Source organism: Corylus avellana, chromosome ca3 (genome assembly GCF_901000735.1).
Source record: "Corylus avellana chromosome ca3, CavTom2PMs-1.0".
In the NCBI taxonomy this organism is placed as follows: Eukaryota; Viridiplantae; Streptophyta; class Magnoliopsida; order Fagales; family Betulaceae; genus Corylus; species Corylus avellana.
Window position 1 is genome coordinate 30,303,607 of NC_081543.1, and position 68,894 is coordinate 30,372,500.

Sequence of the window (68,894 nt, forward strand, 5' to 3'; positions counted from 1 at the left end):
GCAGAAGTCATCTCAAATTTCAATCAAAGAGCTAACAACTGTATCTTAACCTTCAACCATATAATCAGACTTCAGAATATGGACCAAGCAGCCAACAGTAGCTCATGAAAAGACAAATTAGAATCTTCATAGTAAATCATTTGATGTATATACCTTGTGAATAAGACCATCATCATGTATGGAACCGCTTAGTTTCTTGAAGAGGCAATACAAGGCCTCGACTTCATTGACTGCAACTGTAGAAAAATGAATGATATATATACATAAGATTTCCAACTGTTGAAAAATACCATACATTGTAAGTCTTAAACCCATACCTTCAAAAGGCTATGAGTTTGTGTTTGGTTTTCTGCTTAAGGTAATTTTTTTTTTTTTGACAAAAAAAAGAGCTTTTTCAGATAAGAATAGAAAACAGAAATAAGATCCACATAGGAAATAAGATGATTTTAACCAGTTTTTCTCCATACATTATAAGTGTCATTGCCCTATATGAGTGCATTATTTGTTTCAGTTACATATCCACCCTTGTTTATTTAGCTGAAAGTATTGAGCTAGGGCCACAGAGAAGCAAAATTGAAGCAGCACCTAATTAGGATATGTAAAGTATGAGTAATGGTTAATGCTATTTACTAAACTACTATACCACTATCATATAGCTGTGATGATATGGCAGTGAAATCAGCTCTTGATTTTTGTTTTGTAAGTGCTAATGCCATGACTAATTTTTACTGTCACATTATCAAGTTGTATGGAAGTCGTATAAGAATCTACTAAATAACATTACTCGTAAAATACATACCAAATCAAAATTATTTGTCCTTCGTCTAATAATTCCATTTGAAGGTCAAAATCGATCAATTAGTTCAGCCCAATTTTCTACTTACAAGGTGTTTCAGAAGCAAGGACGCTAGCCTCTGGACACCAAGATTTGGTTTTGGCCTTCTTCAAGCAAAAACAGCCCTTAAAAGCATCCATAATGCAAGTGTTTATGCCAATGATGGTATTGAATATATGCCTGCAACATGGGAAGAGAAAAATGCTTTAGGATAAGATATATGCCGATAGATTCATCAGTTAATATGTTATATTTTTGGATGGAGTTCTACTGTTCTATAATATTATACCCTTTTTTTCTACATAGCATATGATTTCGTTCCTTTTTTACTTGGTGAACATTTGGAATATGTCAATTTATTTGCATTAAAAGGACAACTTTCAAGAATATGTCAAACTCAACTACAAATAAGGACTAATTCCCATCTCATGGGAGGTTCTAGCATGTCCTAATTTTTTTAGTATGATCCACTGCCACACTATGAATGTTGTGAGTTTATGTGTGAATGATGTGTCTCATATTGAGGAAAAATAAATAAAGTAATTAGTTAATATACATAAATGGATTCAAACCTATCAACTTAAGCTAGCTTTTTGGTTGAAGTGGTGTCCAAACATGTATATTTATGTGCTCTTGGTATACTCCGTAGGCGATTTTTTCCTTAACGAATTGGTATTAGAAATTTAGAATTATGGTTTAGCCTCCGCTTAAACGAGTGATTTGGAGGTCAATGTGGACCAATACTTATACTCCCTGTCATGAAATTAAAAATCACTATTAGATTTTGTTTGATCAATATTATAATTTGGATCTGATGTTAATTTTTAATGTCATGTCAAAAAATGTGCATTTAAAAGTATGAAAGTGAGAATATATATAATATTTCTCTAACGCGATAAAAAGTGAAGCTACACATCACATTTGTTGTTATAGAACACTAAAATAGCAAGAAATGGACAAATTGACCTTGTAAAGTAAAAAATTCCAAACTCCCAGTTGCCTAAACCACTGTAAAAATTCCTCAAAATTGGCTAACTATATCCCCAAAGGGTAAATCATGACAGTACGACAAAAAGTCAACTTCTCAAACAGTCTGCTGTGGAGCCAAAACACCACAAATGTCCTCCAAAAAAGTGTCTTGCTGCAAGTACAGGTGTAGGACCCAAATCAAGCCAAAAAGGGCCAAAAAAAAAAAAAAAAAAGACAAGCACCCAAAACAAAATTTAACCCAACCTGTTCATGAACTAAATTGAAATCCTTTACCAACTCTCTCTTTTCATCACAAAAGAAAGATCATGTTGAAGGATGAAGACAGACAGAAAGTCTGATCAGCCTCAAGTCTCATGGAAGAACATCAAGAGTGCTGAGAGCAGTATATATAAACTAACCTGGATGAAGATCAATAGCTAGCTGTTCATCACTTTCAGATCTTCTCTGTTTGCATGCATATGACTTGGCTCCCACTTCCCACCTTCTGTTTTGTTAGGTTTTTTGTCGTGTCTTTGCGTGCTAAGAATATATATTTAAGTCCATGATGTTGCTTTTATGTAAGCATGACATATTTAATATTACGTTAAACATTGTTTTTTCAAGCATTTCCGCGGTTTTCTCGAAGACCAAACCGCGTTCTAGAACAGATGGTCTCAGCAGCTGTGAATTTTAAATGACAATGTTTGAGCCAGCTGGGGCGACCTTTCTCGTAATTCTTTCTAATTATAGTAGTAGTCGTCGTCTTTGGTCTTGCTTTCTAATTATATCGACATATTAAGTTTTCAAGGCGAATTGTTGTCATCTTAAAGACAACCTTCGGAACACGCCAGAGTGTTTTGTTGCGATGACAAGTTCGTCTTTTTAAACGAATCTGCAAGAGTATTACATAGATTATTAAATTTAAAATTTTTAAGATAAATAGTGATTTAACGTATTATTATAATCTAGTGCATAAGATCAATGACAAGATATAGCCTTAACCATGGTTATCAGTGCTTCAATTCTAGCATCCTTCAAGCAAGTGTCATGCTAATACGACTGGTCAACTTATTTTGATTTCCTCGGGTCTTATCGTCTGTTCTCCGCTCTATTCCCTCACATTTGCCTTTATGATCTAGTCGAGACTTGTTGTTCAAACTTTATTATCTTGTCTCAAATCTTAGGTTATCTCTGCTTTCCCTACCGGGATTAGTCAAACACATATCTCGCCTATCAGTTGCCCCTCATTTATTGTGAGCGATGTTTGGCAACTTGTTGGGGATCTTTCTTGGATTTAGGTCCAGGGTCATAATGAGTGAGAGAGTCAAACCCAACACTCAAGCTTTGGAGAATCAAACCCTATTGAAAATAAGTAACCGGTGATGGATGTCCGAAATTATGGGGGCTAAGGTCCAGTCTTAGTGGAGCACGGGGGAAAATGATCCTCTGGAGAATATTCAGTTAGTTATATTGGAGGGGTATTTTTGTCTTTTCATTTTTCGAGGAAACAAAACACTCTTTCACTATAACTTACTGAATATTATCAAATTCAAATGAAATGAAGAGAATCCTAATTCAGCAGGGAGTTTGTTGATGGCGAGGATAGTCACCACCAAAGAGTCATATTCAAGGAGAAGCAAATTGCATGTACACACAATGAAAGGCTCCTCGATTATTATAAAAGTGTAATTTCTAATATTACTCTTCCTATAATTCATATAAGAAAAAAAACACTCGCATGAATAAATTCATATAATAGGTATTAATAAATCTAAACAATTATCAAATTATCTCCAAATTTAATCTTATGAATCCTTTTGCTCAAATTTAGGATTTGGTCCGAGGGCCCTTGACACCATCGTTATGTCTTTGAATCTCAATGGGGCAATAGAAAACTCAACCACAAGAATTGATTTCATAAATATTGTAATTAGATCCGTTAAGATTGTGACATATATCATTTGTGTTATATTACAAGGCACGTGTCTCAATCTTAAAAGAATAATATTATATATTACACTACTATTTCATTATGCTAACATGATACCGTCAATCAGTTTTTAGATCAATCATTGTTAAAAGAAAAAAAAAAAGGTGATAGATTGACAATGGGGAACTGAAGGCAGTTCCCCGTGCACCGGACACGTAGCTAACCAAATTAGTTGCGACACAGATAAGAATGCATGCTATGAAAGATACAATCGAGTCTATTGCATCAACTATCTGCTCAATATCCTTGTACCACATCAGTATAGTTGTAGTGAGATAGTGCTATATAGCATTAATCATCTTAAAATTGGACGGAGTCGAACCCCATTTTTGTAAATTTTTTTTTTTCTAAAAGAAATTATCAATAATACCTTGGGCTGGGCTTGGACCAACCCCAACCCAACTTCTTGTAGCTGAAGCCTGCATGTGCCAACTCTTAAAAAAACGTTGAACACGTTTCTAACCTCAGAAAACGTTTCGCATAAACGAAAAACGAAAATCCCACACGCGTTCTCTGTTCGTGTTCTTCATCTCAATCACTCTTTCAGAAGAAACGTACGCAAATGTTGCTTTCTCTCACTCACAGGTAAACTTACGTCACACATAATTACCCAAATTAGCCCAAATCGTTTTCCTTATTCTCGTTTTTGACCTTCAAAATTCTTCTTTGTCAACAATCAGCTGCTTCATCTCCAACTGCTTAGCTGATTTCAATTCTCATTAGCTTAACTTAATTTATCTTTTTTGTTTTGAATTTTTTTGATCAGAATCTGATTAGGGTTGTAAAGTTCTTTGGGCGTATAATAATGGAGGTGGCGGATTTGGTTACAAGTGGCATTCCAGAAGAAAATACCTTTGAAGTTGATGATGATAATATTGTAAGTTTCCAGTGTCACTGTTATTTATATAAATCCCATGTATTTTTTTTTTTGGCTTCTTTATTAAGTTATAATGCATTAGAGCTAAAAGTTTGTGTCTTTATTGAAAATTGAATTTGTGCTCTCTATTTTGATTCTGTTGAATCAAGTTATTTATGCTCATATTGTTGCCTTATCATTAAGTTGTAATGTATGAGAGCTATTTTTTTAATTGAAAATTGAATGTGTTGTCTATTTTGATTCTTTTGAATAAAAGGTTATTCCGGTTAGTGGGTATCATGCATAATTGTATTTTGAAGACTCTTTTCTCTACAAGGGAGAGTAATTGAAGAGACAGGGTGAAGGGAATAAGGGAAAATGAAGAAATAAGAGACGATCAATAGTGTTCTTTGTTCCGTGTATTGGAGGATTGAATGAAGAGATATGGTTAAGAATTCAGGAAAGAAGTTTTTGAAATTAAATCACCTTTGTTGTCATGCTCCAAATGCCAAAAGGTCATGGCGCATGAAAAACATCCTTTATTAGAGTCCTATCTAAAATTTTTCCAAAAATAATTCCTTCTAACATGGTAAACTATCAGTACACAAGATGTCAAATATCCGAGTAATGTCCAATTTGGGAAAATAGGATAACCGAAGCATTAGATTTGCAACATTTTCAGGCAATCTTTGCTTCCTGGATTATGTCATACTCAGAACTCTATTTACCTGCTTTTGCAGCTTACAAGTCGAACATGTGATTTATGGAACAATTTGTTAGATTGCCTTTGTCTTGTTACTTATGGATAGTTGTGTTTCTGATTCAGGTATTGTTTTTGATATCTTTTTGTTTTTAATCTATGTTTACTTAAATTGTTTTCTAATGTGGAAGGATAATGCTAATTTTGAGGGCGAAAGGTGTGGGATATGCATGGACATTGTCATTGACAGGGGAGTTCTTGACTGCTGCCAGCACTGGTATGTATCTCCATTTTCTTCCCTTCGTTTTGTCACTTAAGTGCATGCACTTGTGTTTGTTGTGTCAATAATCCTTTCTTCACAAAATATGATGTGGAAGATGTTACGCTATCTTCATTTGTTTGTTTTTAAGTTAAATGAGAGCTAGCACTCACATCCTTCAATATGAATGTCCAGCCCCTTATTTTACTTTCTTCAACGTTGTACTGTGATCAAGTGACTCAACGGGCTCGGACATCTTGTAACAATTATAGCTGTCTTTGAATTGGCCTTTTTTAAGAACTTATTCATTGGTTGGTAGATTTTGAAAGGTGAGTCCCGCATTGTCCATGACCTTGCATTATCGCAGAGTTGAGTTGAGTTAAAAAGGCTGAGAGATTCTTTAGTTGGATTTGAATGTTTATGAAATTTATCTTTGCTTAACTATGTTCATAGAACTTTTTATTATTTGAGTCTATGTTCAGTGAATCATGCTAGGTAAATTTATTCTTTTTTTTTTTAAAAAAATATCTTTTATTCATTCAGATCTGGCAAAACCGTTAACTATTTTTATATCTATCAGATTATATTTGCTTTTGATTTCATGAACTGATGGATCGTCATGTGATTTCAGGTTCTGTTTTGCATGCATTGACAACTGGACTACCATCACAAACCTTTGCCCACTTTGCCAGAACGAATTTCAATTGATCACATGCGTTCCGGTTAGTGTTACAAAATTGTTGAAGACTGTTTTTCTTCATTGTTTTACCATTACTCTTGCTGTTATTGATATAAATTCTGAAATTTATTTGCACAAAAATTTATTTGTAAGCATTAGCTACTTTTGATGAAATCTTTTGCCCTTTTTTTTTTTTTGAAATTCTATTGAAACTGTAATTAGAAGTGTGGTGCAAAATGGAAGCTTAAGTTAAACTGGTTTCATTTCATTATGAAGGTATATGATACCATTGGTAGCAACAAAGTTGAGGAGGAGTCATTTTCCGGGTAATTTTCAAATAATTTACATACTTTTCCTGTGTTCCTTTGCATGGTCCAAAGCCCCGTTTCTCTTGGTTGTGTATCTCTGCGTGATGCCGGCATTGCATTCTGAAAACCAGAGTTAACTCAAAGACTCGACTTTCTTGTAGTAATAGCAGTTCTGTCTGACGCATTATCTTATTCATTAATCTTTGATTCAAAGCTGTATTGCTACACTTGTAAATGTTAACAGGGCCTCAAAGCCGTTAATCTTGGTGGGACTGTTGCCAATGGGTCTCCTCTAATAGTTTTAAGTTATGAAGCTCTATTATAGTTTTAAGTTTTAAGTTATGGGAAGAATTATGGCTTGCTTTACAAATATGAGTATGAGGAGAATGTGGAGGATCTGTGGCCCATATTGATATTGGCATATATATTTTTTTAAAAAATATGTTGATTAAATGACTCACATTTTCTTAGGCCTTGGTTTTCAGGATTGGTTAATTTTTTACTTATTTTTTTTTCCTTTGTTTATGCAGAGATGATGATTGGTGCATTGAAGGGAAGAATAATACTCTCTCTTTTCCATCCTACTACATTGATGAAAATGTAATTTTCCTCCATATGTAATCCTATAAGGTTTTTGGGTGTTATACAGTATGAACTTTATATTGCCAATGGTCTTGGACCAAATAGCAGCATCTCCTCCCCCCATAAATAATGGGTGGAGAATAAAATCATGGGTTGAATCCCAGGTGGACGAGTGAGTTTTTGTCCAAGAAGTCTATGTCAGTACACGAGTTGTAGGTAAAAGAAGATAATAATAATAATAATAATAAACCTTATATTTAAAATTTCTACAAATCATAAGGGCTTTTTTGTTCTTGAGGATCAAGTCCCCTAACCCAGAAGTCCCAATACTCTTGTTGAAATCGTCATTGAGATTCTAAAAGGTTGGCACTTGGCCCATCTAAAGATGCTTTTGTTAAATCACCAGTTATTCTAAAAGCTTAAGTTGATAGGAAAAGATAAATTTAATCAACACTTTTAACATTTCCCCTCATGTGTGGGCTTAAACTCCCTTTTAATAGGTGAGGTCCAACACGTAGAATATTGAAATAGGGGGTAAATGACGGAGTTAAGGTTCGAACTCGGGATCTTTGGCTCTAATATCATATTAACCGCCAATTATCCTAAAAGCTTAAGCTGATAGGAATAGATAAATTTAATCATTTAATTAACACTTTAACATCTTTTTGTCTGTACCAAGAAACTTGGGACACGTCAAGTCATGCTCAAGCGCCAGTGCTGTGATTCTACATCTGAAATACAATTTTGTACATATGAAAGCATTCAAGCTGATATATAACAGTGATTATGGAAATATATGATTACACAATATCAAGCCAAAAGCTGTAAGTTAAATGATTCTAGCACATTTCATCACCCCTTTCCATCACAGCATGTGATAAGAGGAGGTCTATAGTAGTCTATACAGGATATGGGCCTATCCTTGTGTGCTTATGAAGAAACAAAAATTCCATTGTGAAGGTCGGTGCTATTTCTGAAATTATGAACTCAAGGCTGTCTTCCACATTTTCATATTGTATACGAATTTACATCTCAATGTCTTTCTTATGTACTTTATCATGTTGTAGGCAGTTATCTGCTTGGATGGAGATGGGTGCAAAATTCGAAGTGGATCAGTGACTATTGAGGAAGATTCCAATCTTGATACATCCATCGCTTGTGATTCATGTGATATATGGTAAACTTGAACCAAACTATTTGATTTATTGGTTTGACTATATACATTGAATGTCATATAGGGATTTGCCTGCTTAATTTGGCTTAAGTTGAGAGTGAAGTTTCAGCTGATTTCTCCTAAATATCTCTGAGAACAAATTGTGAAATTATTATTTGTCTTTGAAGGGGAAAAAAGAGCATGATGACTAAAATCTTTTCTTGATTTGCATGGAGTCAGGTATCATGCTTTTTGTGTGGGATTTGATTCTGAAGACACATCTGAGAGTACCTGGTTATGCCCAAGGTAAGTTAGCAGAGGGTTATTATTTGTTGTTGGTGTTGGGCTCTTGGTTCCTTGGCTGAGTCTGATCCAATGAATTTTCTTGAGCTGCTCATGCATTATGAATGTGCAAAAACGTTTTAGTATCAACTAAATCAAGGTAGACTAATGTTTAATGGTGTTTTAAAGATTTATATATTATGGAGACATCCTGCTTGGAGCATTGTTAGGTAACTAACAAAATCATCAACACCATCACGTGATTGTTAACCACCTCATCTATGACTTAGGGAAAAATAACTTAATTGTTTCACAATCATCTGATGTTGCTGAGAGAATGTATCTTTGGTTAAATTAATTAATGCAGTTTTAGCACGACACTTATATTCAAGGATTAAAACAGTGATAAATGGACTGTCAAGAAGTTTTGTCTTCTCAACGAAGCAGACTTCCTTTTTCATTGCATTTGACATTCTTACTTGTGGATTATGGCAGATGCGTGCCACAAAAATCAGATGCGATTTCTATACAGGGGCCTAAGAACGACTGTGGTCCTGAAAATGCTAGTAGTGAATGCTTCATTGAGGATGCTTTTTCTGGAAAGGTATCTGTTTCTGTTGCTGATGCCGGAGAGACAGCTGTTGTGGTCTCAATAGTTGGTGAAAATCAATGGACTTCAAGACCAAATGAGAACTTTCTGTCTGCTGTCAAAGTTGAGAAGGACTTGAATACTGAAACATTTATATCAACTTCTGATGCCAGTAGTCACAAAGTGGAAACACCGTCTACGGAGAAGACTATCATTCAATCAATCTTTGAGGGGAAGGAACTGGAATTGTCCTTATCACGTGATGCATCATTCATTTTTCCTTCTAATTCCTCGGTGCTTAGTGAGTTGAAGACAAGTTCTGCTGACAAAACAATGAATGAACATAGTAGCTTTCTTGGCATTGGAAATACTTCAAGAAAGTTGATTAGTGAATCCTGTATTGGAAACAGGCTGTCTGAGAAGGAATCCACTATAGGCCTCCATCTTGGTTTATCCATAGGCTCTTCTTTGTCTGGTAATTTTGCATATATAACTTTTTTTGTATTTTTTTTCCTTTTTAGTTACAACTCCATCATTATGATAGCAGGCAGCTGAAAATATATATATGGTTGGCATATTTAAGCTTGTCTCATTGTCATCAATTTTGGTGTGGTTCTAGTTGATGACATAAAGAATGATGTAATTGAAGATCAAGCTGCTGAAGATGTCCAGCAGCAAGTTCCTTCAGAAGAATCTTTGGCAAAAGGTATGAAAGTGGTGTAGGTATCTTTCCTCCTTATTGGTTAAATATGGACCTTCGGTGGGCTGTAGAAAAGCAAATTTAGTGTAGGCAATTATTTAGGATTTTAATAAGACATTGATATGAAAACCCTGTTCCATTGCCTCATTGCTGAATGTTTTCAGTTGAAAATTTTGAACCGGATGCTTATGAGAATGCTGCCAGAATGGTTGGTGTAAAGAGAAAGCCTGCAGATTGCAGGTAACTTATTATTCAAATGTCTTCATTGCTTCTCTCACAGTTCTCTGCAGTTAGTGCTCGTGAATGTTGCCTAATGATATGCTACTGCTACCCCTGTGTCACAATTTTTGAGTGCCACCCAAGGTCCAGTTATCCTTATTTATTTTCTGTATTGTGTTTCTGTTCTTCATGGAACTTCTTAGGCCTTTCAGCTGGCAAAGCTTGTGTGCCTTTTAGGGGACACAGGTTCAGGAAGAGTTTCCCTTATTGCTACCTCATAGTTGTTTCATATTTATTAAACATATGCTATGCTGAATGTTAAACTCTGTTGAATGTTTTTGGCAGTTTCATGTATAGCACTTAGAAGTGGGTGGTCGCCAAGTTTTCTAATTGATCTTAAATTATTTTATTGTTTAGTGCGCAATGGTATCGTTGCCTATATCCTAGTGCATGTCTATTAACTGTCATTTTCCCTTTAAGATGCATACTCATTTGAACTGAATATTGTTAGAACTTTTCGTCATTTACTGCAGATTTTTTTAACTTTTCTTTTGTGTTGTCTTCCTGATTTCTTATATCTATCAGTGAGCACATGTCAAGGAATGCTGATGATGGAGATTTCAAACCTAAGATTGTGACTGAAGTTTCTAAAAAGAAAATTAGACCTGAAGGGAGGGTTCAACAGATGCATACAAAGGACAAAGCCGATGCATCAGTGTCAGATAATTCTCAGAAATGTCCAAGCCCAATAGCAGTTCGCAAAGATGATAGGTTCCATCATCAAGATAAGAAAGGTGTTACATCTGATATAATGACTATAGTTCGAGGGACAAACCATAGACCTTCCAAGGGACTTGCACCTCGAAAGCCTGCTGATAAATCATCAATAGAACGAGAAAATACAGCTGGCTTGCGAGTAAAAAAGATCATGAGGATAACTTCTGAGGACAAGGAGTCATCCGCGGTTCAAAATCTAAGAAAAGAAATAAGAGAAGCTGTCCGTAACAAATCCTCGAAAGAGTTCGGGGAAAGCCTTTTTGATCCAAAGCTTCTTGCTGCCTTCAGGGCTGCTGTAGCAGGCCCCAAAGATGAACCTGTTAAGAAGTTACCACCTTTAGCTGTAAAGTCGAAGAAGTCCATGTTACAGAAAGGGAAAGTACGAGAGAATCTAACAAAGAAAATTTATGGATTATCCAATGGAAGAAGGAAACGTGCATGGGATAGGGATTGCGAAGTTGAGTTTTGGAAGCATCGCTGCATGAGAGCTACAAAGCCTGAAAAGATTGAGACTTTGAAGTCGGTTCTTGGCCTCCTAAGAACAAGTTTGGATAGCTCAGATCAGGGGTCTGAATCGCAGGCCACAAATCCAATTCTTTCCAGGTTGTATTTAGCAGATACATCTGTATTTCCAAGAAAGGATAATATCAAGCCTCTTGCAGCTCTTAAAGCTTCTAGTAATTCAGAGCAGAATAAAGAACAGCTCACCTCTGCAGAAACCTGTCCAAAGGCATCTCTTGATAATAGTACTACAAAATTCACAGAATCGAACAAGGTTTTGTCGAAGGCTGGGTTTCCTTTGTTTGAAATTAGAGAAAATAAGAATAATATTCCAATCTCAAAGAGCGATATGGCTTCTGCTCTGAATAAAGTACGTTCGAGCACACGCCCAGAAGGGCCATCTGTTTCTGCATTAGGTGACTCCAAAGTTAATAATCAGAAGCAGCTGGTTGTTAAATCTGATAATATGAAGAGCGATAAAAGAAAATGGGCCCTAGAGGTCCTAGCTAGGAAAGCAGCTGTTACAAGCAGGAAAACAGGAGATGAATTACAGGAAGACAACGCAGTGCTCAAAGGAAATTATCCCTTACTGGTACGTAATAGTTTGGTTTCTGAAATCAGATACTGTTCGTGTCATTTATTTATGAAATTTCATTTTTCTGATGGTGTGAGCAGGCTCAACTACCGGCAGACATGAGACCAGTACTGGCACCTAGTCGCCATAATAAAATCCCCTTATCAGTGAGACAGGTATGCATGCAGCCATTTGCTGTCTCCACCTTCCATAACCAGGCTGGGTATTTGTCCTACAACAAATGGATTAAATTTCTTCTTGAGATACTCTTTAAGTTGCTTTTTGGTTTGAAAATATTTGGGAATGAAAATGCAGTTCTGCTTGACTTTGGATTAAAACCTAGGAAGGCAAAAAACGGATGTGGATAATCTTACTAGGAAATGGAGAAAAAACTGTATGCCTAATCCTTACTATGTATTTTTATGGGAGATGTTATTCATTACTCCTATCAGGGAAGAAATCAGAACAAGATACCAGATGCTCTTACTACTAACACCATTACCATACCACTGTGCGGTTCCCAGCATCATTTCTACTCCAACTGCTGCTGCCACCACTAGCACCACCACTAGCAGTGCTGCGACACTGCCAACACCAACTCAACCACCTTACATATCAATCCTAGTTCTAAGTTTGCCAGTCATCACCACCAACATGCACTACCACTGCAACAGTGTTAACACCAACTTGATCACCTCCATTGTACCTTCACCAATGCTAGCCCTACTGTTCTCCACTTGTCACCACCACTCATACTTCTCTAAATTAGAGTAGAATCCTCGAATAGAACCCTCAAAAGAGAGAAAAAAATAATAATAATAAAAAGAATTGATTTGGGCTGTAATTTGTTTGCTTGGAATTGGAGCAGTTTGAATCTGTGGTTTGGTTGCTTTATACATCAATAAATTTAAGGGCAGATTTAACAATGACTTATTCCACTGTAAACCATGATTTATGAACATAACAGAATTGGATTTGAAAACCACAATCATTCTTTGGCATTAAACATGGCCTCACCGTTATTTAGTTTACACAAGTTCTGTTTGTCATTTAAAGACACCATCCAGATATGCCTTAAATGGGTTGAATTTCCTCTATGGCATAATCATCTCTCATCGGCAAGCATTATACTAGTTGTTTTCTTTATGACACTCGAGTTTAATTATCTGGTTGTTTTGACTCATTAATGGCTTTTGCTGTACAGACACAGCTTTACCGCCTGACAGAGCACTTTCTGAGGAAGGCAAATTTGCCAGTCATTTGCAGAACTGCAGAAACAGAGTTGGCGGTTGCAGATGCAATTAATATTGAAAAGGAGGTTGCTGACAGGTCAAACAGCAAAGTAGTATACCTAAATTTATGTTCCCGGGAGCTATTGCATCATTCAAATGACAGCAAGTCCAGTACAGCCACAGAATCAAATACGTCACCATCAGCAGAAGTCCCCATTGATGGATCAGAACCGGCTAACAATGAACTTTCAACTGATCCTGTAATTTTAGAGGCACTGAGAACTGCAGGCCTTGTGTCTGATTCTCCTCCAAGTAGTCCATTACCAGAAAAGGAAGTCCTCAATGATGATGACCCCTCAATAAGGGAGGAAGGGCTGGATAATATATTTGACATGGCTTCTCATCCAGAACTGGATATTTATGGTGATTTTGAGTATGATTTGGAAGATGAAGACTACGTTGGTGCTACTTCAACAAAAGTCTCTAAGCTACCACCAGAAGAAGGTGCTTCAAAAATGAAAGTGGTTTTCTCTACTCTGAACTCTGAAAGGTTGAATAATTGTGTAGATTTCAATGATCATGAAAAGTCAGGGAATGTTGAAGCTCCAAAGGACTCTAACTTGCCCCAGAACTGTAGTGACCCAGTCTTAGGAAGCACTATTTTGGAGGGTGAGGCTGACAATTCTTGTGTTCCTCCAGAACCTTTAATCAATGAAAACAGTGAAGAACCTTCAATTGCAGAATGTGAAGAGCTATATGGCCCAGACAAAGAACCACTCATTAAAAAATTCCCGGAAGTTGCATCAAGAAAGCAGTATGGACAAGTTGATGCAGTAGCTCTAGTACAGAACGAAGATCCTATAAAAAATGAAAAAGCATCTGAAGTCGGGAGTAAGAGCAATGCAGAGAAAATGTTTGTTGCTACTGTTGGAGATAAGTCTCCTGGTTCTGAACATTCACCCAACCAATTTCAAACAGGGGAAAATGTTGAAAGTAAGGAGCAGAAGTCTGGCAATGAGACTAGCAAGCAGTCTGATAGCTTCAATCATGTATTCAAGAAGGTAGCAGATCACCCTCATTTCATCATCTCCTTGATTTCATTTTCTCGTCTTTTCCTTTGTTTTTTCTCCATATGCATCCAACTTTCCAACTTTACATAAACCGTTTCAGACTTCAGTCTGTCCGATACTCACGCACATTTACCACCTCTTCATATATACTTTAGCTGATCAGTCACACTAATTCTTTATAGGTGGAAGCCTACATCAAAGAGCACATCAGGCCACTGTGCAAGAGTGGCGTGATAACAGCTGAGCAGTATAGGTGGGCTGTGGCAAAAACGACTGATAAAGTTATGAGATACCACTGCAAATCCAAGAATGCGAATTTTCTCATCAAGGAAGGGGAGAAGGTGAAGAAGCTGGCAGAGCAGTATGTTGAAACAGCCCAGCAGAAGGAAAAAAGTGATTCTTTATAACGGCAGCTGTTTTCATCTTTCTCAAGTTCTGTACATTTTTGCTCCCCTCTGACCTTATCTGGCCCAACGCAGCATAAGTTTAGGCAATGTATAAAATGAAAATGAAAATAACTTTGAGCCAACTTGATAACCAAGTGGGTTTGGCCTGAACGCAATTATATGGTAGTGTCAGGTAGCCATAGCTCCATTACTTGTGCAGAGGTGCATGTGCTCCACAAACAATATGAAATTGTAAATTACTGTTGAGATTTTTTGTACAATCTATTGGATGAATTCTGCTTAGTTTTTACCAAAATATGCGTAAATTATTGGACGAAACAGCTGAGCAAGCTAGAGAATTTTGATTTCAGTGGAGGTCCAAAACCCCATATAATTCTTGAGGCATACAGAATGAGATACCTCCTGCCTCTAGAAAGAAGCAATACTGCTGGTTAAAGGGTGGGAACAATCAGAAAATTTTACCCTCCACTGGAAAATGGAGAGGATCCTTTTCCTTTACGAGTTACGACTACGGTGGTTTTGTAATTTCAATAAATATGTAATTAAAGGTACCTTCTTTCCATTTCAAGTAAATGGGTTTCATGATAAAATTTAATGTTGCCATTATAGTTTTAACCATGAAATGGCTTGAAATGTAGAGGATATTGTCTGGTTTGAGCTCATTATAGTGTACCCAGTAAAGTAGAGTAAACAAGTAATGTACAGGGCTAGTAAACTTTGAAGATGGCAGAAAAACCGTTACAAAAAATGGCCCTCTTGCAGTTTTTTTTTTTTTTTTTGCGGTTAAAAAAAAATAAAAATTGAAGCACGGACTATGGTGCATTGAATACTATTAAGTGAGTTAATTTATTTGTGAATAAGATGGCCATTTAGGAATTGGCACAGTTCTCCTTTTGTACTGATTCCTTTTTAACATGGCCATTAATTTGGATGCCTCGCGATTATGACAGAGGAGAGATTCAATGTTGAGGTAAAATGACTCGATCGCACCCAAGTTCGAACAAGAATGCAACTAGTACATTTGAAAGGAAGTAAGGGCAAATAACTCGATCGCACCACATTCAAACGAGTGTGATTGGATGCTTTCAAGCAGTGGCGGATCCACTGGGTACCTTGGGGGTGCCGTGGGATTTAAAATTTTTTTTTTTTTTTAACCCACACACCCTCAAAAAAAAAAAAAAAAGTTTAGTTCTCTATATTGAAAGGGAAATTGCTGAGAGTTTCGATTTAGATTCGATACTTGATGATTTTGTACTTCTAAAAGATTGTAAAGTGCAGTTCTAGACACTTTTTTTTTTGTATTTCTGTCTTTTTGATATAGTGTCGTCATGTTACATTTCTAATATATCAATTTCAGCACATATTTATGAACTTTTATAGATATTTTTTGTGATGCATATATTGTGTAAATTATCAAATTTTTAGGGTGAAAAAAATTTTTAGGACACCAAAAAAATTTTAGCGGCACCCCCAATGTTAAATAGCTGGATCCGCCACTGCTTTCAAGATGCCAGGCCAACTCAACCAATCACATCTCATTCGAACGAGGTTGCAACCGATCATCCCTGGAATCTTGGAAGAACCGACCGGTTGCACTCTCGTTCAAACGGAAATTCTCACTATTATTCAATAATTCACCATTTCTTAGCTTGTTAGGTTTATAAAATCGAAACCGTGGAACTTCTCTTCTTTTCCTATCGCTTTGTCATCATGGATGTGATTCTTCTCAAACAAAAAAGTTCATGAGATTAATCACCAGACTGGCCCCAAGTAACTGAAATCAAGACTTTCTTGGATCCTTTCAAAGTACTGCGTTCTTAAAACAATGTTCTGAAAATTCGGTATCCTGACTAAAATATAGACCACATTTCTTGCCCTATATCCTACTCCATTGGCCACAAAGGCATGGACCCTGAAAAACTCAGGCCAATCATGCTTTCTTCTAATGCCATCTCAGTTCATCGCTTTATGAAATGTTGAGAAAATTAAGCTCCCATTTGTGTGTAATACTATTGTTACAAACCTGTATTTTCACAAGGATTGCCAAATGATCCTAATGGACAGCTAAAAATATCACTGCTGAGTATAATTGTTGGCACTTCCTTTGTAATGTATATCACTGCTGAGTATAATTGTTGGCACTTCCTTTGTAATGTTTCTCGGAGGTTGCTTTTGCAGTATTTACCGATATTAACACGTAAAATATTTAATTAAAATTGAAGGTGAATGAGTAAAATAATGTTCAAACTAATACCCTTTGTTTTGATACCATCTTAAATCACCATTTATCTGTAACTGGGAGGGAAGGGTGTTGGCTGTTCCGTGCATGGCTAAACGGGGATTCCTTGATCCTTTGGCTGCTGAGGCGTGGGCGGGAGCTCAGGCTACAAAGTTTGGGAAGGATATGGGTTTGTCTCATCTTTATTTGGAAGGTGATGCAAAGCTCGTAGTGGAGGCAGTTAATTCAGAGGATACCAACTGGAGCAAAATAGGACACCTTGTGGAGGACATGAAGATGTTGCTGCAAGGTTTCTCACAGTGGCAGGTACATGCGGTGGGTCGTGCAGCGAACAATGCAGTGCATACCATCGCTAGGATGGCTACTATGGAGGGGTTAGATAGGACCTAGTGGGGTGTGTACCCTGATTGTATCTACGAGACTATTTTGAGGGAGCTTTCTGCTCCTTCTATTTGATTGATTTATAAAAGTGATCATCAATTTCTATTAAAAAAAAAAAAATCACCATTTATCTAAAAAATTTAAGCCGATAGGAATGAATGAATTTAATCACTTAATTTAAATTTGAATTAAATTCGACATGCACTGTCCAATACAACTCACAAAAAGAGGGAAACGAAAAAGATGGCAGCTTCAATAACAATGTACAAAAGCTAAGTACTTCAATATTTATGCGCTTCTCATGATTCACCCAAAATCTGAATCCATATAGAAGCAAAACAAAGAAAAATTTTGTGCACGTTCGACAGGCAGCAAGCATCAAACATAAATGACCAAGATGGCCAAATGACAAGATACCTCAACTGCTGATATTAGGTATGCAAACCCCTCCATCTGGATTCTGTTGTTCCTTCCAAATTCGTCCTGTAACCCGAAGCTTTAGCTCCTTTCGGTCTCCGCCGGAGAAAAAAAGTGCAATGTTACGCTGAATTATCAGACCATCATGGCTATCTCTAACTTCCTTGTGGCTATCACGAATGCTCCGCGGGGTGCCTTCCCATATCAGTTTCCTACCATTTGCCCCCACCTCTAGGCTGTAGCTGAAGTTCTGGGCTTCAATCTCATCACCCATGAAACGAAGGAATCCCATGTAAACCGGGGCCATATCAAGCAGGAAGGCTTCAAGGTGCAGGCAGAAGTAGTGGCCAAAACAGTTAAAAACCTGACAAAAATGAGGTAGAAAATAAACACCAGAATTAAGGAATGTGAAAACATCATATCAAGTACTATGAGTGCCACAAATTTCCAATCTCTGATTTAAACTTACTTCACAGGTTGGAGTTCTTCATTTTGATAAGTAAATTGTATATACAACATAAACGCAAAGTTCTTCGCAGGTTGGAGTTCTTCAAGATATGCACCTTATGTATTAATCAAAAGAAAAGTTTTATACAACATAAACGCAAAACCTTGGTAGCCATTGTTTATAACCACCAATGCATTATTCCTTTTCTTCTCTACCTTTCTTAAACATGACCTCAACTGCAACAAGTAAAAGCAAGCATCATACTTACTAATTATTTGGAAAATTAATTCTTTTTTCAAACTCTCATATTTCCTTTACCATATTGAATAGTTTAAGAAATAACATTCTCCTTCAATTAATATCTCTTTTATCAAAACATTTTCCACCTTTGATCCTAATGCCTCTGATCCCTAAATGCTTAGATTTTCACCAAATTATAGCACAGCATGTGGTTGGATGGCCTGCAAACATTCTAAGATGTAGAAGAAAAATCAACCAAATAAAAATTAGAAAAATAACCAAAAAATGAATCTACACTTACCGTAAGCATCCAGGTTGCATTCTCTACCTCACGGGGATTAGACTTGACATAGCGGTGATTGAATGTGCAGCCAGTGTGCATGTCTACCTTGTGATCGTCCCTCAGGTGGGCTACTAGGAAAGGGATATCTCCAACAACAGGACACTCAGATCCAGCATATGGGCAATTGTATGGTCTGAAGTTACATTGAGACTCATGCTTAAGCTTGCCGTAGTAGGGGAACATCTCTGTGCATCCCAGGAAGCCATACTTGCATGGCAGGTCAAGTGACTCTGCCACCTTCTCCAATGCCAGACACCTAATATCTCCAAGCTCTTGTCTACAAGTGGGGCACCGGTTATGTACCCTTGTTTTACAGGTAGAACACAATGTATGTCCATTATGGCACTGCACAAATACAAAGCACAAGACTTTCTAAGCGAGCAGAACCAACAAGAACATTCCAAATAACTTCCATCATATATGGAAACCTCAACCATGCAATTGAAAATGGCCAGCACTTTCTAAAGTGAATGCCATGATCAAATATATACAGCAGCCAGTTGTACATCCGAAAAGGCGTGAGACATCTCTTCACCACTACAATGCCATCTTATGTAGCATCTGTACTTTTCAACAGCCTCTACGAAATCATGGTGGCTTGTCCCAAACTAATGAAAGATACTTATGTAAGTGAAGCATCACAACTCTGAAAAAGCTTCCCAAATTAGTTTAAAAAAATTAAGTTAATACAAGTTAATCATCATATCAATTGTGCATAATATAATTCAGCCGCATCATGGACATAATTCCAAATTGAAAATCTCTTGATCATCATTCAAATGGAAATTCAATCTTAGGGATATACTTAGTATTTAGTAAATATCTAACTATATGCATCACAGAGGAAATGAAGAAGGAACAAACATAAATACACATAGGAAATGGCAATGAAATCATAAAACTTGAAAACAATATGTGTTCTGCCGCACAAAGTCGCCCAAAATTCAAACTAAAATTGATCCTACAATAAATCATTCTCAGAGATACCGGATACATCATATTAAGCAAAACACAACAGACATCACTCTCAAAATCCATTAAGCAAGAAAAAGGGATATCAGAAAGCCAAGTTCCATAACTATACAAAATTTATTTTATAATCATACCATAGTCTCAAATGCTGAAACTTCTATACCCAGTTCCCCAAATCCCCCAACAAAAGAAACCTACTCTAACCCAAAACCGCTTAAGAAAGAGGTTCAAATAAAAAAGAAGAACACGCTGATAAATACATGCCACGTTCTGTCGCTATAAACAAACTTGCATCAAAATTTTAAATTTCCAATCACCCAAACCCATCAGATGAATTCAAGGTCAAAATCAAAATCAAAATCAAAATCACCCACATGGAACCAGAAACAAAATACTAATAATAAAAAACAAAAATCAAATTTTGAAAGCAACCCATTAAGAAAATTGAAGAAAGTGACAGACCTGGTAAATTGGAGGGAACATAGAATTGGTACAGACAGGGCATTCCAGGAGTTCATGGACGCTGGTGGTTGGAGAAACTGCAGGCAAGACAACATTGTTCCGGGATTTCACAGCGGACGAGAACTGATGATGGCGATGGATCTCTTCCTCATAGATCTCATCAGAAGATGGCAAACATTCAAAGCTATCCCTTTCCATTAAAATATGAATATTTACAAAACTAACAAAACATGCATGCACAAGGCAACTATGCACAACTGGAAAGCATCATTTCACCTTTGGGCCTAATGGGTGCTTCTTAGATTATATTCTTTTCTTGTCTGTTTCAGATTTTTCCTCTCTGTTCTTTCTCTCTGTAACAAAACATGGATAATGTAGACGGTGGAAGGAAAGGGAACAGAACAGAGAGATGAAGGGAACTACCTTCAAAAAGTGATATGCTTTTCTTGGAGAGTTTTGTTGAAGAAGACAGAAAGGGTCGCCATCCAACTTGCCAAAAATAATTATTACTTTCTGAAGGGCAGTTGTTGGAAACAAACGGCCAAACTACATTTATTATTTTATTTTTAAACTTTTTTATTTATTTTTTTTCAAAAAAATAGATTAATAATAAAAATTAGTTATTCTTTTAACTATTTTTGTATATTAAACCCGTGAATTTATCATTAAAATTTTGTGAAACTCACCTAAATTTACAAATTAAATTATAAATCTATTAAAAAAAATGGTTGAAAAATATGCAAATAATAATAATAATAATTGAAAAAAATAATATGTAACATATTTCTAAAAATAATTACAAGTACCCCTCAAACAAACAAGAGGGACAAAAATGACTAGTCATAATTGTGATAAATAAACCTGATAATGTGTGAAATATGCATTATGATATAATATATTCTGTTTTATTTTTTACTATCCTTTTCCATTAACTTGCTATAAATTTTAAATTGTTTTATATCCATAGTATATTAAGGGAAGTACTAGACTTACAAACAAATTTTACAGAAAAATTTTTACAAACTGATGTGGCATAACATGATTAGGTTTTTCAAAATTTGAACTTATCTCATATCCAATCATGTTGTGCCACATTAGTCTCTAAAAATTTTTCTGTAAAATTTATTTGTAAGCCTAGCATTCCTCATATATTAGTATGAGATTTAATAAGTATATATTAACAAAATGCTAGGCTTGATTCACGCAATCGCTATGAAATTTTAGAAGCAAACATTTTTGTGAAAACCCTACTTAAAATAGTTGTTTACTAAATTCAAGATAAAGATTTTCAAAAGAAAAATGGGGCTCACATCACACACTTAATGTTCATGATAATTTATACTTGTTGGGTGGTGGATTAACGTATTCTTCCTTTAAAATTGTGGTAATTTTACAAATATTGATGAGGCTTGCAAGAGGCCTTTCACCTTTTGAATGACTGATTCATGTATGAGTCAGTAATTAGTGTTAGTGAAAATGCCTTGTGCCATCTTTTTGTTTTGGCGATAAGACAATGGTAGTTTTTATGAAGTTGTATTGAATTTATGTTTATTTATATTATGTAATTTTAGATAAAAGCTCTTGTATTTTTATATTATAGTATCTTTGTAAATGAAATATATATATATATATATATATATATATATATAATTTTATTCCGCTGTGAGTATATGTTGACACCACCCCAACTCTCACAACATCAAATTGGATATTATTTCTGACTTTGGACAAATTGTCAAATTTGCATAAAATTTCTTAGGTTAGAATATAAATTAAATTATTAAATTCATCTCTTCCTATCAACTTAAACTTTTGGGACAAGTGGTAATTTAACACAATATCATAACTTACGAGAAAAAAAAACCATTATGAAACAAATAAAGCTTAGATTATTTCTTAATGATATATTTCCTACATACTTACAAAAATAGATATATTTTTACCACGTTAATTATTTGTCTTTAAAATCTTTTGGTAAACAATATGAACAGTGTTCCATCCCTACACACTTTTTTTTTTGTTTTTTTCCACACTTATATAATCCGACTGTTTGCTCAAATCAAACCCTACAAAGATAAAATTTGTGAAACCATAATCATTTTGGCTCTTTCACTAGCTCTCAAGCCCCTGTCACCTCAGTTCTGTGAAAAAATATGCATAATCAGTTACAAAGATATAAATAAAAACAAAGAATATAATGTGTGATTGGTTTTTTTTTGTGTTGTACAATCCATCCAAAATGTATATGACATGATCTAACAAAAACAATAAATGCATTCACTTAGAAAAAATATAATAAATGTGTTCTAGTTTATCACAACAAAATAATTGCAACTCAAATTCTTGCAAATAATATTTGATTCACGTTTGTATAAATATATTGTAGTTTTATATATATGTATGTTGGAAGTTTTACAATGCAAAATTTTATTTACAGATTTTTACAGCGCAAATTTTTTACTTCTTGATGTATTGGAGGAAATCAAACTTTTACTTGCTGAATAGGAATTGGAAGAGAAATATTTTAAGTATAACGCTGTTAGGGGTGAAAATCTAGAACCGCTAACCGCTAACTGCTATAACTGCTAACCGCACTAACCGTTCACCACTTTTAAAAGCGGTTAGTAGCGGTTAGCGGTTAGTGAGTTTTTGAAAACCGCAAACCGCAAACCTTTTTTAAAATATATATATTTTTATTATATATATAAATACTATGTGATATGTATCAACAAGTCATTGTAATATAGTGGTAAGTTTTCCCTCCTGTCATATGGGTGACCAGATTCGACCCCCGTTTACTTATAAAAAAAATATATATATATATTATTTGAAATGACGCATTAGGGTTTGTTTGATTTTACATAACACACTTTATTTTTTCTTATTCAATTTCTCTACCTCTCGGCTGCTCAACCTTCTCTACCGCAGTGCGTCATTCTCTCTACCTCGGTGACCATTTTCAGGTATTTTGTCATGAATTTCTAAGATTAGATGTTTGATTTTGGGGGTTTGTTAGATTTTACATATCATGATTTAGTTTTTTCTTGTTCGATTTCTATGGATAGGTTAGTATTTAAATTCAAGTTTCATATGAACTGTGTGGTGATTAATCTGTTAGATTTGTGTTCAGTAGGTTGACTTCTTTTTATTTGGATTTCAGTTTCTCTGATAGATTTGTTTTTAGATGTTCGACTCACATAGAGATAAACAAGAGAAGGTCCAGATCGATGGATTTATACTTCGTGTCTCTCTGGACAAGTATTGATCTTTAATTTATTGGGAAATTGGTAGTACTAGTAGCCATCATATTGGTTATGATTATTCCTACCGTAAAGAGAAATTTGATTAGTGTTATATTTTTCTGTTTCAGTTTCGAAACAAGGAAGCCAAGATGACATGCTACAGAAGTGATCCACAACAATACTTTTTTTTTTTCTTATTTGGGGGCTGCTCCATTTGTGATGATGTTGGTGTAATAGTGTTGGTGTAATAGTGTTGGTGTTGTTGGGTTGGTTTTAAAAGGGTAAGGAGTGGGACACAAATTGAAGGTCTTGCCTTTTGAAGTCAAATATTTTACCTTTTTTTTTTGTTTTTGTTTTTTTTTGTTCTTATATGGGCTCATTTTGCAGCAAGCCTAATGTGATATATTGCAACCTATATGCTTGTTAAATAGTGCATATTCTATGCCAAAAAGGCACAGAAAAGGCCAAAAATGGTCAAATAAGCCCAAAACTGAAAATTGGACCAAAAGGCAACCAAAAAAAAAAAAACCGAAAAGGCGAAAAAAAAAGGAAAAAAAAAAAGTTTAAAGTGAACCCAAAAAAAAGTCTAATTCTCAACATCGGCCTAAAAGAAAAGCCCAAACAAAGCCCAAAAAAGCGGTTAATAAAAGAAACGGTTAGCCGGATGCGGTTAACCACCTATCCGGCTAACCACATAGACGGTTGTGGTTTTAACCACTAACCACAATCGCCTTTTCACCCTTAACTGTTATTAACGCATGCATAGATAATATATGGATAATTATTAGTCGTGCCCTGGAAGAAACAGAAGCCATCCATCAATAACTATTACGATCCTCTCTCGGTGTCAGTAATGCAGCTAGGAGGACTAATCGTAATGGGGTGTTAAAAGTAGACCATCAATTATTCCCTGTTGAGCCCTACGACCTTATTTCCATCAGACTTTTAATATATGTACATTCCATTCTAACCAGTACCAGAGATGAGCCCATAATTGAATCCAATGAGCAAGCCACACTCAATTCAGTGGCAAACCTGATTCTAATCCGATGGTGGCCCAACTTCTTGAATGGCTCAAGAACATCTATAAGTCCAGTTTAAGTTCGAGCCCTATAAATCTTTTTTTCTTATAAGACAATTATCCCTACAACCAAACTTCTTTAACACTAAAACATTTTGGATAAGAAAAGTACAATCAGAAGAAGTTTTGATAAATAGGACTAATTTTTAAAATCTAACAATTTCTACTTAACTTTTGAGTTTAATGAATAGTTAGTTCATGCAATGAATAGATAACTTCAAAAACTTTAGCATTTTAAAGAGTTTCATCACTTCATGGTCTATAAGGGAACCTGACTACCTCTTTTGCAGCACACTTGAATGGATCGTCATTATAATTTATTGATGTGTTGCCAAACCAGGAAAATATTACCTGCACACATCAGAGTGAAATGCAGAAAATATTGACATGAGCTATATATATATATATACATATTATCATCAATGCAAATACAGAGTTAAGTGTAATTTTACAATATGCATTTCTGTCTAAACTATACTGCAAACATGCATGTCTATAAAAGCTCTTTGCTAAATGAATTATCACAAAATGTTTTCCATGTAGTGAGCCTTGTTTCTTGGAAAATAAATAGTGAGCCTTATTTTTTACACGTGAAACTATAATCATGTGTCTAAAACCTTATCACGCGCTTAACGCTAATTAAGCACCTTCTACCTTGATCAATTGCTCCCCTGCCAGAACTTATTTTCTCTTAATAACACCTACCAAAACATAATCGCATGCTTAACCATTTGCTACGTGTCAATAGTGACACATCACAAAATTGGTGACGCGTCCTTATTGCCACGTCACCAAAGATGGTGACGTGCTACACCTGCTAGGTCACCAACTTAAGTGACATGGCAAACTTGCCACGTCACCTAGTTTGGTGACCTTGCGACTTTGCCATGTCACCAAAATTGGTGACGTGGCATGTGCAGCACGTCACCATCTTACGTGAGGTAACAAATTTGGCATGTCACCCACTTGCACATGTCACTGGCCTAGAGAGTGATGTGTGACTTTGCACACGTCACCAATTGGTACGTGTGCAGAATCAATAGGTCACCAAATCTGATTTTAGACCGGTGAATTAGTGCCCCGTGACCAACGTCATTAATGCCACGTCACCATCCCATTAGTGATGTGTTTGGCCCTTGACCCCTTTTTTTTTTTTTTTTTTTTTTTGGTAGTGACTCAAAATCATTAATGGCACTAACTTTATTCACAAAATCTTAATCCCTTTGTTAATAAACCTAGAAAGAGTGTTTTTAAAGTGTTGAAAGATGGATGTTTTAACACAGTTTTGACATTAAAAGGAAGCTAACCTTAAAGTTCATATTTTTCATTCAAGAATGAAACTTTTCTTTTATAAAAATATCAACTTTAACTCATGTGAAATCAAAAACAACTAATCATGACCAAGTACGAAAATCACATTATAAAACATGCATAATAACTAAGGATTAATAATTGGGTTAAGCCGCTTTACTTAAAGGTTAGAGCTTCTCTAAACTCCAAGGAGCAAGACCTCCAAGAATCAAGATATATAATCCTCTCTCTCTAGGGTTGGGGTTTATGAGAAATGGGCGAAATGAGAACTAGGGTTTATCCTAAGTCCTTAAATAGGACAATTTCCTCGTGTCATATATTGGAAAAATAGGGCAAAAGCATGCAAGATGACACTGATCGATCATTATGTTATGTGTACCGATCCATCATTATGGGACCGATGGATCGTTGGTCAAAGAAACCCTAAGAATAATAATTTTAAAGCATGATTTTAACACATTTCAACCAGAAGCCATTGAACACATTTTGAAACTTGTTTGTTTGTGGATTAAGCAAGGTGTAGAGTATTTGAAATCATATACTTAGAGAAAACCTTTTTATTAGGACCATCCTAATAATATCTCTTTTACAGCTCCCAATTAATAATTGACACATAAGCAAAAACATAAAAAATATACAAAAATAAGTTGAACCAAAATACACTAGCTAGATTTTAAGGTGATAAAATCCCTAAAAGATTAACCTTCCATCTCTAAATTTTAGTTTTGAATCAAAAAACGAGTTTCGAGGTATTAGAAACGGGTTTTGAGGCGGGTCACGGCCGGCGGGATTTGAGGCGTTTACAGCTGGCCAGACCCGTGGGTCCGGCGAGACTCACGGCGTGGGTCTGGCGAGACCCGAGCTGTGGGTCTGGCCTGCGTCTTGCCGGCTAACCTTTTTTTTTTTTCCTCTAATTTGGTGTGATTGTTCTTACTTTTATTTTTTACATTTTTCTTAAATTGATGATATGTTACATAGTAATTAAAAGCTGCAAAAATAATATTATCAAGAATGACATGATAGTAAGAGCTCTCATGCTAGTACATATATTAGAGGTGCATGTGTTCAAAATGTGTGTTTTTGGGTGCTACAATTTTCAAAATTGTCTCTTCACACACGTTGAATTTAAAAAATGCCTCCATTGAAAAAAAAAAAAAACAAAAAACAAAAAAGTGTGGCCTGGCTACCCATCTGACCGGATAAAACTGAAAAAACCTCTGCAAGTTTCAAAGTTTCCTCTTGCACTCATTTCAGTAGTTCACAGAGAGTTTTTTTTTTGGTTTTTGTTTTTGTTTTGTTTTTTTTTTTTTTCCTGATAAAATCCCCTAATTTCATAAACCTGTTGTCCATTTCCCCCAAAGAAAAATGAGCTCAATTGTCACATTCTCAGCATAAGCTTTCAAAAACCCTGATTGGATAAACCCTTGCAACCCAGTTCAGCTCAAGCAATGACCTCCATTGACATTCTTTCAACCCCTAGGGTTCACCTCCCCAAACCCTATACCCACATCGGAAGATCACACCCAATTCTTATTCACTCCAAAAGCTTGAATTTCACTCGGAAAACCCCAATTTATTCGCGTTTACTGCTTCCTAATTCATTCACAGTCTTGTGCAAGTCGAATTCAGAGTCCTCATCACAGGCCAGTGGGGCCAGCGAAACCACCAAAGACGATTTTGTGACCCGGGTTTTGAAGGAGAACCCAAGCCAGGTCGAATCCAAGTACCGAATTGGCAACAAGTTTTACACTTTGAAAGAAAAAGAGGATTTGGGCAAGAATCCTGATGTGGGTGTTATCGAATTCTTGGCGAAAAGGTTGAATTTGATGCCGAAGGCGGAGAGAGAGAACGGAGAGGGTCGAAATGAGAGTGGAGTAGGGGATGAGGCTGTGCATTTGAAGGATATTTTGAGGGAGTATAGAGGGAAGCTTTATGTGCCCGAGCAGATTTTCGGGTCGGCATTGTCAGAGGAGGAGGAATTCGATAGGACCTTGGAGGTGTTGCCGAGAATGAGCTTTGAGGATTTTCTGAAAGCAACGAGGAGCGATAAAGTTAAGTTGTTGACTTCAAAGGAGGATACCGGCATGTCTTATGTTAATGGTCATAGGGATTTCATTGTGGAGTTGAAAGAAATACCGGGTGACAAGAGCTTGCATAGAACCAAATGGTGAAGATTACCCACCAATTAGATTACTAAGAGTTAATGTTTTGTGGTTGTTTGTCTGCAGTTCGTTGATAGACTTTAAGTGCCTTTGTAGGGCTATGAGGCTGGATGAGAATGAAGGTCAAGCACTTTTGGAGGAGTACACTGGTCCACGATATGAAATTGAGAGGCACAGTATGGTAATAATTCTTTCACTCTGTTGAAATTGATTTGCGAATCTTTACTTTTGGATCAAATAGCGAGTCGTTGTAAGAAACGCCAAGTGAATCAGTAATCAATCATGTTATGGTATATTTCTGGATGATGTGAATGCACATTCTATCCCTTTATGGTTGAATTGGTTGTATATTAAAAAACTACAAAAACTGGATGTTTTGGTTTCAATAGTTGTGTATTTAATAAAATAGAAAACACGGGCAAAGAAGTCTGAAGTGTGAAACTGAAGTTAAAATCCAAATTTATAAGAAATACGAGGATGGTTGAACAGATGTTCCATTTTAAAATGTCAATCTATTCACATGCTTGCATATCAACATGTTCCTTTTTCTTTGGGTCTTAATTTCAGCTTTTATAATTGCCTCAATTAATTTATTTTCATGTCATATAAGGACTGAATGTTTGTTTATATTCTCTTGAGTGTATTAGAGCCATTTCTACACTTCAATATTTGGTTGACTCAACATTTGCATCATATATGCATTGTGTGGTTGGCACAGACAATTATATGTAGAACATAAGTTAAAAAGTCGGGAGATCCTTCTGTAACTCTTTCTATTGTTCTTCTTGAATCTGTTGCTGCAGTCTTGGGTGGGAAAAGTACTAGATTACCCTCATCCGGTGGCATCTTCCATATCTAGCAGAATGATGGTGGAGCTTGGAATGTTGACAGCGCTGATAGCTACTGCAGCAGTTGTTGTTGGGGGGTTTCTGGCCTCTGCTGTATTTGCTGTTACCAGTTTCATCTTTGTGGCCACTGTATATGTTGTATGGCCTATAGTCAAACCATTTCTGAAGCTTTTTTTTGGTCTCATACTTGGAATTTTAGAGAGAGTTTGGGATAATGTTGTTGATCTTTTCAGTGATGGAGGGATTTTCTCTAAGCTCTCTCAATTTTACACTTTCGGCGGTGTATCTGCCAGCCTTGAGATGTTAAAACCAATTACGTTTGTCCTTTTGATTATGGTTCTTCTTGTCCGTTTCACACTTTCGAGAAGACCTAAGAACTTCAGGAAGTGGGTAAATGTTACTTCATTATATAGTTTGGTTTATTGTCTTCTCTGTTAATTATATGCCTGAATTTGGCTGTGGATTTGATCAGCAAGGTTCATACTAAATATTGTTTTTTTCATATACAGGATCTGTGGCAAGGAATTGATTTTTCACGATCTAAAGCTGAAGCTCGTGTTGATGTTAGTTTTTAAGATCACTCTTTTGCACATTTTTCCAAATTTGTTAGACTTCTGGATCACATTCTTTAAATGTCCATTTTTGGAATGACACTCTTTCAGGGTTCAACTGGAGTTAAGTTTAGTGATGTGGCAGGGATAGATGAGGCAGTGGAAGAACTCCAAGAGGTTTTGTATCTGCCAATCTCATAGAATATATCACAGATTATTGTACATGCTTGCTTTCCTTTCTTTTGCTATTTTCTTTCTCTATTACGGCTGAGCTATGAATAAATTTTGGAATCTTTATGAAGGCTGCTAACAAAGAGGAAAAGAAAAAATAATGAAGTGATTTATCTCTTTTCCTTGTGTGATTTAATGAAGGTTTAATCAGGAGGTCAAAGGTCTTTTCCCTTGAACTTACGATAAATGTGCTTAAAGGTTGCAAATTTTGACCATACTTCTGGTCAGTTTTTATTTTATTTTATTTTATTTTATTTTTCAGTGGCATTATTTCAAAATGCTTAAAGGTATGATTTTTTTTTTTTTTTTTAAAAAAAAGCATGAACTTTTGATTTCATTTGTTGCTTAGCTTGATGGTTATCTTCTTTTATGTATTCCTTGTGACAATTTTTCCTTAATCCTGATTTTCTGATTGTTTTTTTGAAATGTTAGTTCTCTCCAGTAAATTTGTAGTATTTATGAATTCTTATATATGGAAAGTCCTTGTCTCATTTTAACTATAGTCTGATTGTAATTAATGAAAAATTTATTAACATCATTAACGTTATAATGACTAGTTGGTGAGGTACTTGAAGAACCCAGAACTGTTTGATAAAATGGGGATTAAACCTCCACATGGAGTTCTTTTAGAGGGTCCCCCTGGATGTGGCAAGGTAGTTATCATCCTCTGGTTTTGCAATTGTGTGGGTGAAATTTTCCATAAGGATTCTGAAGGTTTATTCATGATTTTACAGACGCTGGTTGCTAAGGCCATTGCTGGTGAAGCTGGTGTTCCATTTTACCAAATGGCCGGATCTGAATTCGTTGAAGTTTTAGTTGGTGTTGGTTCAGCTCGTATTAGGGATCTATTTATGAGAGCCAAGGTAATTTATACTTCCTATTTTGGATTTGATTTTTGTTGTTCCCTGTTGCTTGTCATTGAGCTTATATCCTTTTAGTTCACATTCTACATTCCAAACTTAGTCTTGAGTAAGTCTTTCTGGCGGTTAGAAAGTCACTGGTTTTAAATCAAGCTTTAGTTGGAAAATGGTTGTTGTGTTAGGTGAAGGAGAGGGATACTGTATGTAGATAAGAAGTATGGGGTTTCTTCGGGACGGTTGGTGTTTTGATGTGATAAGAGGTCCTTATGGAGTCAGCTTATGGAAGAAGATTAGAAGTAAGTGGGGGAACTTTTCCAAATTTATTTTGTTCAAGGTAGGGGATTTGCACCCAAATTTGGGTTTGGCGATCTAGGTGTGGTGATGCAAGGTTTAAAGACACATTTCCTGAACTTTTTCAAGTTGCACGGGATGAAAGATGTATCGATGGCAGAATATACGTACTAGTCTAGTGAGTTTTCATTGGAAGCCAAGATTTTCTCAAAGCAGAGCAAGATTGGGAATCAGAGTCCTTGGTTTCACTTCTTGAAATACTTTACCAAGGTTCATCAGGAGGGTGAGGACAAAATGATTTGGACTCCTGCTAGAAGCTGTGGCTTTGAGTTTAAGAGGTATTATAAGAAATTAAGGTCAGGGGGTGGCAGCTCTTTTTCTTGGAAGAAGTTCGGAGCTACACCAAAAGTTGCCTTTTTTTTTTTTTTTTTTTTCAGTTGGACAATAGCATCAGGGGAGCAAGCATGGAATAAGCATTGTGGATGGATGTTGCATGTGTAATTTGAATGGGGGAGACAGTGGATCATCTATTTCTTATCACTACATCAGTAACAGATGTGGACTCTTGTGTTTTGCATGTTTGGAGTTAAGTGGGTCATGCCGAAAATGGTTGTTGAGAATTATTGCATTGCTTGAGAGGACACTTTAGTAGATATTGTTGTGGTCAAATTTGGAAGGTGATTCCTTTGTGCTTAATGTGGTGTCTTTGGAGAGAAAGGAATGCAGAGACATTTGAAGATGTTGAATCACCAATAATGAGGCTGAAGTTTTTGTTCTTGAGAGCTCTTTATGATTGGATGGTGGCTACTACATTTTCTTTTTCAAATTTGTTGGATTTCTTCAATTTTTGGAATTTCCTTTTTTTTAATGAAATTTATTACCTAAAAAAGCACCATGCAGCACAAAACATTGATTCTCTCCACATTGTGTCACTGGGTATTAACGAAGTTTATTTGTCTGGAAAGCACATTAACTGAATATTTTCTATTTTTGTAAATGTTGTTTACTATATAGATGCAATTTTGCTTTATTGTATGGAAGATCCTTGGACATGTTTACCAGAGATAGGGCTAGTGCGGCACACTATTATTATTATTTTGTTGTTTTGCTTAGTTGAGGTGGCATTTTAAGAATAAGTGAACTTTGTGTATTGTTGAAGTGAAATCAAGTAAAAAAAAAAAAAGGCAACAAGGAGAAATGAAAAGGCTAGATAATTGAAAGCTATAAAAGTTTCATCGACTTTTTTTCTTCTTTTGTTTGCGTGTCTGCTGCACAAATTCATGTTTGTGAAGAAAGGTGGAGAGACTTATCAAGGAAAAGAGGACGAGTTATGGTTTCCCAAGGACACTTGTACATCAGTAACATAGTATAATCTTACGTAGTTTTCTGGCTAAGCAGTATAGGTTTCTGGTTATCATTGCAGTGTTCCCTTGGTAAATTAGTGCTTGGTGTATGTGCTTACTTTGGAAGTAATTTTCTGAGAGCATCACAATTTCCTCTGTGCAGGTAAACAAACCATCTGTCATATTCATTGATGAAATTGACGCATTGGCAACTAGGTACGGATATGTGTTTGAACAAAACAATAACTTCATAAATATCTCAATTGGTGTGTGTGTATTATGTTTGTGATAAATAGAAGAACTTCATGAAGGAAATATTATACCTGGTTCTCTCTCTTGTCCGATGGGTGTTGCTTGAACTCATTTTTAAGCTGAGGTTATAGGGGAATCTGGAAATAATTTTGTTATTTCCACATTAGTGGATGGTGGATAAATTGTGTTAGAACTCGTGAATAGGTTTGCATGTTATTGGTTGGCTCGGAGCCATTGTCTTTTCTTGCATGTATCAGATATGAATTGGTTAGAACTACATAGATTTTGGTTCCATAGTATATCTTGTTTGTCCCTTCATAACCCTCGAGTCAGGCCTAAATGCTATGCTAGGATATGCTGTGCTTGGAATAGGTTTTTTGAATGAGACCATATTTAAGATTGAGATACATGAGATTCCCGGGGTACCATTTTCATTTAATGTGATAGGGAAAATGATGCTGTCCATACAATTTGATTGGGGAAGATAGAGTGGGTTTCTTTGAATGTTGCATGATCAACAGTAAAACAAATTTTAGGAAAATTTATGAATGGCTGCGAAATAAAATATGCCAAGTTGTGCAAGGTTCTGTCTATCAATAGTCATGTTCAACAAGCTTTAAATGCACACAAATGAATGAATGATCATGTGTTTGTTTTTCTATGATCAGGCGTCAAGGAATTTTCAAGGAATCTACAGACCACCTGTATAATGCAGCTACTCAAGAGAGGGAAACAACATTGAACCAGCTCTTGATAGAGCTTGATGGTTTCGATACTGGTAAAGGTGTTATATTTTTAGCTGCTACAAATCGTAGGGATTTGTTAGATCCTGCACTTCTTCGACCAGGTCGTTTCGATCGCAAGGTTTGTTTTCATTACTGAATGAGATGGCATTTATTAGCTTTCAATCTCATTTTAAAAGAGAGAAAAAGAAAGAAAAAAGGAAGAAAAAAAAGAAGTTAAGCTACCTGTCTTGATTTGATGGATACAACTGTTTCTTTTTCACTTGCCATCATATCTATTAGTATACATCTATGTCTGACACTGGTATGCTGTTGTTCTTGACCAACTATTGGTTGGATCTGTCATGCATGATAGTTATAAATAAAAGAATTTACTGACTTAATGATGAATATGGATGTGACATGTATTCAACTAGATCAGTTTCCTGCTAGATTTTTCTTAAGTTCTCTGCTAGCTCTATCAAATAGTGGTTAGCTGGTCATTGTGATCTGTGTTTTTATTTTCTAGATAAGAATTCGTCCTCCTAGTGCTAAAGGGAGATCGGAAATTCTGAAAATTCATGCAAGCAAAGTGAAAATGTCAGAGACTGTTGATTTGTCGGTCTATGCTCAGAACCTGCCCGGTATGCATATCTCTCTATTATTTTACCAAGTCATCATTTCCTTTTTTCAAACCATGTATATAATTATCAGGATGGACGGGAGCAAGGTTGGCTCAATTAGTCCAAGAGGCTGCCCTTGTGGCAGTCAGGAAAGGGCATCAGTCAATTCTTCAGTCAGACATGGATGATGCAGTCGACAGACTTACGGTAGGACCCAAACGTGTTGGAATAGAATTGGGACATCAGGGACAATGTCGTAGGGCTACTACTGAAGTGGGAGTTGCAATGACATCTCATCTGCTCAGGCGATTTGAGAATGCAAAAGTTGAATGCTGCGATCGCATTTCAATTGTCCCTCGTGGTCAGGTCCTCTTTCTATTTCCCTAGCTTCTTTCATCCAAACGTTCTTTGTAAATATATGCCGCTCATGTTGTTTGTCTGACTTCCATCTATAACTAAGCCAAAAATCAATACCATTCCTTCTAAATGAACTATTAGTAGTCATTACTGTTATTAAGTAGACATTGTTGCTTAAGAAAAAAAAGAGTGTAGACATTGTCATATGGAACAGCCCCTATGGAACTTGTGTTTGGTATTGGAGCACTGGTTATCCACTGAGATTATGAACATGTTTGAGATTGTGTTTGAGAAATAAAACTTTTAAGTCAAAAATTATTTTTTGGCAGAAGTTTAAAAATGAAGCTGTTGCCAAAAGTGCATTTTAGCCATTTTAAGAGTAAAGAAGTCAAAAAAGCACTTTTGAAATTTTTTACCAAACATGCTAACTTTTGGTTTTACACAGCTTTTTAGGTATTAAAAGTACTTTTTACCCTTCATGACGCAATCCCAAACGGACTCTATATAGGATTACTTTAGGTTTATGGTTGGTACCTATCTTCCTGTGAGGAGTTCACCATCCTGGCTTAGTTTTTCATAGATGGATTTGACTCGGATATCTTCTTGTTGCCTGTTCATGGTGTAAATCTTTGAATTGATGCAATGCAGACATTATCTCAACTTGTATTTAATCGACTTGATGATGAAGCATACATGTTTGAACGCCGGCCTCAACTGTTGCACCGCCTTCAGGTGTGCACTTCATGTTGTCTAGTTTTGTACTGATAGTTCTTTATTTGAGTGCATCGTCTTTTTAATTGATTTTATCTCAATGTACAGGTTTTACTTGGAGGGAGGGCTGCCGAGGAGGTTATTTATGGACGGGACACGTCAAGGGCATCGGTTGACTACCTTGCAGATGCATCTTGGCTTGCTCGTAAAATTTTAACCATGTTGGTCCTTTAACCACATCTGCATTCTCCAAGTTCCTGCTTGCTTTGTTGTTTCTAATACAAGGCCCTTTCTTCCTCTCAAACAGATGGAATTTGGAGAATCCAATGGTCATACATGGAGAACCACCACCTTGGAGAAAGAAAGCTAAATTTATAGGACCAAGGCTGGACTTTGAAGGATCTCTCTATGATGACTATGGTCTGATTGAACCCCCAGTCAACTTCAATTTAGATGATCAAATTGCACAGAGGACTGAGGAGCTGATACAGAACATGTATGAAAGGACGGTTTCTTTGCTTAGGAGGCACCATGCAGCTTTGCTCAAAGCTGTGAAGGTAATTTGATGTGGGTTGCCTACAGGTGGTAGGCTAATTTATAGGGGTATTATTTGTGTTCGCGTGTCGGGTTCGTGTCGCGTTGAGACATGGATATAAGATTAGGCCAACTTCAAATTAACTTATTTAAATTAAACGGGTCAAACCCTTCCATCCTAATTCACTAATTTCATGTTGGGTTCGGGGGTTGTGTCAAAAATTGCCAGTCCTACTAATTTACTCCCACTAATTTACTCCCAGCCAACGTGTGACATAACAAAATTTTTAGAAAAATAGATAGATTAACGTTTCATGCCTCATGTAGAACTCGGTGCAGCAGTTTGTGATCTCACTATGCCTTTGCTTTCAGGTTCTTCTCGATCAGAAGGAAATCAGTGGGGAAGAACTTGACTTCGTCTTGAACAAGTACCCTCCACAAACGCCTATAACTCGTCTTTTGGAGGAGGAAAATCCTGGAAGCCTTCCGTTTGTCAAACAAGGAAAAGAGTATGATTTGGAGTATGCCCTTCTAACCCCGTCTAAAGGAGAAACCTAGTGAATGAGATACTTGGTGCAGTTCCATATTTGATATCGGCTCTGATCAGACATGGCCTATCTATCTTTTAATGAAATGATATGATACATCGAGGGTAGTTCAATTGGCTAGAGATCACACCTCATCTTTCACTAGTTTGGAGGGAAGAATGAGATATGGCATCCCTTAGTAAAACATTCCCAAGAAGGGAGAGAGAGAGTCATCCTGCAATTTTGGTTCATTTGTTAATATGAATGGTTAGATTGATATATTCTTTTCTGTTGGTAATATATGTATTAGAAGTGGGAAGAATATATAACATTTTTCTTCTTTTTGAGGATATTTTCTCATCAGTATTTATCATTTTGTTAGTTATCATATTTATTATCATTTTGAATTTATTATTTACCATAGATGATAATAAATAACAAAGTGATAAATATTGATAGGACTAAATTTCCACCAATAATTGCTTAGAAAATTTTAAAATCTTGATAACAACAAAAATTGGATGATTAGTTGACAAGTCAAGTTAATTCGGTTTGGCTCGAGTCTAATTTTAGTTAAAAGTTTTTTTTTTTTTTTTTTTGAAAATAATTATAGTTAAAAGTTGACTTATTAGAATTGGGACACATTCCACCATAAAATATAAGAGACACGTGTCTCAATTTTAACAAATTTGGTAACCGAATCCAAGTTGATATACTATTTGCTCAGCCAAAGAAAAAAAGAAAGATGATTCTATTCAAACTAAATGGGTTCGATTGCCCAATGTTGGCATGTTGCTCAAATATTGAAAACTAATTCAACTTAGAATTGGGATACATATTTCACCATAAAATATAAGAGACACGTGTCTCAATTCTAACGAATTTGGTAACTGAATCCAAGTTGATATACTATTTGCTCAGCCAAAGAAAGAAAGAAGATTCTATTCAAACTAAATGGGTTCGATTGCCCAATGTTGGCATGTTGCTCAAATATTGAAAACTAATTAAACTCAAATTACCCCCTTAATTATAGCACACACTTGGTCCATCCAAGTTCCAATAACGGCTAGCCATGCCCACACATGTTCATGGCACAAAGTAGTTTCCGCGAGACAAACTAAAATAGCCACAAAAACCAAAGACCAACATTTGTCTAATACTCGTCTCTCGAATTTCTGAGGAACTCTCTCTCTCTCTCTCTCTCTCTGTGTCTTTCTCTTTCTGTTGGATGAGACAAGTGAGACCCAGAATAAATCCGTCTACTCCACAGCTTTTTTCTGCGCGAATGAGAGATGAAGAAGCCTCGGAGCGTGTCCTTAAATACCAAAGGCCAAACCATTGACGACAACAACAAAAGCAACTATAGCAGAGATGGCAACGAAAACAAGAGGAGGAGCTTATATGAGCTTTCCTTGTCTTTGATCTTCTCGCTCTGGTGCCTTGTCTTCTTGTTCTACTTCAGACTTGGTCTTGGCCACGGAAATGGAGGTCAATTCTCACTTACTTTTTTTTTTTTTGGGTTAATGGGTTTGAATTATAGGTGAATTCCTTCTTTTCTGTTGGCTTTGTTTGTTTTATTTTGCTTTCGTCTCTGTTTGTTTTCGAGGAAACCAAACAAAAGAGCTGAAAGTTGAAGCCTTTATATCTGGTGTTTACCTCTTATGATAGGGAAATCAATCTAAAATAGCCAAACAAACGTGGAATAGAAATATAGAATTAATTACTTGTCTAAGACGTAGTTCAGTTAATTAGCCAAGTAATTATACACGACTTAGATAAGTAAGAATTTGACATTTTTATTTGGAAAATTTACCATATGGAGTTCCATTATTGCCTTTCTTTCCCTTTCCTGTGGTTTTTCTGCAACCTTTTGTTTCTGAGAAGAAATAATTTAACTTGAAATCTTAAAACGGGTGGATTTGAATTTGATAAACTACCAGTGACCCGATGATAGGAGAGTGTAATTTTAATCAATTTATCAATATATTGTAACAGAATTATCATTTCATAAGATTCCATTTTTTGATAATGATTTGTGTGCTTTTAGCAAATTGAAAAAAGTTAGGCTTTTATCATTGGGTGTATCATTTATTTATATCTTACATGCTGTCATATTGATTGAAGTAAATGTACTTCAGAGAATTCACCTCCTGATAACAGAAGCACTCCTCCTAGTGCTTGCAATGATGAGCTTGGTGACCATGCTTATTCATATATCACAAACGGAAGCAATAACTACATGAACGGGATTTTGTTAGAGCTTAATATGTCAACTAGTTGTAACAATCCCAATGTTCATCAGAACTTTGCAAATTCCAATCCGGAGAACAATAGTACGGAAGTAGTTTGGGGTGTTGTAGGTAATTATGCTGCTTTAGCATGTGAAGTACAACCACAAGAACCACAAGAAGACAAAACAATTAATCAAGCAGAACAACTTCCAAGTGGGAGAACTTCTAATCCCGCCTATCTCAATCTTGATGAGTTCCGAAACATAACAAGGCAAGAAAAAAGTCAAGCCTCACCAAGCCGGCTTGTTAACATCACCCACCGGCTTGAACTTGATGGAACGGCATACGACTATGCCTCTGCATCTAAGGGTGCAAAGGTGGTGGCTCATAATAAGGAAGCAAAAGGAGCTAGTAACATTTTGGGAAAGGATCATGACAAGTACTTGAGAAATCCTTGTTCTGTGGGGGACAAGTTTGTGGTGATCGAGCTTGCAGAAGAGACTCTGGTTGTTACTGTCAAAATTGCAAACTTTGAACATTATTCTTCTAATTTCAAGGACTTTGAATTGTCTGGCAGTTTAAGCTATCCAACAGAAACATGGTCCCCTTTGGGAACTTTTGTTGCTGCTAATGTCAAGCATACTCAGTGCTTCAAGCTGCCCGAACCTAAATGGGTACGATACTTAAAATTAAATTTACGTAGTCATTATGGATCAGAGTTCTACTGCACATTGAGTGTTGTAGAGGTGTATGGTGTTGATGCAATGGAGCGGATGCTTGAAGATCTCATTGTGACTTCTGCAGAACCTGTTCTCAGCATATTGCCAGATCCTAATTCAACTGCAATTCCTTCTTTAAAACTAGAAGCTGGTCCACTTGACGTTCAAAATGCCACTGAGAGTACTGCTGGTGTAGTGTCAGAGAGTGGCAATGATGGACAAAAGCTCAATGGAGCTGCAACAAAATCTTCAGCAATTTTGAACGGCATTCCGGATCCTGTAATAGAGCTTAGACAACAGCCAAGTGGTAGAATACCTGGCGACACTGTTCTGAAGATTTTGATGCAGAAGGTGAGGTCCCTCGAGTTGAACTTATCTGTGCTGGAGGAGTATATCAAAGAATTGAACCGAAGACAAGGGGATGTTCTACCAGAGCTTGATAAGGAGCTATCAAGAATATTGTCGCTTTTGGAGAAAAGTAGAGGAGAGATCAAAGATCTCTTGGGCTGGAAGGAGAGTATGGTACTGTCTGACTGCTTCTCTCTTTCTTTCTCTCTCTCAGGCTGAGTAGCTTTGTGTATCCACCTAATTGTTTGGATCCTTTGTTTCTGCAGGAAAAAGGAATTGTTAACCTTCAGCTATGGAAAGCTCTTGTATCATCTCAAATGGAAGTATTGATCAGAGAAAATAACATGCTAAGGTAGGGAATATGTCTATTTTATCATCAGAGTTCCTTTATACCTTCTCTATTCATTTATTAATTATCTTCCTCATATTAAATTACTAGTTATCCCAAAGCTTAAGCTGATAGGAAGAGATAAATTTAATCACTTAATCATTAGTTTAACACCTCAAAAGCTGCAAACGGTTATTGTTACAGTTGTTTTTGTTTAGAAATTAGAATGTCTTCTATTACTAGATGGATTGCTTCCCATTTTATCATTCTGAAGTAGTCAATTAACAATCCGCTTCTTAGATGAGAGTATGAGACATAGTCCCTTAAGTGGCACAAAAACCAAATATCTCTTGTTTCTTTATCATAATAATGCTGAGATTAAAGCTATAACTGCTATGCTTTACAATGTTAACAGAGTGATTTTTGACTGGCTTCAGGATTCTCTGATATTCAACTCAACTGAAAATCTGCAAAACCTTTACTATTTCCCATAATCAAACTAATTGCTTCTTGCATTATTATCTCATCCATTCTTCTTATTGTGTCTAATGACTTACTTATATAGCATATTTGCATTCCATTTATTTTCATGTTTTTCACACTTACTGTTTCTGACATGTTTTTTGTTTCTGTTTCCTTTATTGCCACAGGTTAGATGTTGAAAAGGTTGTAAGCGATCAAGCAAGTTTGGAAAGTAAAGAACTTTCTGTTCTAGCAGTCAGTCTATTCTTTGTGTGCTTCGCAATTCTCAAGCTAGTTTTAGCAAAAATTTTCACATTTTTTGGAGCCTGGCAGTCTGATAAGATATGCCAAACAAGTAGAGGTTGGGTTTTGATTCTTGTAAGCAGTAGTATGACGATTTTTATTACCTTGATCTATAGCTAGTCCCTCAATTTTGTAGCTCTGGTAAATCAAATCAGTGGCATTTGGGTCTCTTTCTAATTATAGCTTTTGCTTAAAGAAGAAACTTCTTTCAGCAACAGTTCGTGTTACTTTATGGGAATGGATTCACCATTTTGCTGTATGACTACATGCTGAAACTTGAGTATGGCGCCTATGTTGAAGATGCTGTTTGTCATTGTTTCTGTTTCTTGAAATTTGTGAAAATTAATGTATAGCAAGGTTTTGTGTCTCCAAAGTTAGGAAGATTGTGAAAGTAAATCTGAGATTGGAAGAGCATCATCAAGGACATCAAAATAAGGCAGGATTCTAGTTCATGCACTCAAAGTTCTCACCAGCAAACTCAACAATAAGAAGCATGTGAGATATGGCTTTTAACTCTCCCTTCATAAGTGAAGAAATTCAACATGTGAAATATTTAATTGAAATGAAAGGTGAACGAAGAAGATAAAAACTCGTGACTTTTACTCTGATATCATGTTAAATATCACTTGTTTTAAAAGCTTAAATTGATAAAAATGATTTATTCAATTGTTTAATTAATATTCGATCAAACTGAAACACTATTCTATGTTTAGTTTTCTTTTTCCTCATGGTGACTAGGGTAGGTCATCATTTCAAGTGGTGGAGCTTGGGGTACCATCTAAGTACAACACAAGGAAAAGGGGACAGTTTAATCAAACTTGGCCTTACTTGTATACTCTGAGTTTATTTTTTTCCTTTTTAAAATGGTTAATTCAGACACACACTTGAAAAAAGGCAATTGCATCCTCCATTGGGCACCTCTTTTGCCAGACATCGTAGTGTTACTCTTTTCGGCGGCTCCAGTTGAATTATTATCATTATTATCGTCCCTACTGTGGCTTCCAAGCTCTCTTATAGTTGCAATAAGTGTTTCTCCAAACAATCCACCCATTAAACTGCCTAAAAAACTGATGTTTTCAACAATCTCTTTTTTGGACTATATGCCAATAAATTATTGAGCTTGGACCACTTGTTAGGCCAATTTCCAAATATTGTTAAGTTTTATTTTGCAAAATGATTGTACTAGAGTCTTTGTTGGGGGTGTCCCTCCATTTATATTTTGCTTTGTTTTATTAATGAAATCTCACTTGTCCCCCCACCCCCAAGAACAAGGCCCAATTGTATCTTTCCAATTGGAAACATCATACTTAACTGATACAATGTGCATTATTCTCACTCCTAGTAATTGATGTTACAATAAACCAAAAGTTTGGGGGTCAAACCAAATTTCAACGCTCCAATCAACTAACCCTAAACTAAATTGGTTAGGTTTTATTCCAAACTAACCCTAATCTAAATTCTATCAACTATAAATTAGGTCATTCTATATTTAGTTTATGAGACTCATGTTCAAACTACTTTGAATTAATCCTAAATTTAGTCTGAAAGCTATTTTAGTTTATATTTAAGTCTAAACACTATATAGTAATTTATGATTAATGTGTGTGTGTATATATATATATATATCGAACCAAAACATAGATTAAACCTAAAACCAATTATTATCTCACTGAAAAAATTTATAACCAAATATATTGTTTATAACATAGTTGATTCTATAACACGTCAAATGTTCTCAAATAAGGCTGTAAATCAATAGAGCAACTCGCGAACAAGCTCCTGCTTGGTTTAGGTAAACTCAAATCAGTCTTAGTTCATTTAATAAATGAACTAACCGGGAACAAAAAATTATGCTCGATTATTAAAATGAGCTATACTCGTAAGAACTCAATTTGACTTATATAAGCTTGTATAAATTTGTATTTCATTATTATTATTTTTTATAGTATTACTTTAATTTTGTAATGAGAACATCTTAAGTAGAAAAGAAGTCTCTTCCTAATATGATAAATATAATATTATATGTGTGCGCGCGCGTGCACATAATGAGTTTATTTATAGTTGAGTTTAATCTATTTAAACAATCATGATATTTAATTGAGCAACTCATAAATAAAATCGAACTTAAATAGATTATCTAGCTTGGTGATAAGTTCTAATTTGGCTAGTGTTCGAAAAAAAATTAAATGAACTGATCTCGAACGTTCAATACTCAACTTGATTACAGCCATATTCTCAAATATATCAGCCTTTTGAAATATCATCTAAAAAAAAAAAAAAAAATCTATGAAAATGACAAAACATTGAAACATTAAAAAAAAAAAAAAAAAAAAAAGATCCTTTTACATCCCATTAATCTTATTTTCTTTGATGAGCGGAAAATACTTTGAATTTGATCAAAATTATCACACTAAAAACATGTACAACCAAATATACTATTTATGGTTGAACCGATTCAAAAGCATGTCAAATTAAAATATTTATGGTCTTTACAACGTTATCCAAAATAAATAAATAAATCCGTAAAGATGATTAACTGTTTCTGTTAGAACTTAGATGTACTGTAAAACGACTAGTCGTTATGATTGGGTCAATGTTCGGAAAGTAGTAAAAAAGTAGACGCTCGAGTTTGTTCCGAGTCAGTTACGACGACTCACACAACCACCATACCACCACCCTCGTCCTCTACCTTCTGCAAAGTGCAAACCCATTCTAGGGTTTCAAAAACCAAAAAGCTCGTTGAAGTTTCTCATCAAACGACGTCGTACAGTGCGACTTTACAGGAGTTCGGAATAATTTGATTCCCTAGGGTTTCATGTCCTTCGTAGCTTTAATGTCTTGTGAATGGACTCAACCCAATACTTCCTTGTAGCCGCGACAGTCACCGCGCTCTGTTTGTTACTCGCGCTTCTCGCCGTCCGATCAATCGCCTTCTGCAGGGGGGCCCCCGAATCGGAAGGGGGAGACTCCGCCACGTCGGCAGCGAAGAGGGTTTGTAATTGCGTTTGCTCGTGTAACGGTGGGTTTGCGGTCAGGGATATGGTGGTTGAGAAGGCTGCTGCGGCGGCGGTGGCGGAGCGTGCGACGGGCGCGTCGATGATGGAGCAGCTGGTGCCGGAGATTACCACGCACGCGCTCAGCTACTTGGACTATCCGAGCCTGTGCCGCTTGTCCATGACCAACTCACTCATGCGCAAGGCTGCCAATGACGACAATGCGTGGAAAGCGCTCTATCACAAGGTAAATTGCGAGTGTAATGAGCAACTTGCGGATGATATTGTGGTTATTGTTGAGAATTTTGGTTTAGAATTTGAAGCAAATTGAGAAGAGCTAAAATATTTTGGAACCCAATAGCAAATTGAGTGTTAAACTTAACAACTTTGCATTGGGTTTTGTAGAATTGGGTTTTTTGGTGTAGTTTGAGATGTGGGTTGATGAGTTTAGGCTATTCTGGATCACATACTATGCGTGTATCTTGCCAAAGATTGAAAGGAATTTCTTTCTTATGGATGAAATTGGGGTTATTACTTTGTTAAATCCAATGTGGGGTTTTTCTGCGGCAAAATCCGCATGTACCCTCTACTGTTTAATGTAATTTTGTTGAAAGCAACGTGTTTTATCACACTGTCTGTTTTATAGTGTTGTTGGAGTCGACTACTTTCATCAACTCCATTGTTAAAATCATTAGCATTAATATACTTGACCGGGGTGAACTCGAACACTTACTCACATCTCTTATGGAGTTTTGAAATTCACATGCAAGAGTGGAATATGGCTTGGATCATTCCATCTTGACTGGAGATAATACCCATGCGTTCGGTTAAGTGTTCTGGAATGAGGGATAGAAAATATGGTCTATTTAACTGAAAATATTGGTTTCATTTCTTTGGATATAATGATTGCAATATGGGGCTTGGGTTTCCATTAGCTTGCTTGCATGCTCTCTGTATGTCATCTGCTGTTTATGCACTGAAACTTTCTGGATGTATGGATAACCTTTTGTTTCTAAAATTATTTTTCAGGACTTCACGTTGGAACAGGATAGTGTGACGCCAGCCAATGGCTGGAAGGCTTACTATGCGGCTACAAGAGCTATTGTTAATATTAATGCTGAATTCTTTAACATCATCAAAGAAAGGTCTATTCAAGCAATGAGTCACTTTTGGCGCAATGCAGATTATGTAAAGTGTGTTCATGCCTCAGGAGAACTCTTTTCAGGGTATGATGTTTTAGACTTGATATTTCGATTACTTATTTTTTTTTAAAATGATGTTTTAGACTTGCTTAGAGAAACCTGGTTCATATATATCATTTATGGTGCTTTATTTTTTCTTAGAGAATATTTGGCTTCATATATGTGTCTCTGTTAAGTTCATCCAGTGATGGAAAGATTCCCTTTTGTTTTTTTTGTTTTTTAATCTGTTTTTTACTGCTATTTCATGTTTGGCCTGTTTTAGCAAGTAGCCTAACCTATATGCTGCTCATATGTTCTGAATTATTGGGGTGTGGTCACATAATGTTGTCATGATATCAAAGATAGTAGCCAGATATGACCCATTAGATCTTGGATATGTACTGGAGATTTTAGTAACTATTTTAGGAGGGATTTTGACGTATGGTGCGATAACATTGTGCTGCTATTCTTTGTTTTTTACCTTTTTTACCTGGGTTGCTTCAACTGTGCTATAGCCATGTAGCATGTAGCAGGAAAGAAAACATGTATTCTACTTGGTGAGCCAAGCCCAGGAATACCTGCTGCTGATATACTTGAATCTAGCTGAGATTTATGACATGGTCTTCATGTAGGGATTTGACATAGTAGGCGAGCTGCAAATACCCTACACGTGTCAATGACCATACCAAGCAAAGGTTGCCCACGTTTAGAACTATGTGCATATATTCGTACTGAACTAATTACGCATTTGTTATGTACAATTTATGCTTAGATACAGTCTATGTGCATACCTATGTTCATATGTGTGCACCGCATGCACATGTATATCTGTAGCTTTTTATGTGCATGTATAAATTTATGCACTTGGGATGTGATTGGTATTACTGTCAGTTGTTTAGTTTTGCTCGTCTGCAGAATGGCAGCTCTTAGACTTTTGGCTTGTTCAACATTTGGTTTGTTAATGAAGTTTACAGGTTGATCTGTAGTTCCTAAGGAAAAATGTTGGTTTGTAGCATTATGACAGTTTGGATGAAGCTGCTATATGGCAGTTTTTTAGCCCCGCTTGCCTAAGTTGTCCGATGGGGCAAAGTGTTATTTAACTTCATAGTTAGAGATTCTTCATCAATTTATTGAAATCGAGTGTAGAAGAGACTTGTTCTTTAAAAGCAGGGTGCTTTATTTTAATGGTGGAGACATCTAACCTACAGGAGCACTGTGGATGTAGCATGCTCTTAAGATAGGATCCTGAGACAATCTCTTCTGTTTTAGTAACGGAAAATAGGGTAAGGTGGGTCCTAGCCTGTGGCCCGGGTATTATATATTTTATTACTGTGCATTTTGCAAGTAAGAACATCATAACACTTTATCTGAATTATTTTTTAATATGTACCAAATCAAAGCCCTGGCTTGAACTTTTACCTCCATCTCTTGGTGTGGTCATGATGCCAATGTTTTAGACATCACTATAGATGACAATGTTGCTTTAGATAGAGAAAGACATTGTTATATGTTGACATTTTCATTCTTGCAAAAGCTGTTGGGTTTGCAGGGACTTTGAGTTTTTACCTAAATTCTACTGTTATGGTGTGTTTTTTTTTTTTTTATGTTTGATTGGAACTAAACAGGAGCTGAGTCATCTTTGTTTCCAACTTCAGGTATAATGCTGTAATACAGAGTTGGCAACTTGCATTTAATTGGGAGCATGGGGTCAACTTTCAAGTTCGAGATGTACGGGCTCGTGTTCTGACAGACATGGCCTGGGTTACCATGAAAACCTTCATCGACATCGATTCGGGGCCATTCAACGTAACTAATGTCTTTGAGTTCCATAATGGGCGGTGGTATATGGTGCATCATCACAGCTCTGTGATGCTCATGGATGGAGAGGTGGAGCAACAACTTGTGCATGCATAATTGAAGAAGAAGAAGAGATGACACCAATGAGATATTAAATACTAGTCACAAAAAATAGTGGTATTTGTTAGATGGAACAGCTTGCTTGAAATTTCACTGTGATTTCGTCGGATTATCCCTTTTGGTTTTGCCAACCCCCAGTTTTGATTGTTTCGTGGTAAAAGGTCCCCCTTTCTCTTTTTGCCTTTTCTTTTTCCACTCTTTATCTTTGTTGTTTTTACGTTTTTTATTTTTTTTAAATATAGTTACCAGAGAAGAAATTAGATTCAAGTATAATATGCAGAAGTTTAATTGGAAAGAAATTAACCATTTCCTTTTCCACTCTGATTCACTATTCAGAGTAAATCAGGGTGGGAATTGTAGTGGAAATAGCAAAGAACTATTGGAGGGCGAATTACAAGAGATTTTCTGTAGTTTTTTCAACGGACCTAAGTCAAATCCAAGAGGGCTATTTGCCTCTTCTTTCTAGTTTTTGCATTTCATTTGCTTTCCTTTTTTGGCTTGAAAATATGAATTTTTGCACAGTTAGACTGAACCTATGGGCACTTGTAAAAAGTGGAAAGATCATAGTGAAGCTGACGGGGGGACAAATTTTGGACTTATTCTAGTCTCCGTTGCAGTTAAAATTTTAGTATAAAACTCTATATAAGAGCACTAGCACTAGCAGCTTTTCAATCATTTTCTCTCAATTTAGAAAATAAAACTATTTTTTGATTTCCTATAAAAAAATACTTATACAAATTAAATACTATTTCTTTTTATTATTGTAACCAATGAGAGAAAAGAAAAGAAAAAAAATTGTAGGGACATGTGAAAGAGAAAGGAGACAGAATCGGTTTTTTATAATTTAATAATGCATTGGGCATCTAGTGTTTACCAATGCAATGATCATCTACAGTATTTCCCAATGCATTTGGAAACACTGTACATGTCCTTTGATGTTGGTTATATTTAGGGCTTTTGATGTGGGTGCTTTTTTGTGTTTTTTTTTTTTAGATTTTTCCTAAACATAGGGAAGGTAATGAGCTGCTGGTAGTGCTCTAGCACAGAAGAATTTTTGAGGAAAAATGGTCGTTTTTTCTCAATTCGTAAAATTATTCACTAAATAAAGCCGTTGTCAACTCATGTCCAAGTCACATGACATTCAATAGAAGTAAGGTCAACATATACGAAATGAAAGGTTATTAGAAAATATATATATATACCAGACAAGGTAAACCAGCAAGGTTCCATGGTCTAGTGGTCAGGACATTGGACTCTGAATCCAGTAACCCGAGTTCAAATCTCGGTGGAACCTCTTTTTCTCTCATTTTTGTTTTCAGTTTTCATTTTTCATTCAAGTACTTGTTACTTGTTAGCCTCTTTGTTTCAACGCCCACAATTTATTGCATACCCAAATAAGGCCTTCACAGTTTCATATATCCTTTTCTATCCCAACCTTATCCTCTTCTATGCCGTGCCACTAATATTATTATCTTCATTTAGTTTGGAGGAAAATTTTGTCCTTAAAAGAAATATTAGTATCCGCGTGGTCAGTTTAGGTTGTAACAAGACATAAGTATACAATTTAATTAGTAGGTTAAATTCTAACCCGCTAATTTTATATTAGGTTCGTGGGTTGTGTCAAAATTACTAATTCTAAATATCGAGTGTTAAGTTTGAGTTGTATTAAAATTTGAGCATAAAACTATATAAACAATTCAATCATAATCTTATTAATTTGATATTGAATTCATGTTAGGTTTACTGTTGGTATAAAATATTGCCCTACTGATATGAGGGCATATCAGTAAAATACAGTGGCAAATATATGAAGCTCAAACAACCAGAGCCTTACGTTTGAAAGAGAACAGAAAAAGGTTGGTAATAGTGACGTACTGTTATCCAAATGTTCATTGCGTGTGTGTCCGTGAGAGTGTGAGAGAGAGAGAGAATGGGAGTTTCCGTTGTCTCAGTTCCAGCACTTCATCAGAGCTTACTCTGCCAGCGTCCTTGCATTGGCAGCAGTACATGGTTACATGGCTCAACAACTCCCATTAGATACCCATCTAAACTCACCATCATCCCTCATTGTTCTTCTTCTTCTTCTTCTTCTTCAACTTCTGTTGTAGAAGAAAGCCCTCCTCCTACGCCTGATGCACTTCCTGTCCAGTCAGAAGCTGCCACTGATGACACTGGCAAGCTCCCTCCGAGGTACCACCCTTTTCTTTACTTCATTTCCAGCCTACCCAGATTAAAATATTGATCAATTTATGAACTAGGAATTATTGCCAATTATGTTCTAGAGATTATTTCGTTTTTTCTTCCGTTGCCCTCTGCTTGGATGCCATGAAAATCGAGACAGAGTGGGGAAAAGAAGAGGGTTTTTTCGTTTTGTGTTGAAAGTGTTTACTTAACAATGGATTGCTCATTGTATCTAAGCCAAGTATTGCTTAACAACAATGACTATTCGTACATATGATTAGAAAAGTTACGAACTTTGACCAGAAGTTATGCTCATATGTTCAGTTGAATTATCCTCTTCTAACAGCTTCATTCTTATCAAATGCATTTTGGCAATTCAGTTTTCATAGGACGATTTGCTCATTTGGTGGTTTAATTGAAAGGGGAATCAATTAAATATAGATGAGCCAGTTGTACTGGGAATATTTAGGGAGTGATTTGAGTTCAGGGGCTAAAGAGGACAGGTGACCAATGAATTAGAGTCTCTTACTTGACTAAAAGCTTGCTTAATTAAGTTTTTATCTTAATGGTCGAATTGTAAGAGTATTGATTAAATAATAAATTCACAATTTCGTGTTAGCTTAATTTTTTGAGATTAGTGGTGATTTAATAGTGTATCAGAACAAAAATCGTGAATTCAAACCTTGTCTGATGTCTATGTAACTCACCTTTCATTTCAATTGAATGGTCTACATGTTGGGCCTCAGTTATTGAGCGAGAGTTTTAGCCCACACACCCACACATGAGGGGCAGTGTAGAATATTAATTAGATAATTAAATTTATTATTTCCTATCGGTTTAAGTTTTTTGAGTATGAACGGAAGAACTCTATTTTCAGGTTACTAATGATGATCTAGAAAGTAATCCACACATAGTAAACTCCATTGAGTCTGTAGAGTTTGTCTCTGGCATAAAAGACCTTATAAGTGGTCACTTAGTCTTCATATCAGAAACTGGTCTGATTTTTGTTCTGTTATACATGTTTTTGCAGAGTACTTTGGGTAACATAATTCGTTTCTTATGCTAGCCACAATGTGTATTTGTAAACATTAAATTTTGATAGCCAGAAGAAAACCTTTTGACTTGACCTTTGCGAGGCTAATGAGGTTTCTTTAGAGCGAGATCGTAAGGGTACTTGTGCAATTTCTTTTAACTCCCTTACCTTCATGTTTGATGGTTGGTGATACAAATGAAAACAATATTCAATTCTTACAGGGGTTGTCAAGCCTGTGGGAGAGAGGAAATGGAGAAGGGATGCAATGGTGAAGGTAGGATTCAAGGTGGGATTGCAACAGTTCCAGGCTTTGGCTGGTGGCCAATAAAGGCTTACAGGCCTTGCCCTGCATTTCTATCATCTGGTGGTAGGTATAGGCGACGAGGGCAAAGCATGGATGAGGTTGCCTCTGGTGGCAGGTGTGCCTCTCTCTCTTTGTTTTATTCTGGTTCCAACTCTTGCATGAATCAGTTTCCTACTTTCACTCAGGTAATTGTGCATGCCTGCCATATTGCATTAGGAATTACTTGAGTAAATATAAATTCATGACAATTATTTGAATGTGCTAGAATAGAAAGTTGGTTTTCGTTTTCAGATGACCTTTCTGGTTTCTATTCTGCTTTCTTCCCCTTAAAACAGAATACCAACCACAAGGAATGAATCTATCATATAAAAACTTCAGATCAAAACCAATTCACTTGCATTGCCAATCCTAATGGTTTGTCATTCTTAACAATATTTTTCGCTCAGTCCACACAAACAGATAAGATTCATGCATAATATCATACCTAAAGAAAGAATCTATGCATGTATTCCTTCACAGCTTATGGCAGGCATTTGTTATAAACACTATGTATTTTGATCTTGAGCTGACTGCTCAATACATTTCAAATTAGTAATAAGAAAGATGACAATGTGATTTTCTACATGTACCCCAGTCTCAGCCATGCTTCTTGGCTCTCATCCTAGACATTTTTGATCCGTTTTGGTTGGTTGAGACTGTAGAGGTAATTGTAGATCTTTAATGGGTGGATCCACTGATCATAGTCATTATCAATCCTATCAACCAAATTGTTCTTAGGTCTTGTTTCTGTTTTTGCGCACTTCTCTGTCATTCACATGTATCCTGTCAAAAAGCCATGCTTTAGTGAATTTAGGAAGTATCTGTTTGTCTTTGTCACATGAATTGAGTATTCCTAGCTTGTAAAATGAATCTTTAAAGGATGAACACATGTAATAGACATTCTTTTGCCAATTCTTATGAGCAATACTATTCTTCACACTCATTTATTACACTCATATTACACTAGCTGACGTTGCACATTTTAAGTGACTAACATGAAAAAAGCCACTTAAAACACACCATATCAGCTGACGTGGTATAGGTGTAAAGAATAGCATTTACTCAATTCTTATTTGTGCTGTTCATTTCCAGTCAATTGCCAGCATTTTTCACCGTTGTTTTGGCCTTTTAAGGTATTAACAACTGATTAACTCTTGCAGCAACACTAGGCAAAGGTCCAAGGAAATTTAAGAGGTAGCATTGTATGACAAAGAATGATTAAGACAAGGCAAGCCACTTGACATGTGGGAGGAGGTCATGGTCTTCATCTGTGCTTATTGCCATTGGAGGGGTAAAGGAAGAATGAGAAGATAAATTCTTAAATCTCTTTTTTTTCTTTTTTTTTTTTCTTTTTAATTGTTATTACATCCCAACATATCTAGTATTTGAATGAGATTTGGTGGGTCGGATCTGTGCTACAAAGCCTACAATTCAACTAATATTCTGTAATGATTTTTGTGAAACGTGGACATTTCATTCCAAGCAAATCAGTTCAGTATAAATAAGCATAATGGCAAGAATCAGATTCGAGATTCTCACACCCATTTCATCAAAACAATATTCTTGTTTTCAATATGGATGAACTATATCAACCGAGGAAAAACCTGAACCATGAAAAATTCACATCATTACTGCGAAGAGTTATACTGCTATAGGTTTGCAACTCCAGAAACAATTGATTTGATGAGGTGTGGCGAATTGCGAATTTTGAATTGTTACTTTCTATTACTTGTTTGAGTCCAAATGACTCATTTGATGCTTTAAACAAGGATAAATTAATTTGGCTTGCTCAGTTTTATCCGAATGAATTTTTAACAGTTCAAGTTATCATCTTGTATTTGGCATAATTGCTAAGAATATGGTAAAAGTAAGTAAAAAAAAAAAAAAAAAGTAAAGTAAATAAATTGATGAACTTTTTTGTTAGCGTCTGAAACTTTGTGGAGGGGTCAAGTGTTACTTTTTAAATATTGAATGTAAAAAGAACAATGAGTGAATACTTTATGAGAGTAAAATGTAATTTTTCAAAATATCTTTATATTCGCATCAAAATATTTCTTCTTTTGGTAAAAAAGAAAAAGAAAAAAAAGAGAGAGATAAAAGGACAACTTTAGTCCCGACAGTCTTTTCATTACCGTGAAAGATACATACGTGAGACTCAAATCCAGATTCGATTCCCCCTCCAGAATTTCCCAAATTGATCAAAAAGCTTCTTTCTCCGCCAAATTCGTACGCTGTCAGAAAAACCTCAAACAACATGGAACCGGAAATCCAAGAGAGAATCGAAAAGACAGTGGTGAGGATTCTACAGGAGTCTGACATGGAGGAGACCACGGAGCACAAGATCCGGAAGCAGGCCGCCGCGGAGCTCCAACTCGACCTCTCCGACCCGCCTTACAAGGCCTTCGTCAAGCAGGTCGTACAGTCCTTCCTCGAACAACAACAACAACAACAACAACAAGAGGAAGAAGAGCAAGCAGAAGAAGAGGAAGAACGAGGAGACCCTCGTAAGGAGTACGATGATGATGGCGACCTCATCATTTGCAGAGTGAGATTTTGAAAAGTTTTGTGTTTTGTGTTTTTTTTTTTTTTTTGATTGAATTACATTTGAACTCACGCGAAGTGAAGAGGGTTACGTTTTTTGATTGTGTTATTTAATCTGCAACTGCAAGTAGAGTGAGAGATTTGAGAAAATTTTATTTTTTTTGTTAATTATTTTTTGGGTTTTGATTCAGCTGTCAGACAAGAGAAAGGTGACAATTCAAGAATTCAGGGGGAAGACTCTGGTGTCGATAAGGGAGTACTATAAGAAAGATGGGAAAGATCTTCCTACTTCTAAAGGTAGTTATTTTACTTTATATAGGCTTGGTATTTTTGTTGCTCGTTTTTCTTTTTTCAAGTTTATACTGCTTTCTATGTATTTTCTTGAGCCTCTTATATGTATTTTTATCTGGGTTTTACGCCAGCCCACTTTAGAATTATGGGTCGTTGAGTCATTGAAGAAGAATGAGGTGGTTGTGGTGTAAATATATGAGCTTTTCTTGTACTTTCATAATGCAGGTGTTTTTGATCCCTTATATGCAAAACAAGTAGTTTAATATAAGAGAAATGTGGGGTTGTTCTTCGATACTAAGAATTGCAGTTTGTTGAATCAGTGGAGAAGAATTAGGTGATTGTGGTGGACAATGGGGGTGTCGGGACAATTAGGGTTTTGAACTTGCTTATAATTATATGAGTTATTGCAGTTGATGTTTTCATTTCCTTACAGACGGTGCCAGTGCTTATGCTTGCTGCCTTGATTTAGAAAAGTTAGGACTTTTGTTGTCTATGCGTGTAGCAATTTTAGTGGCCGTGATTATGAAGGTAGAAATAATAAAAGTTGTCCAAATGGTAACTGTTCTCTGTTGTCTAATTGTTATACCTTGAAAAAAATTGAAAAAACAAAATACGATGTTGTTTTTGTGTGTTTTTCCCTATCATCTTTGATGGTTTCCCTGTAGTGATGCAGTACGTCAATTAGAAATCAAGCATTGCCTGTGCTTTTCCTTTTATCTTTAAAATTTCAAGTTTTTGATAGTTTAAGGTTGTACAAAATCTCTACTTCTCTTGTACTCAGGTATAAGCATGACCGAGGAGCAATGGTCAACCTTCAAGAAGAACATGCCTGCTATAGAGAAAGCCATTACAAAGATGGAATCACGGCTTATGTGATAATTTGAACCTAGTTTCCTTAGTGGTTGTAATAAAAATGATTTGACTTATCGGTTTCCTGATGGCAGATCATTTTGTTTAGAGCTTTAACTGCTGTTTCAAATTGGTGCCAGAGTGCCTCAACTCTTTTATGGCCAGTGTGGACCAGCTGAATTACATGGTATGTATTAAAGCACTAAATGAAATGACAATCTTTGTTGGCTTCTCTTGCTCCTTATCTGTTACCCTTTATTTTGTTTGCTGGGTTCAAAGATTGAAACTTATGCATTGTTGATGTTAGCAGAGTAATTTCAATCTGTATGGCAAGAATCCTTGGTGTGAAATAGTGAAACTCTTACTCATTGGCAGGCAGTGTTAGAGATAATTAGCATATATACATTTTAAAATCTGCAATAAGTACAAGACTGTCAATGCTTTTATGAATAAATATTGTGTATGCAAGACCTAAGCATCAACAATGTAAGCAACCATGACAGTTATATCATCAGGTTTGCCACCAGAAAACACTCTCCCAGAATTCTTAGCAGCTTTCATAAATGGTGTATAAACTTTCTTCTTCATTGATTTGTGATAAGCATGCTCTGCTACTGCCCAAGCCACCTGCTCTGGATTTAAACCAACCTCTGCCCCCAATCTTGCAGTGTCTCTAATCTGCCTCTCAAACATGTTATCAAACAGCCCGTCTGTGCCGACTATAAGCATGTCTCCTGATTTTACATCAACTGGAAATATCTGCATGTGTAAAAACTTTAACCCATCAATGAAAAATCAAAGATTTAGCATGCTGATGCCATCATAATAAACTCATCTATTATTCTCCTTGTCCTTGATGGTAAAGATATGAAATTTCTGATGCTTCTTCATGTTTACTGATGTAAAATACCTAATCAAAAAGCAATCTTCTCTATTTTACCTACTCTTTCAATACAAATTCCAACCTCTTCTCTGCTTTTTTTTTTTATTATTATATTCTTGCCAATTTGACCACTTGGAGAGGGAGAGAGAAGAGAGAAGGGAGAGAGAAATTATTAAAGAAATGATTTAGTGTACAATTAATAACAATCTTTTGCTATTGACTGCAGCACCAAATGAATTTTAGCTAGCCTCTAGCTAATCTGTACCTCTGCCAAATCGGGGGTGTCTGCTTCTTGTCCCAGCTGGAATGGACAATTAAAATAATGTTCTTGAATTTCGGATTTGTATATTTCATCTTTTCTAATCAGCAGAAATCCACTATCTCCCAAGTTAGCAACATGCAAGCACTGCAAAATAAAACGAGACACAACATAATCTCTAGAAAGTTAATTTACAAAAGAAAAAGGAATAAAAGAAACACTAAATAAGCTGAAAAGTATGTAACACGAACAAACTTTCTCCAAATTGAGTTAGATTCTTTAAAAATCACGTGTATGTTCTAAAGACAGATGTCAATTTAATAGATTGGATTGAAATATTGCAGTGTATTAAGAAGAAAGAGAGACATACATTGTCTATCAATGTTAATATGCAAGCTGTTGATGCTCCTTTAACCTTGGTGTTTGAGTAAGCTTGATTCAGAACTCTTCCAAGATCAACCTTCCCATCTGGTTCCATTAATATTGCCTCCAAAGAGTTAGCCATGAGTTGTCGGGCATATTCTCCCGGGTCGATACCCATGATGCCCCACCCACCCACGCCATCTGCCACACCAATTGTTTGTCTCTCTTCACATATGAAGTGAGCATCATCGCCTATACCTCTAAAACAACTTGTTCCCTTTGGTATGTAGTACGCTCCGGCAACCATTTTCAACCTTTTTTCTTCTGATCCATCCCTAAACAAGAATGTGGTAGGAAGCAAGATCATTTACGAATAAAATAACATACGGGTTGGTGCTCGGGCCTCCCGAATACCTACCCAATCAAGTGGGGCTTAAGTGTCCTCTCACATGAGTTATACAATACAAACAGCTAATTGCACCCGATCTCGATCAAAATCCTTCGTAGTTTACCATTTGACTAGCTAGAGTATGTGACAATGATATAAATTTGTATCAGCCGGAAATAATTCTATTCTTTACTGTTTTGAACACCAAAATTTTTATAAAATCATTTTTGGTCAAACAATTTCCTAGTCCTAAATAAATATGTATTGGAGTTTCATGTATTATAGGACTCAATATCAAGTAGAAATAAGGGTTAAATTCACTTTACCTCCCTAAATTCACTTTACCTCCCTAAAGTTTCAGGAGTTTTTCAATTCGAACCCCAATGTTTAAAAATTGACAATATACCCCCTAATATTTTAAAAATTTTCAATTCAGACTCTCCGTTACTAATTTTCGTCTAATTGGTTTGATGCACTCTATTCCACTTTTACCCTCATTAAAACCTATGAAATTGAGGGTAATTACGTAATTTTATAGGTTTTAATGAGGGTAATTATGTAATTTCATAGGCTTTAATGAGTGCAAAATTAGAATAGAGGGCATCAAAATCCCATATGAGATACTGGGATGATTTCCGTCCAATTAGATGGAAATTACTAACGGAGGGTTTGAATTGAAATTTTTGAAACATTAGGGAGTACATTGCCAATTTTTAAACATTGGGGTTCGAATTGAAAAACTCCTGACACTTCAGGGGGTAAAGTGAATTTTCCCTTAGAAACAACAAGACTACAAGAGTATATAATATATTAATACTACGAGACTCCCAAAAGTTTATCCCAAAATTCTCATATTCATAACAATTTAGAGAAAACTCAGATGGTAATTTATAGCTACCTTTGATTAATTTAGAGAAAACTCATACAATTTTTTTTTTCTTTTTATTTTTTGCATTGGACTCTTTCATTAATTGATATAAATATTGGCTAATTTACCATATTTATTTCTTAACATAATCACATAGACATGCATGGTTGCTGTGAAATCATTAATATTAACAACAAAAACAACCAAGAAAAATACTTGTGCATGCCTTTCACGTAGGATATATATTATATACAAACCTTAAACAACAAACTTTTCGTATGAATACACATACATATGCACAAGAATATACAAAATAGCAAGAAGAAGAAGAAGAAGAAGATTGAGAAACATACTTATCAGGGACGACAGTTTCTGTTGAAGTCTCCATGGAAGCCATTGTTGAGAAATAATTAGGCGCCAAAAGCTCTCTCTCCCCCCAAAGAAAAACAATTAAGTACGAGGTTTTAAAATTAAAGATGTTTTAGAAAGAACAACGTTTATATAATTTAAGAGTAACTAAATTCATGAGAATAACTTAAATTACAGCAATTATTTAGAAGTCTAATTGAAGTAGAAACCAAAGCCTATCTGAATTATGAAAAAGAACAACTTCAGTAGCATGCAACCACGCAACTATGATAAATTAATGCTTTGGCCACCACGGCATGTCTTTAATTTCAATATCTTTCTCAAGAGTAATGAATTATTATTATTTTAAAAATAATAATAATATGTTATTATCGTGGAATTTATATATTTTATAGTCTAATAATAATTATAATTTTATTTTCTTTCCCCTAAGCAAGGCCTATTATGCCCATGAAATACATTTTATCCTTATACCTTTCATATTGTTTGTCAAATTCCAACACGTACGATATATGAGAGATCAAACAACATCCAATTGTTGTGAAGCGGTTGACTGCATATATGGTCTCTACGCAATTCTGTCCAAGGAATTATGATAAGCATGTTTTCAGCTTTGGCCTCAGCCATTCCTTTTGGATTTGTCACTCTCAATTCCTATTTTTTTTTTCCCGGGATTTGGATTGGTTGCAAAGAAGTTATACGATAAATGGCCTCCATATGCTTGTACATGTATTTGGACAGTTTGAAACCGTGTTCAAACAAGTAGAGGTGTAGTACTTTTTCTCTTATATACGGACAATTCATTGCACTCAATTTTTAATTATTTTAACCAAAGAAAAAATATCCTTGTAGGTGAACAAATTATTACACGGATGGTTCTGCGCACCCATATTTTATCAAGTTTTTAACAAAGTACTTATAAAATACAAATTATACCCCAACAATCATGTATAATTAGCATTTCACAAACATTCTATCACAAAAATTGACAGAAAATGTAGAGTAAATTCATATGATGAAATTGAAAATATATAAACTCTTTGGTAAAGAGAAAAACTAGGTGAACTAATTTTGATATTTTCCATTAACCAAAACTATATCAATCTAAACAAACACACCCCCCACTCCAAAAATATACAAACATTATTATCAATCCATCACTACCCACTAAACTCCCAAAATCTCAAAAAAAAAACTCCTTATATCATTTGTTTATAGACAAATTTTTCTTTCAAATTGATATAATAAAAACCTTTCGATCCATTCTATTAACTCACATACGTCCTAAGAACATAGGATTAGTACATGTTTTAACGACCGACATATGTCAGTTAATAGAATTTCCTCGGGAAAAACCTTTACACGCCGGGCAGTGCACCAACCCATTCTCATTGCACTGCCCACACCTTTCCTTATCCAACCCACTCTTCACGAGCTTACAACTACCACCACACTCCAAACACGGCACAAACCTCTTTCCCCCACACCCCTCGCACTCTTGCATCATCACTCCTCTCTCCACACGTGCGAGGCCCAGGATCCGACCCAGACGGCCCGACTCGTTCAGATCCAGTAACTCCTCCACTCCCCCTATGTACCTCCCCTTCACGAACACCCTCGGCAGGCTCAACGACTCGTCGTTTAGCAACTTTCTCAGCTCGCTTAGATACTTCCCGTGCAACGACACGTCGCGCTCCTCGAAAACCACGCCCTGCAACTCCATCACTGCCCGCGCGCGGGTGCAGTCCTCGTGCGTGCGCCGCACCCCCCGCAACGACGTCGTGTAGAGAACCACCGCGTCGGCGCCTCCGTCCGGCGGGCACCTCGCCGGAAACTCGCTCAGCGGGTCCTTCTTTGGCTCTCCCTTTTGCCTCTCCATCCTGTCCTTAACGATAAATATGTTCTCTCTCAGGGGCTTCGGCTTAAAATCCTCCGACACGGTCCGATTCGACTCGGTCCTGTTCAACTCGGGCGCTTGGAACGAGAGGCTCTTACGCGGCGCGTTGTTCACCGGATTTGAGCTGAGTGGTTTCGTTTCGGATTTTGCCGACGTGGCGATAACCGTGGCCTTCTTGGAGGAAAGCTTGGCGTCGAGCTCGTCGAGGGTGTGGAAGGAGGCGCTCTTACGTGGTGCGTTTTTGGCGGGGGGTGTGCTATCGTGCGCCGGGGTGCGCAGTGGTTCAGTTTCGGGTTTAACTGAGGTAACGAGGGATTTGGGCTTCTTGAGGTCGTCTAACTGGAGGGCTTTGCTGACTTCGTCCCACGTGTGGGGGGCGTCGGCCTCGAACGTGCTGAGCTTCTCGAGAATCGGGGCCGGCACGTGCGAGGGCTTCTCCTGGTGCTCCAGCGGCGCATGGTTCACCACCAGCCACGGCTCCTCGATGGCGTTGATGTCGAAGACCGCGAAGCTCGCGGGGGCTGGGCGGTACGCGAGATCGACGGTCGCCTTGACTCGTGTTGAGGAGGCGCACCCCATTCTCGGCCGTTGGATTGGTGTTGTTGGGTTTGGGGTGGTGGATAGTAGATAGACTTGTTTAAAAGACACGGAGGCGGGGTGGTGTGAGGGGTGTGAAGTGTGATGTTGGAGGGAAATTTGTGTGGTTTTGATGACATGGATAGAATTTTTGGGGTTTGTTGTGAGCCAAAGGATGATGTGTGGTGTGTGAAACACCTAATATGGACCTCTAAATAGTTGCCACGTGTCACAAGTTAGATTTTGGATGAATATGGGAAGAAGAAGTGCCACGCACACTTTAACTTCAATCTCACACTTCAAAGGTTTTTGTTTTTTTTTTTTTTTTTTGAGGTGACACTTTCAAGTTCATATTATGTGACGTCACACTAAAAAATTATAATTGAATCCAAAATTTAATAATAATTCATGCAAAGTTTAATTGTATTTTTAATTATCCTTTTAAAAAATGTGTACTTGAAAGTATAAGTGAGAATATGTGTAACATTTCTCTAAATGAATTTGCACCATGAATCTCAAAAATAGACTAGTCGTTAAAGGAGTTGAGTATACCAAGATAATTAGAAACCAAGGAAGAAACCTTCCAATTCCGATACGGGGTTAAATGGATGTGATGGAGCTTGGCCTTGACTAGTTTGCTAATTTTGTAGTTGTGCTTGTTTTGTTGTGAAGAAGAGGTTGGGAAAATAATAGACGGTTTTCTTAGGTTTGATATTTGATAAGTGCTAAATCCTACAATTTTATTCTAACTTCTTTCTATAGAATTGATGGGGTAGTGCTCACTAGTTCTTTATTTTTTTAAAACAATGGTTAATTTATGGGCTAATAATTTCTGTCATGCCCACTCAGTGGAATAAGGCCTCATTCGGTACATTATTCTTAATATTTTATCAAATTACTACATGGGGTTTTAAATTTATCAAATTCCTCTTAAAGATATGCATCGCTTTTTTCATACATTTACTTCAGGATTTTTCATGAAAATTGTGATATGTAGGTGTAACGCCATGTCAAACCCAATAAAATATCTCTGTGTACAAAAGTGATATCTTACCTTGGAACAATGGAAAACAAAGAAAACATAAAGAAAATGATAATATATATATAAAGGAAGGGGAAAAGGGAGAAGATGAGGGTTCTGGCTACTAAGGGTGTGAGTATGTCACCCCCTCACCCATGCACACATTGGTGGCAAGTGTGAGTGAAGTGGCCAACCCCTGCAAACGCTCGCAGAGAGGTGATAGGGCAACCCCACTCTCCTCCTCTATGAGTCGGTTGAGCAACCCACCCACTCAAGTAGGACGTGGGCTGTGACTTGCCCACGTTCCCTCTGCCAGTGAAGGCGTTGATTGAGAGGGGGCATGAGTGAGTCACCCCAGTTACTAACACTTTCATTAGCAAAGGAGACTAGGGTACGTAGATTGCAAATTTGCAACTCACGACCCACCCACCAACAAAGGAGGGGTTGGGTTGTGACCCATCCACACTGTTAAGGACTTCTGATTATCAAAGTCTTTACACACCCACTCACAAAGTCGCCCCATGAACCATCAGAGGAAGGGGTGTGGTTGCCCCCATCACCCCGTCCGTAGTGAGGGGTGAGGACAGGATGGCCACCTACGCCCTCTATGTGGTGGTGGGTGGCCACTAGAGACAGAGGGAGGGGATAGTTGATATTGATCATGACCCTCTTTTAAGAATTTCTAGCTCCATCTATTTTGGCCACCCCACTCTTTTGTTGTTTTTGTTAACTTATCGAGCGTTTGTTGCTTTTGTTAAGCGAAGTGTCACACATATTCTCACGTGTTCAGTCATTGACGTAAAAGTAAAAATTACTATTAATTGAAATAATAAATAAAAGAAAAATACTTAGTTTCATTATAAAGTTCATCTTTTAGCCATTTTAATCTTAAGTGGCATGGTCAATTTTTTAAAAATATATTAATTTATTGTTCAAAATTTATTAATTTTGAAATGGACCATGCCACTTACGATTAAAATAGTCAAAAGATAAAATTTTTAATGAAACCAAACATTTTTCCAAATAAAAGAATATGAATTCTGAAGATAATTTTGACTATCACGTCAGACGGAACAATTGAGAATATGCCTAGCATTTATCTTTTGTAAGCTACCGAGCGTTGGAAATTATTACTGCAAATGGGGATTTAGACGTTGGTTTGACAAGGTGAGGGTTTCTGACCTTATGTTTAAACTTCTGCACAAAATTAGGTAGGCGGCTTGAATCAGGATGCTAATTGGTATAAAACATATATATTATTGGTATATTAATTCGAACAAATTTTTGGTCCATTACTTTAATCCTGAACGAATATTCCATGTCCCCCCGTAACATCAACCTGATACAGGGAAAAAAAATATAAAAAAAAAATGGTAGTTCAAAATAATAATAAAATAAATTTACGAACAAATTCTTTTGGTAAATACTTAATTAATAGGAACAATTGAACAGTAAACAGCCTTATTCTCACAAATATTTCTTATGAATATGTGTCGGTGACGGTCGACCGGTATCATAACATTGTTATAAACAAACAAGTTAAATTTCAAACAAAAGAACAAAAAATTAGATTTAGCTCATTCATTCAGATTCTCATAAAATCTGTTACAAACCTTAATTTGACGATAACTTGATTCACTTAATAATGGATAAAAAATGAGAAAATCTCGTAATAACCTTTTGGACAAATTTTTCTCTAAATTGGGTTTGAGGACATTTTATTCAACTCAGTCTATTAAATTGACACTTGTCCATAGATAATGTGATTCTCACACAATAGGATTAAGGAATAACTTTCTTTAATCTTATTAAAAAGAGAAATGCTAAAATCTAATAAAAACTCAATATTTTGCCCATAAAAGTTCATGTGGCAAGATGCCACATCATAATTTTTGTGGAGGGAAAAAGATAAAATAAAAAGAAGATGTGGCATCTTGCCACATGGACTTTTATGAGCAAAATATGCAGTTTTTATTAGATTCTAGCATATTTCTATTAAAAAATAGTAATGCTAAATGACATCCTGGGATGAGATATGCTATACATCATTCTCTCAACCATCTTTCGAATGTCCTCCTTGTATCCTCCTAAAATTGATGTGGCTTTTAAAATTACCATTAGATTTGTGATAAATCACTATTAAATTTTGATATAATGATGATTTTAAAAGCCACATCAAAGGGTAGCTAAATCGGCTGTAGACCATGCCTCATGAAGCGGGGGTCACTAATTTGAATCTCCCTCCCCCTTCCCTTGTGTAGACATGTCCAAAAAAAAAAAAAAAAAAAAGCCACATCAGTTTTGAGTAGACATTGGTCATCCTTTTAGTATTACTCATTAAAAGTGCAAAAAAAAAAAAATTAAATGATCTAAGAACATGTGTCAATTTAAAAGGGGAGCCCATTTTATCACCATGTGTTGTAAAACTCCCTTTTACTGTCTTCAATAGAAATTTGACACATTAGGTAAAAACACAAAATATAATGGAGATGAAAATACTATATCTTCAATTCAAATTAATCCCTTGGTCTTTTCCATTCGTTCTAACCCAATGCCCGCCACCAACCACCGGCTCCCCCCCCCAACCCACCTCCGAGCCCTAAATACCAAAGTCTCCAAAACCAACAAAAACGGTGACTTCGGTGGTTTTATCGATGGGTATTTGTCTATGAAGTGTTTTGTCAAGAAAAGAAAAATTATTTGGTATGAAATGTTATATTATTTTTGGTGTTTCAAGTTGAGGTGTCTACTTCATATTGGATGGTGTAAAACACCAAATTTACACTATGGCTTTTTTTTTTTTTTTTAGGGGAATCTTTCATTTTTATTCATTGAAAAAATATCAATAGCATAAAGTCCTTACATTAGAGAGCATAAAGCTCTAATAAATCATAGACAAAGCTATGAGGTTACAATGTCATAGAGACAAATATAAAATTTTACAATCAAGTACTATCTATAACTTCAACATCCGCTAACCAATGTTCAAACTTTAGTTATAGAACAGATTTGCTTTAGGCAGACTCAATTTAATACATTGGTAGCCCATATTCCTAATTTTTATTTTCCGGTCCATAAGAGCAAAACCCTTACATCAAAACTAATCCTCCTCGACCCAAAGGCTAGGACAAAAACCTACAGCCTAAAAATCACTCATCAAAACAGATCTAAAGAGAATTCAAACCTGAAAAACCTATATATGACTCCAAAAGACACCTATTCAAATGTCTAGGTGTTTCACAAATATTAAGCGGAATAAGATCTAATCTAACAGTTAATATTCAACCAAATACGGATATATAATGAAATTCAAGAACACAGATATTTGGTTACGAAGAAAAAACCATTTAGAGAACTCCCTAAATATAAAACCTCTCCGAGGCAGCCAAACCCAGGAAATCAATCCGCTATAAGAAGAATTACAAAACCTTTGCAATTGACTCTTCCTTTCACACGACAAGCGACCCACTTGACTTCTACCGCAGTAGCCCTTTCTAGAACATCTGGCACAATTCTTCTATAAAATTTCCTTTCACCGGAACTCCGATTGGCTTCACGTATTTAATCTTTACTCACATAAACTAGAACAATATCTCTCTCTAAGCTCTCTATTTTAGCTCTCAAAATACGTACCTATATTAGGCAAAACAGATTGTTTAAATAGAAAATAAAATAGAAATTTAGTAGCCATGTCCAGATAGGGATAAGTGGGTGTTTGGACACACCTAGGGTTACATATGTGTAACTATGTGGTGTCCGAACAGCCAAGTCATGTGTCCGGATAGGCCATGCAAAATGGGCTTGCTGGAAATTGGGTCCGGACCCAGCTTCTGGCGGTCCGGGCATGCCCCTCAAAAGCAGCTTACTGAAAATTGGGTCCAGACCCAGCTTTTGGCGGTCCGGATATGCCCCTCAAAAGCAACTTGCTGGATATAGTGTCCGGACCTAGCTTCTGACGATCTGGACAGACCCTTCACATTTGACTTGCTGGATATTGTGTTCGGACCTGACTTCTGACTGTTCGGACAAGCCCTTCAAAGAGTGTTTGCTGGATATTGGGTCCGGACCTGGCTTCTGGCAGTCCAGACAGGGCCTTCTAGAATCCTACTTTCTAGAAACGCTGAGGTGCTCATTTTCAACAACTTACATGCAAACCGAATGTGCCAAAACATAAACTAACAAACTCCCCCTTTGGCCATTTGGGGACAAAAAAAATTATACATGTAAATGACACATCAACTCCCCATTTTTGTCTCTGAAAGACAAAAGGAAGCATTAAAAAAAAAAGAAAAAGGAATTCTAGAGTTAAAGAAAAAAAAAAACAACCAACCCAATAAATCTGAAATAAGTAGACACAATAAACAAAAATAATCCCATTACATAATGGCATTGGATTTGTAAGCAAAGCAAACAAAAAAATGAAAATTATTCTTGCCAAAAACTGTCCTTGATTTGCTTCACATCTTGCTCCAAAGTCGTCAGGCGTTTGTTGATAGCTTCGATGCTTTGGTCTTGAGCTTGAAGTAAGTCAATTATTTTATTTTATTGACTGGAAACATCTGATGATCCCGAGGAGGACGCAGCTGGAGGATCTTGAACGATTGGAGGAGCATGGTCAGCTGGAGCGGGAAGCCTATGAAGTTGGGCATTGGACTTCATCATTGTTGTTTTTCCAAAGTAACCTTCAGGAGATTCCACATGTTCATTTGCAGCAATTTTAGGCAATGTGGCTCGCAAGATCTTTGTGATGAGGCCGCCATATGGTAAGGCAATAGAATGATCTTCATGAAGCTCAATCATTGTCAACACCATATGAGTACATAAATAGAACTCAACACGGTTAATGATGCCATATATCATCATTGCTCGTTCAATGGTCACATGACTATTTCGAGATATTGGCCAGATATTTTGCAGCACAATCCATGTTAACAACCTCTCTGGAGCCCGCACATAACCAATGGGAATTTTGTTCTTGTCTTCGTCCCATACAAGCTCCCTACTCGGATTAAGAACCGCTATGATTTCAGCTTTGGTTGGTTGTGGATCGGTCTCCAGAAATAGAAGCGGCTTCTCATTCGTCAATGAAATCCCAATAACTTCACTTATCAACTCAGGAGTGATAGTGAGAGTTTTCCCGAAGACCTTGGTCTTGAATGACGGGTCACCAACCAAGTCAATATCTTCGTTGTTGTAGTAGAATTCCTGAACTAACCAAGTGTATGCATTAACAGGAACGAACAAAGATGTCCATTGATTGGCCTAGAATATCTCATAAATGAATCAAAAGGGTTTAACTCTAAGATCATTTTGCTCCACTCCATGTTCAATCACAATGTTGCGTGTCAGAATTTTGTCTTGTAAGATTGATTTTTCTTCTCGAGTGCGCTTCCTCCTAGGTGTGGATTCCGACATTGGATACACCATTTTCTGCACTCACACCCTAAGGAAGGAAGTAAATGGCAAAATAATAGGACAAATTACTTGAAGTAGTCATTTTGTCAAAAAAATGATATGTATGAAGCATGTTTCTCACAAATGAGGTATATGCACCATAAACAGATTATAAATGTTGAACACAACAAAAATAACTTATTTCAAGAAGAAAAACTGAGATAAATGCAAAAAGATTTCATTTAAACATTCAATCGAACATGTGATAGGCATTGAGGTATGGATTATAACATTATGAGAAGAGTTCATGAATAATGAAAATACCTTGCCTAGGGACATCCCAACCAACATCAAAAGACCAATAACATTGAACTAGAGCAACTTAATTAAAGAAATTTAGCAAAATTGCAAAACGGAATCTTTGAGGCATTTTATCAAACACATGTTATGCATAAAGATGTGGGCGTGGAAAACACATGTTAAGATGAGGAACCCATTCCTAAATACATCATAGTTTATGTATTTTGCTACAATCATATGAGAGAGAAAGAATTATCAATACCAATCAAGCAATCAAGCAATTCGGAATGGCACTTTGGAACCCAACATTCACATCCTAGAATTTTATTCTAAACCAAATCTGAAAAGAATAAGGTAAGAAGACATACCTTGGGTGATGGAAGTTTTGAGCCTTTAAGTTGAATGATGGAATCACAGAGAAAAAAAATAACACAGCGAAATAAAAAAAAATTGAGGAATGAGTACTTCGGCCGAGAGAGAGGAGGAGGAAATGGGGAAAAATAAGAGATTTTAGGTTTTAAAAAAAAAACACGATAGGCGTGTTCGGACAGGTAAGTGCCGTGTCCGGACATCCTCCCCCTCAAATTTAAAACAAAACTAAAAAATAAAGCTTTTTTTTTATTATTAATTTAAAAATAAAACACAACTTGTATAGATATCCAATAACCCATGCATGTCCTTATGAATATCTTAACAATCCGGAGTGATCAACAAACTACACACACACCATAAAAGTACCATATGCATGAAGCATCATTTTTCTGTGAATTCAGCCAAGTAAGCAATAACTCAGAAAACTCATGCGAGGGTGTAGTGTGTGAAAACTCTCATTAAATAAGATTTCATCAGTGGAAGGTAAATTTAGATAGACATTTAGTAAATGAAAGACAAACAGTCTGATTCAAGCCATAGTCAAACCTTATAATGTTAGGACCTAGAGTCCCTCATCCAATACACTCACCCTGAGACTAATCATTTGCTTTTCACCATGTCCTTTAGTAACCATCTATTTCCGCAATGATTTGGTTACTGATTCTTTCTATAGGGACATATAGAAGCAAACATAAGTCATTTGAGCATATTATATGCCCTCCTTTTTTTTTTTTAAGAAAATGTCGGAATTTTTTGGAGCTAGGTTCAACTAACTAGTTGGTGAAGTGGATAGAAATGACACTACTATCTTCCAAAAAAAATGTTTGATCCAAATTCCCATGCACATATAAAAAATACAAACTTAGTGGGGGCAAATAGTGCACAACTGCGAACATGAGAAAAATTAACTCTTACTCTCTCAACAGTCTTCAGAAGAACAAGGTAGATCATAAAACATATGAAGCATTAGATGTAAATTGCAGAATTATTGACCCCACTCCTATGTAAAATATTCATTTGAGAACAATACATGAGAAACTGACTACCGAACAAGAAAAAAATATCACCAAAATAACAGAACCAAAGAAAAACAAAAAGCAAAAAAATGCCCTAGAACAACGACGGAAAAATATCAATATGCTTAATTTCTAGGCATGTTTTATGTATACGATCATGAAAGATCGCATACACCAACAGCATTCCTGAGATACTTAAACCTAGATCCATCTAGAGGTTTAGTAAACAGGTCAGCTAATTGATGTTCAGTAGGCATAAATTCAAGAGATACCACCTGGTTCTCCACCAAGTCTCAGATGAAATGATGACGAATGTCAATGTGTTTCGTGCGTGAATGTTGGACCGGATTCTTCGAGATGTTTATTGTCACAGTAGACAATCATCTTCCCTTGAGCAAATCCATAGTCCGCAAGAAGTTGCTTCATCTAGATTAGTTGTGTGCAACAGCTCCTAGTAGCTATATATTCGACCTCAACAGTAGAAAGAGAGATGGAGTTCTTACTCATCCAGGCGACCAAGTTTATACCCACATAAAAGCATTCGCCAAATGTACTATTTCGATCATCCGCATTACCGGCCCAGTTAGCATCAGAATATCCTGCAAGCTCAAGATTTGTGTTAGTAGAAAAATAAATCCCAACATTGATAGTGCCATTTACATACCCGAGGATCCATTTAACTGCTGTCAGATGGGATTCCTTTGGATTAGCTTGAAATCGAACACATACACCCACACTAAATGATATATCTGGTCGACTAGCTGTAAGGTAGAGTAGACAGCCTATCATGCTTTTGTATAAGGTTTGGTCAACGGATTTCCCAGCTACATCTGTACTCTCAACTTAACACTCGAACTCTTGGGTGTGCGAGCATGACTTTTTCCATCCAAACCGAATCTTTTCACAAGATCTTTGGCAGACTTTGGTTAAGACACAAAGATACCTTTGTTGGATTATTGGACCTGAAAACTTAGAAAGTAAGTCAATTCACCAATCATACTCATTTCAAACTCTTGTTTCATTTCCTTAGAGAATTGATGAGCATGTGAGTCGACCGTAGAGCCAAAAATAATGTCATCTACATAAATCTGGACAATGAGTAGTTGGCTGCCTTCCCTACGGATGAACAAGGTACAGTCAGCTTGTCCTCGAATGAACCCATTTCAAGAAGATACGTAGTCAGACGTTCATACCATGCTCTCGGAGCTTGTTTCAATCCATAAAGTGCCTTTTTTAGCTTGTAAACATGTTCTTGAAGAATGCAATTAAAAAAAGCACTCTTGACGTCCATCTGATACAATTTGATCTGGAGATGACATGAGATGCTCAACAAAATTCTGATGGATTCCAATCTGGCTACCGATGCAAACGTCTCATCAAAGTCCACTCTTTCAGCTTGAGTGTATCCTTGAGCAATCAATCGAGCCTTGTTTCTTACCACTGTATCATGCTCATCAGATTTATTCTCGAATATCCATTTAGTGCCGATGATGTTTTGATCTTTTGGTCTTGGAACCAAATTTCATACATCATTCCGAACAAACTGATTGAGTTCATCATGCATAGCAACAACCCAACTCTCATCCTCTAATGCCTCATTAACTTTCTTTGGCTCAATCTGAGAAAGATAATAAGAAT

The 68,894-nt window shown here is 36.3% G+C and overlaps 10 protein-coding genes and 1 non-coding gene across 13 annotated transcripts in view; 7 read left to right on the top strand and 4 right to left on the bottom strand.

The window, feature by feature from the left end:
• Nucleotides 1-2,303, bottom strand: part of LOC132174675 (calcineurin B-like protein 7) — a 4,245-nt gene extending 1,942 nt beyond the window's left edge. The window contains exons 1-3 of the mRNA XM_059586317.1: nt 2,224-2,303; nt 885-1,015; nt 154-236 (exon numbers count right to left, since the gene is read on the bottom strand). Coding sequence (XP_059442300.1) covers nt 154-236; nt 885-975 — 174 coding nt within the window. The 5' untranslated portion in view covers nt 976-1,015; nt 2,224-2,303. The remainder of the gene's footprint in view (nt 1-153; nt 237-884; nt 1,016-2,223) is intronic.
• A 1,984-nt stretch (nt 2,304-4,287) lies between these two features.
• LOC132175056 (uncharacterized protein At4g10930) lies at nt 4,288-14,964 on the top strand. The gene is made up of 15 exons (XM_059586864.1): nt 4,288-4,379; nt 4,561-4,671; nt 5,542-5,627; nt 6,241-6,331; nt 6,565-6,614; nt 7,127-7,196; nt 8,246-8,355; nt 8,572-8,637; nt 9,109-9,677; nt 9,822-9,908; nt 10,067-10,142; nt 10,707-11,991; nt 12,075-12,149; nt 13,178-14,266; nt 14,458-14,964. Exons 2-15 carry the CDS (start codon nt 4,600-4,602, stop codon nt 14,680-14,682), a joined length of 3,951 nt encoding a protein of 1,316 aa, XP_059442847.1. The 5' UTR covers nt 4,288-4,379; nt 4,561-4,599; the 3' UTR covers nt 14,683-14,964.
• A 2,493-nt stretch (nt 14,965-17,457) lies between these two features.
• LOC132176256 (E3 ubiquitin-protein ligase SINAT5-like) lies at nt 17,458-20,618 on the bottom strand. The gene is made up of 3 exons (XM_059588408.1): nt 20,185-20,618; nt 18,709-19,095; nt 17,458-18,083 (listed from the first exon to the last, which is right to left on the bottom strand). The coding sequence occupies exons 1-3, from the start codon at nt 20,380-20,382 to the stop codon at nt 17,721-17,723; spliced, it is 948 nt and encodes a 315-aa protein (XP_059444391.1). The 5' UTR covers nt 20,383-20,618; the 3' UTR covers nt 17,458-17,720.
• Nucleotides 20,619-27,104: 6,486 nt separating this feature from the next.
• Nucleotides 27,105-36,182, top strand: LOC132174804 (probable inactive ATP-dependent zinc metalloprotease FTSHI 1, chloroplastic). Of its 2 annotated transcripts, XM_059586485.1 has the most exons (15): nt 27,109-27,985; nt 28,077-28,161; nt 28,784-29,218; nt 29,338-29,391; nt 29,491-29,556; nt 30,168-30,263; nt 30,345-30,473; nt 32,268-32,320; nt 33,025-33,220; nt 33,608-33,722; nt 33,793-34,067; nt 34,707-34,790; nt 34,878-34,990; nt 35,077-35,326; nt 35,676-36,182. In XM_059586485.1, the coding sequence occupies exons 1-15, from the start codon at nt 27,267-27,269 to the stop codon at nt 35,859-35,861; spliced, it is 2,856 nt and encodes a 951-aa protein (XP_059442468.1). In that variant the 5' UTR covers nt 27,109-27,266; the 3' UTR covers nt 35,862-36,182. The 2 variants fall into 2 exon arrangements, with proteins under 2 accessions (XP_059442469.1, XP_059442468.1); XM_059586486.1 differs by lacking the exon at nt 35,676-36,182 and having other exon boundaries at nt 27,105-27,985; nt 34,878-34,974; nt 35,077-35,238.
• Nucleotides 36,183-36,971: 789 nt separating this feature from the next.
• Nucleotides 36,972-40,537, top strand: LOC132174989 (SUN domain-containing protein 5). The gene is made up of 4 exons (XM_059586775.1): nt 36,972-37,318; nt 37,969-39,302; nt 39,395-39,480; nt 40,107-40,537. The coding sequence occupies exons 1-4, from the start codon at nt 37,123-37,125 to the stop codon at nt 40,339-40,341; spliced, it is 1,851 nt and encodes a 616-aa protein (XP_059442758.1). The 5' UTR covers nt 36,972-37,122; the 3' UTR covers nt 40,342-40,537.
• A 2,299-nt stretch (nt 40,538-42,836) lies between these two features.
• On the top strand, nt 42,837-46,495 carry LOC132175801 (F-box protein SKIP8-like). The gene is made up of 3 exons (XM_059587858.1): nt 42,837-43,461; nt 44,244-44,440; nt 46,051-46,495. The coding sequence occupies exons 1-3, from the start codon at nt 43,066-43,068 to the stop codon at nt 46,307-46,309; spliced, it is 852 nt and encodes a 283-aa protein (XP_059443841.1). The 5' UTR covers nt 42,837-43,065; the 3' UTR covers nt 46,310-46,495.
• Nucleotides 46,496-47,534: 1,039 nt separating this feature from the next.
• TRNAQ-CUG (transfer RNA glutamine (anticodon CUG)) lies at nt 47,535-47,606 on the top strand. The gene has a single exon. It is a non-coding gene; the product is annotated as a tRNA-Gln (tRNA).
• Nucleotides 47,607-48,174: 568 nt separating this feature from the next.
• On the top strand, nt 48,175-51,401 carry LOC132176088 (uncharacterized). Its single transcript, XM_059588211.1, has 3 exons — nt 48,175-48,502; nt 49,748-49,945; nt 51,030-51,401. The coding sequence occupies exons 1-3, from the start codon at nt 48,243-48,245 to the stop codon at nt 51,058-51,060; spliced, it is 489 nt and encodes a 162-aa protein (XP_059444194.1). The 5' UTR covers nt 48,175-48,242; the 3' UTR covers nt 51,061-51,401.
• Nucleotides 51,402-51,987: 586 nt separating this feature from the next.
• LOC132175577 (RNA polymerase II transcriptional coactivator KELP-like) lies at nt 51,988-54,813 on the top strand. 2 transcript variants are annotated; one of them, XR_009439445.1, is made up of 4 exons: nt 51,988-52,414; nt 52,602-52,707; nt 53,483-53,737; nt 54,660-54,813. XR_009439445.1 is itself a non-coding variant. In XM_059587555.1 (3 exons), the coding sequence occupies exons 1-3, from the start codon at nt 52,124-52,126 to the stop codon at nt 53,575-53,577; spliced, it is 492 nt and encodes a 163-aa protein (XP_059443538.1). In that variant the 5' UTR covers nt 51,988-52,123; the 3' UTR covers nt 53,578-53,782. The 2 variants fall into 2 exon arrangements, 1 of the variants encoding a protein (XP_059443538.1); XM_059587555.1 differs by lacking the exon at nt 54,660-54,813 and having other exon boundaries at nt 53,483-53,782.
• On the bottom strand, nt 54,022-55,422 carry LOC132174402 (probable protein phosphatase 2C 55). The gene is made up of 3 exons (XM_059586064.1): nt 55,063-55,422; nt 54,699-54,839; nt 54,022-54,309 (listed from the first exon to the last, which is right to left on the bottom strand). The coding sequence occupies exons 1-3, from the start codon at nt 55,420-55,422 to the stop codon at nt 54,022-54,024; spliced, it is 789 nt and encodes a 262-aa protein (XP_059442047.1).
• Nucleotides 55,423-57,665: 2,243 nt separating this feature from the next.
• LOC132175069 (uncharacterized) lies at nt 57,666-59,373 on the bottom strand. Its single transcript, XM_059586883.1, has one exon. It carries the CDS (start codon nt 59,154-59,156, stop codon nt 58,008-58,010), a length of 1,149 nt encoding a protein of 382 aa, XP_059442866.1. The 5' UTR covers nt 59,157-59,373; the 3' UTR covers nt 57,666-58,007.
• Between the last annotated feature and the right edge of the window lie 9,521 nt (nt 59,374-68,894).

Coding starts and splice junctions, on each gene's coding strand:
- LOC132175056 (XM_059586864.1), top strand. CDS start 4,600: ATGGAGGTGGCGGATTTGGTTACAAGTGGCATTCCAGAAGAAAATACC. Junction 4,672..5,541: donor AAGTTGATGATGATAATATT/GTAAGTTTCCAG, acceptor CTAATGTGGAAG/GATAATGCTAATTTTGAGGG. Junction 9,678..9,821: donor CATAGGCTCTTCTTTGTCTG/GTAATTTTGCAT, acceptor GTGTGGTTCTAG/TTGATGACATAAAGAATGAT.
- LOC132176256 (XM_059588408.1), bottom strand. CDS start 20,382: ATGGAAAGGGATAGCTTTGAATGTTTGCCATCTTCTGATGAGATCTAT. Junction 19,096..20,184: donor TGTTCCCTCCAATTTACCAG/GTCTGTCACTTT, acceptor GTATTTGTGCAG/TGCCATAATGGACATACATT. Junction 18,084..18,708: donor ATGCAACCTGGATGCTTACG/GTAAGTGTAGAT, acceptor CATTTTTGTCAG/GTTTTTAACTGTTTTGGCCA.
- LOC132174804 (XM_059586485.1), top strand. CDS start 27,267: ATGACCTCCATTGACATTCTTTCAACCCCTAGGGTTCACCTCCCCAAA. Junction 29,557..30,167: donor CAGTGGAAGAACTCCAAGAG/GTTTTGTATCTG, acceptor TATAATGACTAG/TTGGTGAGGTACTTGAAGAA. Junction 34,991..35,076: donor GCTCGTAAAATTTTAACCAT/GTTGGTCCTTTA, acceptor CCTCTCAAACAG/ATGGAATTTGGAGAATCCAA.
- LOC132174989 (XM_059586775.1), top strand. CDS start 37,123: ATGAAGAAGCCTCGGAGCGTGTCCTTAAATACCAAAGGCCAAACCATT. Junction 37,319..37,968: donor TCTTGGCCACGGAAATGGAG/GTCAATTCTCAC, acceptor AATGTACTTCAG/AGAATTCACCTCCTGATAAC. Junction 39,481..40,106: donor AGAGAAAATAACATGCTAAG/GTAGGGAATATG, acceptor TTATTGCCACAG/GTTAGATGTTGAAAAGGTTG.
- LOC132175801 (XM_059587858.1), top strand. CDS start 43,066: ATGGACTCAACCCAATACTTCCTTGTAGCCGCGACAGTCACCGCGCTC. Junction 43,462..44,243: donor GGAAAGCGCTCTATCACAAG/GTAAATTGCGAG, acceptor ATTATTTTTCAG/GACTTCACGTTGGAACAGGA. Junction 44,441..46,050: donor TCAGGAGAACTCTTTTCAGG/GTATGATGTTTT, acceptor TTCCAACTTCAG/GTATAATGCTGTAATACAGA.
- LOC132176088 (XM_059588211.1), top strand. CDS start 48,243: ATGGGAGTTTCCGTTGTCTCAGTTCCAGCACTTCATCAGAGCTTACTC. Junction 48,503..49,747: donor ACTGGCAAGCTCCCTCCGAG/GTACCACCCTTT, acceptor CAATTCTTACAG/GGGTTGTCAAGCCTGTGGGA. Junction 49,946..51,029: donor GAGGTTGCCTCTGGTGGCAG/GTGTGCCTCTCT, acceptor TAACTCTTGCAG/CAACACTAGGCAAAGGTCCA.
- LOC132175577 (XM_059587555.1), top strand. CDS start 52,124: ATGGAACCGGAAATCCAAGAGAGAATCGAAAAGACAGTGGTGAGGATT. Junction 52,415..52,601: donor GCGACCTCATCATTTGCAGA/GTGAGATTTTGA, acceptor GTTTTGATTCAG/CTGTCAGACAAGAGAAAGGT. Junction 52,708..53,482: donor AGATCTTCCTACTTCTAAAG/GTAGTTATTTTA, acceptor TCTTGTACTCAG/GTATAAGCATGACCGAGGAG.
- LOC132174402 (XM_059586064.1), bottom strand. CDS start 55,422: ATGATCTTGCTTCCTACCACATTCTTGTTTAGGGATGGATCAGAAGAA. Junction 54,840..55,062: donor TATTAACATTGATAGACAAT/GTATGTCTCTCT, acceptor TTTATTTTGCAG/TGCTTGCATGTTGCTAACTT. Junction 54,310..54,698: donor ACACCCCCGATTTGGCAGAG/GTACAGATTAGC, acceptor TTACACATGCAG/ATATTTCCAGTTGATGTAAA.
- LOC132175069 (XM_059586883.1), bottom strand. CDS start 59,156: ATGGGGTGCGCCTCCTCAACACGAGTCAAGGCGACCGTCGATCTCGCG.